General features: G+C 40.6%; 2 protein-coding genes across 2 annotated transcripts; both read right to left on the reverse strand.

Annotated features, from left to right (window-relative positions):
* Positions 1 to 22988: 22988 nt before the first annotated feature.
* LOC127632684 (72 kDa type IV collagenase-like) lies at positions 22989 to 43659 on the reverse strand. Its single transcript, XM_052111450.1, has 13 exons — positions 43332 to 43659; positions 42502 to 42728; positions 37553 to 37701; positions 36993 to 37121; positions 36695 to 36868; positions 36333 to 36506; positions 32584 to 32757; positions 32103 to 32258; positions 31854 to 31980; positions 26740 to 26873; positions 26140 to 26299; positions 25561 to 25670; positions 22989 to 24001 (listed from the first exon to the last, which is right to left on the reverse strand). Exons 1-13 carry the CDS (start codon positions 43482 to 43484, stop codon positions 23898 to 23900), a joined length of 1971 nt encoding a protein of 656 aa, XP_051967410.1. The 5' UTR covers positions 43485 to 43659; the 3' UTR covers positions 22989 to 23897.
* An 8197-nt stretch (positions 43660 to 51856) lies between these two features.
* On the reverse strand, positions 51857 to 55201 carry LOC127645315 (uncharacterized protein K02A2.6-like). Its single transcript, XM_052128896.1, has 2 exons — positions 53749 to 55201; positions 51857 to 53697 (listed from the first exon to the last, which is right to left on the reverse strand). The coding sequence occupies exons 1-2, from the start codon at positions 55199 to 55201 to the stop codon at positions 51857 to 51859; spliced, it is 3294 nt and encodes a 1097-aa protein (XP_051984856.1).
* Between the last annotated feature and the right edge of the window lie 16888 nt (positions 55202 to 72089).

The following is a 72089-nucleotide window of genomic DNA, read 5'->3' on the forward strand; positions in this document are numbered from 1 at the left end:
GGTTGTCACCATTATTGTGATTTGTATGTCAAATAATGAAGTCCATGCAAGTTGCGGAATAAAGATGTAAATACGGAAACCATGCCACTGTGTAATCGATTTCAAATTAAAAGTAATTGATTGATTTCAAAATAGAGCCATTGTGTTGATCTGACCTTACTAAGGTTATTCAATTCTCACTATGTTACGGGTTCCGCACGGTGATGTTTGAGCTTAGAGCAGCCGCCTATCTCGCCTTTAGGACCGGCTGGTACTTGCGCAGCATCGGGCTGGTCCAAATTACCCAGCAGCCCACTGGAAAAACACCTGGTGCTCCCGATGGCCAGTCAGCCCCTGGTATCACCTAATGTTGGCTAACTCTAACCTGGATCAACATCACCCTCCTTTGTTTTATCAGCATGTGATCAGTGTTGACCCCAATGTGGAATTAGACTTAATTTGAATTGAGAATTTACAGTTGCAGTAAAACAGGGTTTACATTTGTATATATTCATTTATAATAGATCTATAATAAAAAGAGTTGATCAGTTGCCAAATTGATGACAGTTGATTGGAAAGTTTTCAACTTATTAAGTTAGGAATATAAATATTTTTTTTTTAATGAGCAACATTTTAATTATGCAAAGTTGAAAGGAATGAATAGGAGAGTTTAGAGCAGGGACAGTCCGGCCCACCATTATAAAGCAGCATACAGCTTTCAATTTGACAATACGTCAATTTGAGCTGTGTGTCACAATCAGCATGTCAGTTATACAAGTGGAGGACAGAAATGTATAGTAACAGTACTGGAAGACTTCTGTTTTTGTTATTTTGTAGTCACAGTAAGAAAAACTTTTGCATTCTGAGTGAAGAAGGAAAACCATAAAGGGGTTACAACATTAAAAACATTTTAATGAAACTTTAAAAAGACAAAAGCTGGACAGCAATAACTTCACTGAAACTCAGAACTTCATCTTTTTACATTCCTTGTATCATATTTCCTCATCATCAAAGACTAAATTGGGACTGAATTTGTTGAGCGTTTTGTATCATCAATAATATGATTCCTGTGACAGCATAGCTCATAGTTAGGCTCCGATTAAAAGCTGTACGACATCTGGACTCAAATCTTAACCTTTAGAAACTGAACATATAGCCTACAGACTAACTCTATAATATAAGATAATTTAATTTAATATAATATAATATAATACAATTTAATATAATATAATACAATACAATATGATATAATATAATAAGGACAGAAGTAGCCTACTGTATGTGTGGTAGTGATATGCATAAAACTGAATGTTGTGTTTTGCTTGACCTGTCTGAGGACAGATTTGAGTACATCAGCATAGTTTCATCCAGTGGTTGGAGGATGGATAATGCATGGTTTATGCACTCTTTCTGAGAGGACTTAAGATGCTTCTCACCAAGGTCAGGACCTTCTGGTCTGTGTCCATGATTACCCTGCTAGCATAAGGAAATGAAAAACGCAGAGAGAGAGACGAATTAAAAGTATCAAACGCAACGATTTAAAGCCATGTTCTAACATTTTGAAAATATAAAAGTGAGAGAAGAGAGAATGTAATATGTTTTAGATGAATCAAGGGAAAAGCATTTACTTTATAGGCCTACATCGTCTACGCTTGCATTGGGAGTGAAGGGTCTATGATTTGCAGCTATTTTGCAAGCCGTCAATTAGCTGCGTATAGCCTGTCGGCACTGACCTTTTCAGGCGAGCCCCTGATCAGCCCCCTCATCTGTTCCAGCACAGACTGCCCAGCCAAACCCCTACCGGCTAATGCTTGTTTGGTGTTGCGCAAATAAAACCCGATTACTTGGGCTGATTGTCCACAATTTGACTAGACAGACTCACCTCAGGCTGAAATAGAAATGAATGCAGCAATACTGTGAGCGAAAAAAGGGAGAAAGGCTTTAGAGAGAAAGAGAGACAGCAACAGATAGAGAAAGGAAGGGAACGGAAAGAAACAGAAACGACTATGTGACTTAATTGATTCCATGCAGTCTCATCAATTGTGATTAAAATGAAATGCCCCCCTTACGTTTGAAAAGGTTAAAACAAATTGACGGTGGAAATCACAGCTGGTTATCAAAGCGTGGGGAGCAGCAGGACTTTAATGAAGTGAGCGCAATCCCATTCTTCATCCTGCTGTATCTGACGAGGGAGAGAACATTAGCATCTCATAGGATATCATCATTATCCTCGTCCCTGACCTGCCCTCTAATGATATTATATTAGCAAAAGCACTCAGCAAGTCACTCATTACATACTCTTTCTTTGGTGCTGCACAGGACGTCCAACTTTTTTTTTAATATATCGCAACTCTGCACAATAAAATGTACAAAACACTTAATGATTAACTTGTTTCTCATTAGTTTTTAATGTTTCTCATCTATCTATCTATCTATCTATCTATCTATCTATCTATCTATCTATCTATCTATCTATCTATCTATCTGTCTATCTGTCTATCTGTCTGTCTGTCTGTCCGTCCGTCCGTCCGTCCGTCCGTCCGTCCATCCATCCAACCAACCAAAATGGTTAGAAAGATGGAAAACAATTGTATTTTTCTCACCCCATTGTTAAACAGTTTTTTTTTTCTAGTTTTTTAGCATAAACCTCTAAATTTTGTTTGTGAAAATCCGTCTTTATAGGCCTATCTCATGCCATTTTTCTTGTCCTTTTTACTGGATTACAAAACAGAAATACTGATTAAGAAAATTATTTCTGTGTACTTGAGCGACCTTAGCAAAGTTACAAAGGGAGTCTGACATCTAATTTTGCTGAATTCGAATTTTATTATGCAGAAGCTCATGGCCGCACAACAATTTACATAAGGGAAAGAGTACAGCTGTAAATGTACAGTATGTGCCGAGTCATTACAGACTGATTTTCGGACATCTCCTTTTCTGGAAATGAGCGGAGTTGTTTATTCAGACTCCAGACAGCCAGTAGCATATATACTGGGAGCTGCTGCCACCTACTGGAGATTGAATATTAGAGTATTGTTAACAGGAAGACTGCTTCAGCAGTTTTTCCCCACCATATCCACTGATAATTCTCAAGAGTGTAAACACGCTCCTAACAAGTGTTCATGCACTCAAACATAAAAGGCACAACAAATACTAATTAAAATGTAAAAAAAAATTATAATTTCAAAATAAGCTAACTTTGCTATGTTAACAAAAATCATAATTGCAACCTGCATTGCTAAATAAATACCACTGCAGAGGGATAATTTGGAACCAATCCCCCCTGGTGCATGCTGTTGTGGGCGTGTTGTGTTGCCTGTTTGCTCACAAACTGGCCTATTTTCTGTGGATGCAACAGAGTATTAGTCGGTACAAGCAGCAGGGACAGAACACTAACTCAGCAATATCTCTCTTCAATGGGAATGCAAATAAAAAAAAAGATGCAAAGCAAAAAACCTTTGAGTACAACAAACTTTCTACACAAAAGTCTCTGCGCAAAGAGAGACAAGAAAGAAAGAAAGATAGATAGAAAGAAAGAAAGAAACAAACAAACAAAGAAAATGTCGCTTTTTCAGGACACTGATTTTGTGAAAATCCAAATAACTTTAAAGATCTTTATTGTAAAGGGTTTAAACAATGTTTTCCATGCTTGTTCAATGAACCATAAACAATTAATGAACATGCAACTGTGGAATGGTCGTTAAGACACAAACAGCTTATAGACGGTAGGCAATAAAGTCAATAAAATAGAAAAATGTCCAGGGTCCCTGCTCATATGCATGAACATGCCTTAGGCATGCTGCATGAAGGCATGAGGACTGCAATTGCGGCCAGGGCAATAAATTGCAATGTCCGTACAGTGAGACACCTAAGACAGCGCTACAGGAAGACAAGGAAGGACAGCTGATCGTCCTCACAGTGGCAGACCACGTGTAACAACACCTGCACAGGATCGGTACATCTGAATATCACACCTGCAGGACAGGTACAGGATGGCAACAACAACTGCATGAGTTACACCAGGAATGTACAATCCCTCCATCAGTGGCTCAGACTGTCCACAATAGGCTGAGAGAGGCTGGACTGAGGGCTTGTTGGCCTGTTGTAAGGCAGGTCCTTACCAGACATCACAGGCAACACCTATGGGCACAAGCCCACCTTCGCTGGACCGGACAGGACTGGCAAAAAGTGCTCTTCACTGACGAGTCGTGGTTTTTTCTCACCAGGGATGATGGTCGGACTCACGTTTATCTTCAAAAGAATGAACGTTACACCAAGGCCTGTACTCCGGAGCAAGATCAATTTGGAGGTGGAGGGTCCGTCATGGTCTGGCGCGGTGTATCACAACATCATCATACTGAGCATGTTGTCATTGCAGACAATCTCAACGCTGTGTGATACAGGGAAGAAATCCTCCTCCCTCATGTGGTATCCTTCCTGCAGGCTCATCCTGACATGACCCTCCAGCATGACAATGCCACCAACCATGCTGCTCATTCTGTTCATGATTTCCTGCAAGACAGGAATGTCAGTGTTCTGCCATGACCAGCGAAGTGACCAGCCCGGATCTCAAAATGTCCCCCAGAAATGTCCGGGAACTTGCAAGTGCCTTGGTTGAAGAGTGGGGTAACATCTCACAGCAAGAACTGGCAAATCTGGTGCAGTCCATGAGGAGGAGATGCAATGCAGACCCCCCCCCCCCCCATTATGTTCACACAAATATTTACACGTTACGTTTCTGAAAATAAAAGCAGTTGAAAGTGAGAGAACATTTAGTTTTTGCTGAGTTTATATTCAAATTACCAGATTAAAATATCCCTTTGGCTATTACAGGTGCCCAACTAATAATTATGAACTCATTAGTCTTCATATAATGACATTTGCAAACATCTGTAAACACAGATCTGAAGCCCTTTAAATAAAACATCAAACAGTTTAAAAAACTTAGTGGGGTACACAGAAAACCAAGTTTGCTCTACTGTGAAAGGGAGTATGATTGTGTACAAGTAAAAAAAATCTTCCACAAAGACCTAAGGTACCTCCTCAAATGGCAAGACAGAATTTCAAACTTATGGCTACATGCTGCATCATCTTCTGCTCCATATTTTGGATGTGTCAGTCATCTTTTTCATCAGAGTTCTGACTGTCCTCTTGACGATCGTCATGAAAAGCAGTACAGCACTCAGACAAAGCAGTGTTACAGTCAGGCTCCTCTCCCTGAAGAGCCTGGTATCGCTGTAGCTCAATGTAGGTGGTGAAAAGTTTGGCATACTCAGGGTGTGTGAGAGTGAAGGAATGGAATTCATCTAAGAGAAAAAGAAAGATCAAGTGTATTTATTTACTAAACAGAAGCAATTAAGTAGGTTGCAACCCCAATCCAGTATACTGTATGAAGCTGGTAAACTGAAATCACTTATACTTCACAAAGTCTGGTATAATACTGTCTCCAAATTTCGGACAAAAAACATGATTTACCTTGACAACAAATAGATTAGACAAACAACATAAAAAACTAGTCATTACTAGAAAGTGTTCTTGACAGATGTGTTCGCCAAGCAAAGTTTTATTACAAGCAGCTACTTTCCAAGCCAAGGCATTCACATGCACAAAGCACCGAATCAATAGTTATAACATGATACTTTCAGGTGTAGACAAAGCTCCTGGGTGACAGTGTGATGCTCAATAAATCTGTCAAATTTCTGTGGAATGCTCTGTAAGATTTTTATACTTTTACTACAATTAAAAAGCAAGAAGACTGAAATATTTGCTAGTTTGTTTTGCTTGCTCAGTGCATTTAACCAAAAAAAGTCTTCAAGTCTTATCATCAAGTATAACCACATCTTGTCCATTTTCATAACGTGGGTTATGCAAGCTAACATAAATTAAGGACCCCGCAGTGTCTGCAGTTAAACACTAAAGAACTGATTTTACAAGTGCTCCAACTGTTCTGTTGTGAGTAACCCACTGAAAGGTCCTTATTCAGCATGCATCCATGATGTTGTGTGGATGCGCTGATGCTGGAACAGTGTGTTGGTAATTACAAGCCCATGGGCTGCACAAAAATCTAGCAGCCTCCTGCCGTTATTATTGAGCTGATCAGGCCAATGTCTTCCAATCACTCCTGACCAGGTGCTAGCATCATGACCAACTCGGGCATTGAAATCCCCCAACATGATGATTCTATCCCGAGGGGCCACTTTAGCCAACACCTGTGACAGGAGGTCATAGAAGGCATCTGACTCAACGGTCTTTCCCGCATCCCTCCATGGATGTTCGTTTTCGGTGGGGGCATAAATAACCACGACCACCACTCCTCGCCTCTGGTTGATGGGAAGGCGAACCCAAAGTAACCTGGGGCTCACAGCTTCCCACACCTCACCGCCACGCTCCCACGCTGCCTTCATTCTTTTGTTCAGAAGAAGAGTCACTCCCTGTTGTTTGGCAGTCGCCTGCCCCGAGTAGAGGACAGTCCACCCCTCATAGTGGCAAGAGCCAGAGCCGGTCCACCGGACCTCCTGAACACCACAAAGATCCAGGTGGTACCGGTCCAGCTCCCGACAGAGGAGTAGCAGCCTCTCCTCCGCTGTGAGTGTTCGAACATTCCACGTGGCCATCCGTAGTGGCTTTTTGTTGTTTCTGGAGGAGCACCGAGGGTGAGACAACGTCAACACACACAAACACACACACACTTGTGAACCATTTATAAACATGATTAATTGTAATCACACTGTAGATGGCCATGTGTAGATATACCATATACAAAAGAAAGGAGAAAAATGGTGTGCTTACTCAATGTGTGAGAGCTGCCATGACAGCTCTCACTGAATGAACAAACTTGGTAGGAATCTTTTTCTTGATCTCTGTAGGAGTCCAAGGGGGTAGAAATTAAAACACAGAGAAAATCAAATGCGCACTCATTACAACCACAAAGTAAATGGAGGCAGCTGGACTGTATGTTAAGTTTAGCTTGTTTGAAGCTGTATGTGATTAGTTTTAAGTGTAGTTTACATTTGTGAACACCATGAAGCTGTGCAGAGCTACGATAATCTTGATGCCCTTTACAAATGCTTCTACAGAAAACTTTTGTAAGAAAAGAACACTGCCAGAAAAAAAGCACAAATGTTTCTCACAGACCTCAATCTCTACTGTTGTGTAAAGCTGACAGAGTGTAAGCAGCAGTAGCCTGGCCCTAAAACAGGAACTAGAGGTGAGGTTCCATAGCAACAGCAATCTCAGGAAGCATTGCCCTCTTTATATGCATGACAGTGCAACTGTATTTACAACGTAGTCAGAGGGTATCTTATTCAAGAATGCGAACAACAGTACAAGATATGGTTTTTACATACAGAGAAAATAAAGATCCTAAAAAAGATAATTTAGTCAGACAGCAGGCTGTTTAACTTTCTTTGTTCTACTTAATACATTTAGCCCCCTTTTTCCTTAGTTAAAATGTCAGTAAACTCTTTAAAACATCCCTGAGATGCTCACTTCCCACAACAGGCAGGCTGTTCATGGAGTCAGCATGCTTTTTACCCAGAACAGCTAAACATTTTACCCCACCTGAAAAATAGCAACGTGTGTTTCTTACAACCTTACACCCAGGCTTGGCTCGTAATTCGAAATATGATGACTTCTTAATAACTTTTTAGTGACTGGAAAGGTCTAATTGTGGTGCTCAAACCTATAAAGAGCACAATGTCATCTGTACAAATGATTTTATGATTTGTTTATTTTTCACATTACTCATGATTTTGGGCCCTGCCATGTCCACATGACTGTGTCCTGTAAGTATTAGAAAGACAGAAGCTTTTTAGAGCTGATATAAATATTGCAATATTTATGTTTGGCAGGTGGTCCCATGTATTAGTTTCCAACTTTATGCTCTTGTCTCTGATTTATTATAGATTTCTAATTATTATTTATTTAACATGTTTTCAAAAAGCTTTTAGTTATATTGTATTTTGGTGTATTATTACATTCTGTTTGCCACCAGAAACTGAGGTATTATCACAATTATATGAGGTTTCTGCTGAATTTCTGATGAATACCGACCAGCTTATTTGGGTATCTGATAACAACAGGCTGTACTGGGACCCCTGGGACAAAGGCACCTGTGGGGTCAAAGAGAGTAACACATAAGCACCTTTCATTCATCCCTTTTTTCCTTTTGTTCTTTTAACTTTGTTCTTCACACCTCCTAAAGAAACAGGTCAGTACAACAGTGCAATACATATAGTGACTGTCCTCTATTTTAAATATAGGAAACCGGCTAAAAAGATCTGCTTTCTTTTTGGAGCCGTATATGCTTCAGAATGACACTCTATCACACCATGCCCTACATATCAGGTCATGAACTGTCCTCATGATATGACCCACATGTAGAAATAATCAATATGTCACACATATCACAACAATGAATATCACACCAACCTAATGAATAACCAAACTATACTATACAGACACAAAGAGAAAAAAGTTTTTTGATGGTGAGAATAATATTTATTCATAGACAAAACTCTCTCTCTCTCTCTCTCTCTCTCTCTCTCTCTCTCTCTCTCTCAATTCAATTAAATTCAATTCAATTCAATGGGCTTTATTGGCATGAAAGTTTCAAAAACAATGTTGCCAAAGCATCATATAGAATAACTAAAATAGAATAAAAGCAAAATACATTTTGTCCAATAACTTAGACAATATATAATATAATTATTAGTAATATATAAATAACAGCAATATATAAATTATTCTTATTCTTATTATTTATTTGACCACATCACATTGTGTGTGTGTGTGTGTGTGTGTGTGTGTGTGTTTGTCCAGATCTTTCACTGTCCCTCAGGTTGTGGCATGCTGATACATATTGAGCAGCAAGATGTGCCCTGTCTCCTTCTCCTAGGAATATTTGTAATTTTGAGAGGTCATTTAGGTCTTTAAATTCTGAAGTTTCAGAGTTAAACTTGTTTAAGTAAACATTCTTTATTTCTCTGAATGTTTCACATTTTAGGAGGAAGTGCATTTCTGTCTCGACCTCACCTGTCCAACAGTGACCACATATTCTGTTTTCTTTTGGTTGCCATGATGTTTTGTGTCTTCCTGTTTCAATTGCCAATGTGTGGTCACTGAGCCTGTACTTGGTTAGGGCCTGTCTCTGTTTTATCTCTGACAGTAAAGAGATATTTTGCCAACTCATACTCTCTGTTTAGGGCCAGATAACATAACGACTTTGGCTTTTAGTTTCTTCTTTCCAATGTTCCAAATAGGTTTCTTTACATTGCGATATAATTTGGTTTATTCTGATTGGTGTATGGAAAACAGTATTGATGTGAGACTGGTCAAAGTGTATTTGAGGGGGGACGATTAGTCTCAGCACCAACTGATGTAGAGGACTCTTTTCTGGGCTCAGCTCTTGGATTTGGAGGGCTTTGGATTGAAGGGTGTCTCGGGGGCTGGATTTAAGGTGAATGAAGAATTTAAGTGCTCTCTTTTGAATGCTAATTATCAGTGGGTATCTGCCTAATTCTGTTCTACATGCATTTGTTGGTGTATTTCTGTGAACATGTAAGATGTATCTGCAGAATTCTGCATGTAAAGATTATGTTGGGTGTTTGTCCCAGCGTGTATAGCTGTGATGACTGAGTGGACCCCATACTTCACTACCATACAGCGCAATAGGCTGGATGACACTATCAAATATTTTCAGCCAGATTTTAATTGGAATTTGGAGATTATAAAATGTTCTCTTAATTGCGTTTAGGGCTCTTCAAGCTTTTTCTTTGAGTGCATTCACTGCCATGTTGAAACTCCCATATGCTGTTATTGTTATACCAATGTAGGTATAACTCATGCTGTGTTCAATTATATGATTATTTATAGTAAACTTGTATTTGTTTTCTTGACACTTGGGCCGTTTCTGAAAAATCATGACATTAGTTTTCTTCATGTTTACTGCTAGGGCCCATTCTTGACAGTATTTTTGGACTATGTCCAGCTGCAGCTGTAGTCATTGTTCAGTAGGAGACAGTAGAACAAGGTCGTCAGCATAAAGCAGATACTTCACCTCTCTATCTAGGAGGGGGAAAGGATGAGAAGCACATTGATCCAATTGAACAGCAAGTTAATTTATATATACATTAAATAAAGTTGAACTTAAATTGCAACCCTGACGGATACCTCTTCTCTGGATGAAGAATTCAGTTTGTTTGTCTCCAATTTTAACAGCACACATGTTTTTCGAATATATTGATTTAATCAGATCATATATTTTGCCACCTATACCACAATGCGGAAGTCTATAGTATAGCCCTTCATGCCAAATAGAATCGAAAGCTTTCTTGAAATCAATAAAACAAGCAAATATTTTACCATTTTTTGTTTGGTGTACATGTTTGTTAATTAAAATTTGTAGGGTATATACAGTACATGGTCGGTGGTGCGATGTTTTGGAAGGAAGCCAATTTGATTTTTACATAAGATAGAGTGAAGGAAATTAAGTATTCTTTTGTTAAGAATACTGCCGAATAGCTTACCTAGACAACTGCTGACACAGATGCCACGATAGTTTTTAGGGTCTAATTTGTCCCCGCTCTTATAAATGGGGGAAATGAGTCCTTTGCACCAGATGTCAGGAAAACATCCTGACTGGATTACAATGTTGAACAACTTCTGCATCTGTGGGGTGCTGCATTTGAGCATTTCATTTCGGATGCTGTCTGGACCACAAGCTTTCTTTGGCCAGAGAGAATTTATATGGGTGGTAAATTCTTCCCAAGTAAATAGGAAATCAAGGGGGTTTTGGTTGTTTTTAATTGTTTCTTCAAATTTTTGGAGTTTATCTTTTATAATGCTTTGATCTGGATTCATTTCATTTATTGGTATGTCTTTGAATAGACTTTTAAAATGGGCTCTCCAGACATCACCATTTTGGATGGGTAATGCTTGTGGTTCCTTTCTGTTGAAGTTGTTCCACATATCCCAGAATTGATTTTGATTAAGGGCATCCTCATATCTTCAAGTTTCTCGTGGGTATCATTTTGTTTTTTGTTTATAATTGTTTGTTTATATTTATTTAAAATGTTATTGTAACTAATGCGTAATGCGGGGTTGTTTGGTTGGCGATGTTTTTCATTTGCTATTTTTCTGAGATCTTTTCTGATGGTTTGCATTCTTCATCAAACCATTTTTCAGCATTTTGCCTTTTAACAGGCCTCCGTTTTTGTTTAATAAGGCCAGCTTTAATAGCTGCCTTATGAAATATCATATTAATTTCCTCAGTGGCCTTGTTTACACCATCTCTAGTTGGGACATATTGGTTTTGGTCATATATCGATATGTCATTTATCAGATCATGTGAGTTCAAGGCCATGATGAATTTGTCTCCACTGTCTGGGGCCCATCTGTAAGTAGGATGTACTTTATTCAGTTTACTGGGTTCCCATTTTGTGTCACTAATTTGACCTGATAATTTGAAGAACACATTTATTTGGTTGTGGTCTGAAAGGTGCAATTGCTGTCTGACAGTGAATGCACTGATAGTGGAGGGGTCCATGTCAGTGATTGCATAGTCTACTACACTAGAACCAAGAGCTGACGAGTATGTGAATCTGCCTAAAGAGTCCCCTCTGAGCCTACCATTAACTATATACAGTCCTCGTATACAAAGACAGAGTCTCCCTGCCACTTTGATTTACTGCAGAGTCAAGGCTGTTCAGGTTGGGGATGATTGGTGTGGTCAACAGGGGAGACTGACCAAACACATGACTGTTGCTATGTGGGTCAGTGATGTCATGTTCAATTCCTGTTCGTCCATTCAGATCTCCAGTAAGAAGCACATTTCTCTCTCTCTCTCTCTCTCTCTCTCTCTCTCTCTCTCTCTCTCTCTCTCTCTCTCTCTTTCATGTGCTAGTGGTTTTGCTGACCCCAGCAAGCCTCATTCTAGTTTCTTCAGTAAACAACTGCAAACGACAACTAATTACATGAAAGATTCTCTTTCCCTTCTCTTACTGTACTGTATGTGTGTGTGTGTGTGTGTGTGTGTGTGTTTGTGTTTACATTTGCATCGCATTAATGTAAATGCAACTGATGAAAGCTAACATGATTTTCATATGGTATAGTTCATGCACTTCCTTCATTAATTATGGACGGAATTATGGACTTTTGCTACAATATATTAAATTTACATCTCAATTAGAGTGTAAATAATTAACTGCCTTTTATAAAGAATGTTCTCCAATATCATAATTAATATTCTACCAAACAACAACAATATAAACATGCAAATAAAAACACAGCCTGCTAACCTTGTTTGAAAGTAATGAGACAGGATCTGTTATTACATGTTCCTTCAGGAAAAAGAGCACCAGCAATGTTTTCAGTGGTAGCCATCATGGTGGCTTAATTTTCATGCAAACACAAAGATATTAACTAATAACTAATGTACTTTTAAAAATAGAGATCACATTTTGTTTCACAAAAACTTAATAATATGTGCATTTTTACAGTTAGTAAAAGGAAATAAACCACAACTTTGCAACACAAGTTTTTCAAAAGTTGGAACTAACTTTGTTGACACATTGTGAGTTTCACTCTCAGAGCTCGAACTTTGAACCTTTTTGAACAATTTTATCATAGCAATTTTAACCATTATTCAACTCACAAATAAAAATAGAATTGTAAATACTGGTGTGAATCAGGGCAATCCTTTGTGCGAAATTAAGCATCAAAGGTTGTGGTGTTACAGGTATTGGGGCTTTAAGATTCTGAGCAGAACCTAAAGTAAATGGAGGCACTCACCTGTGGCCAGTGGCCTCCTGACTGTGATCTCCTCTCAATCTCAAGGATGGTGTTTCTACGAGAATCTGGATCTTTGCGTGGAACAAGCACTGGATGCACACAGCGCAAAAACCCTGAGGAACATATAATGAGCAACAACATTCTTCAGTGACAATATTAAGAAGTAATAATAACATATACAAAACTGTCAACAATAATGGGTATTTTCTTTTGTAACAAGGGCCAGAAAATTTCCAGTTTAATTTTAATTGTTTGCTAGGAAATTCCACACTCAGTAGCAGCGACGACCACTAAATGGAACAAATCAGGTCTCTGTTTGTCATCCTGTTCTGCCATTGGGCAAATAAGTAAGAGAAGCCACCTCAGCTTCAGATTTGTTTCTTTGTGTGGAATGTGGTATCTCACAATATTTCACTTAATGATCTGATATGAACCTGATTGATGAAATGTGTATGTGCCCAACTTCATAATTTGGATGGTCCCAAGCCTGTCTGAGAAAGAAGAAGGGTTGGGTTTCAGGCCAGCAACCCAGCCCGGTACCGTTAAACCGCTAATGAAACAACAAGTGCAAATCTATGAGATCTATTTTAGAAAGGGAATTCTGGTTCTCGACTATGACGATACTGGAGGAAACCCCAATGGCTGTCCAATGGTTGATGCGATCCAGTATTCTCAGCATAACGACTGTCACCAGAATCAGCACCTGGAATGTACGGACATTGTATCAATGTGGAAAACTGATGCAGCTTCTACGTGAATTCAACAATTACGTGCTCAATATCCAGGGCTTCAGCAAAATGCAATGGACAGGGAGTGGTAGGTTTACCATCAAAGCACCATCAAAGGCATTGGCTTGATACAGAGCAAAGAAGCATCCTGTGCCCTTTTGGGGTAGCGACCAGTGAATGATCGAATCATCAAGTCCAGGTACATAAAGATATCCATCATCCAAATATACGCACCTACCAAAGATGTGGATGAAAAGAAGAAATATGCATTCTACAACTTGCTGCAAGACACCATAAATGTCATTCCCAGTTACGATGTCAAGATGCTCATTGGCAAATTCAATGTGCAATCAAGCAAAGATCAGCATGGGCTGGAACATGTAATTAGCACCCAAGGCTCAGCCAGACAAACGAATGACAACAGAGACTGTCTGCTACTTTTCTGCAGCATGAACAACCTGCATGTTGGAAATGCCTACTTCGCATATAAGACCATCCAAAAGAAGACCTGGGAGACAAACAATTAAATGAATTATATCTGCATCAGTGGAAGGTGACGCTCCGCTCTTCTGTACGTTAAGATGTACTGTGGGGTGGATATTGTGTCTGATCACCATCTCCTGAGATCCACGTTCAGGTTTCAATTAAAGAAAAAACAAAAACGACAGCACACACATACCTATACCTTCGAGAAGTTAAAGGACCATGCCATCGCTAAGCAGTTCCAACTGGAATTGAGAAATTGTTTCCAACAACTTCATGATGCAATTTACTTTGAAGGCCATTGGATAACTTTCAAACAAATGGTTATGAAAAGTGCAGAGATAGTGATTGGGCGTCAATGAAGGATGCAGAAAGAACAATGGATTCAAGATCAAACATGGATCCTGATTGATAAAAGTAAGTTTGCCAAGTGCCTTACGAGACCGGCCCAAGTTGGGAGAGGGAAAGGTAGAGGCCATAACCAAGTACAAGGAACTGGATAGGAAGGTAAAACTAAGTTTGCGGATGGAAAAAAAGGAATGGCTAGAGCACAAAGGAGATGAAGCGCAGGAGGCAGCGAATTGCAATGACAGCAAGGCTCTCTACCACATTTTCTGCGATCTGACATGAGCAAGGAGCAACACCAATGCTCCTATTACAGACAAGACTGGGAAGATCCTGCTCAGCAAAGAATATCAAAATGCACATTGGATTGAACACTTCAAGGAGACAGTAAACCAGCCCACTCCGACAGCAATTTACCTAATTGTAATTTAGCATTTAGCAAAAGATACAAATAAGGAACTAAGAAAAAAGCCAGAAAATGGTAAATGTATGTGCTATCTATAAGGTCAAAGTTGTAAGGTTTAAGGTGAAGTGCTAGAGCTGTTTTAGTTTTTGGCCAAGAGCATAAGTACCTATTTTTTTTTTTTATTACTGTTGAAATACAATATAATTTGGAAAGGTGCATTTCAATCTTGTGCTATAATCTAGGCCTTGTAAATATACAGTATATGTGTTAATAATGTTAATCCACCACTGAAAAGGAAGAACAGAGAAATACCTACATGGCCAGAAATGGCAAGTCAACCTACAGACAGGTGATCAAAGTGTCCATGCAGAGGTACTGTATATGCTGGTTATGGCTTGTAGGTAACCCACGTACCCAAGCCCAAATCTGATTCTGGCAAACATGGAAGCCATGAGGAGAAACCAGTGTGTGAATGTGCATGTGTGAGTGTGTGTGGGTTTATGAGGACTTTTGTATGTTACAGACTGGTAATTACAAGGGAATTATGCTATAAATGTGGTTTATGAGGACATTTCTAGTGTCCCATAATTCAAATCACTTAAAAACATACTAAATTATATATTTTTTTAATGTAAAAATGGAGAACGTTTTTTTGTGAGGGTTTGGTTTAGGGGTTGTGTTAGGTTTAGGGGATTGAATCTATAGTTCATACAGTATAAAAATCATTATGTCTATGGAGAGTCCTCATAAGGATCGCTGCACCAACATGTCCGCAATAATATAGAGAATAAGAGAAACCTGTTGAAAAGCTACTAGTGAGGACATTTTAGGTGGTCTTCACCAGTAAAAAGACTCTTAAATTGGCCAAATCTTGTTTAGCTTTAAATCTACTGATGTTACAAGGTTTCTCTAAGGGTTAGGTTTAGGGAATACAAAATATAATTATTCTGCTGTGAAATCAATGGAAGTATGTCTTCACTCACATTGTGAAACAAACCTGTTTGTTTATGTGTGTGTGTGTGTGTGTGACATCTGCATGCACAAAGATCTGTATTTACCTTCTCCAGGCAGTCATGGGCTCCGCAGCCCCTTTCAGAGGCTGTCTGAATGTTATCGTGGCAGCAACTTGCCACATGACTGAGAGGACGGAAATCAAGAAAATGTCGGAGAGGCAGGGATGATTCCCAGAAGAAAACACTATAGGCCTACACAGAGACAGGAGGAGGATAAACAGACAAACCCACACAATAAGTGTCAATTAGCAATAATTCCACACACAAATTACAAAGTTGTATTTGTAGGCCTATGTGTATTCAAGTCAAAAGTGTTGCAAGGGAGCAGCAATTAACCTCCCTGACATATTTCCATACAGACCTTTTCACAGTAAGACTAAGAATAAGTTTGAGGGTAAAAAATAATAATTACCCAAAACCAAATTATAACTAAACCTAAACATGCTGAAGTAACTAATTTAAAAAGTAATCTGTCTAATGCATCAACCTGTTGAAAGTCCAAGGGCTCATCTCTATTAACATAGAGAAAAGAGAGTTAGGGCTCTCATATATTATAGGCTACAGATTATATTAAGCAGATAAAGAAACAAACGTATCGGTTACCTAACGTAACCTCGGTTCTCTCTAGATGAGGGAACGAGTATTGCGTAAGCTAGCTTACGCTACGGGAAAGATTCATCTTTTATGAGATATTGAAGCCAAAAAATTATCCTTAATTTTTGTATCCATTGTCAACGCAGTGCGGCAGCTGCAGACCTTGAGCGGGCTAGCTAGCGAGCTCATAGGTTGCTCTGCGGCAACTGCTGCAGCCTATAGACGAGCTTGGGCAAACTCGCATCCAATGAGAGGCATCCGCGCGCTCACTGCAACAAAGCCCGCCAAAATGGGCGTGACTAGAGTGCATATAAGCGTAGTTCGTAGGCTGGAACCCTGGTTTTCATTGACTGAAGCGAAAAGTCGCTCGTGGCGCGAAGCACGGCCGGCTACGCAATACTCGTTCCCTCATCTAGAGAGAACCGAGGTTACGTTAGGTAACCGATACGTTCTCTTACGAGAGGTTCTCTCGTATTGCGTAAGCTAGCTTACGCTACGGGAACCCATTGTCAACGCCGTTCGCGCCAAGCATCCACTGTATGAGCCCCAGGGAATTAAGGGGGGACCCGTGGGAGCCCTTATGAGTGGGGAAATAATATTTGGCCGGCAAGAATGCAGGTCATTGATTGTGTAATACATAAGCACATAGTGGGAAGGGAACGACAGAGCGGCGGTGCCGGTCTGTGTGGAATGTGTCCCATCAGTGCAGCTCACCAGGGGAGCTGTAGCGTATTAAACCGCTAGTAGTTTTGCCTGCAGAGCGGGCACTTCCATATTGTAAAATCTGACAAAGGTGGAGGGGAAGTCCATCCCGCTGCCACACATATGTCGTGAATGGAAATCCCGCTGGACCATGCCCACGAGGATGCCATGCCTCTAGTGGAGTGAGCCCTAATGCCCAACGGGCATGGCAGGTCTTTTGACGCGTATGCAGCAGCAATAGCGTCCACTATCCATCTAGATAGTGTCTGTTTCGAGGCGGCGAGACCTTTGGTGCGCCCTCCGAACGAAACGAAAAGCTGCTCAGAGCGTCTGAAAGCGGCGGAGTGCGCAGTATACAATCTCAGTGCTCTGACCGGGCAAAGGAGATTGGCGTTGCGTTCGCTAACGGGTGCTGGCAGCGCCGATAGGGAAATGACCTGTGCTCTGAAAGGAGTACCGATCACCTTGGGAACATAGCCGTGTCTAGGCTTTAAAATGACCTTGGAGTCACTTGGTCCAAACTCAAGACACGCAGCGCTGACAGACAGCGCGTGAAGGTCTCCCACACGTTTGACTGATGACAGGGCAGTCAGAAAAACGGTTTTGAGTGAAAGGTATTTCAAATCCACGGATTGAAGTGGTTCGAAAGGGGGGGCTTTCATAGTTTCGAGAACTATAGAAAGATCCCAGATAGGAACCGATGGGGGCGCGGGGGTTCATCCTTCTAGCTCCCCTGAGGAAGCGGATGACCAGCTCGTTTTTACCCCATGACTGGCCGTGCAGGGGTTCAGCGAACGCCGCAACGGCCGCCACATACACTTTGAGCGTGGATGGGGATCTGCCCTTATCCAGCAGCTCTTGTAGAAATACGAGCAGCGACGACACCCCACATGTCCGCGGGTCCAGGTCTCGGTCGGTGCACCATTTTGAGAACACAGACCATTTTGACGCATAGAGTCTTCTCGTGGAAGGGGCTCTAGCGTGTATGATGGTGTTTATTACTCCTTCTGGCAGAGCGACGGGTAGTCGTTGATCACCCACGCATGCAGCGCCCAGCGCTCCTGGTGGGGATGCCAAATTGTGCTGCGAGCTTGAGAGAGGAAATCTGCTCTCACTGGGATGGGTCACGGCGCTGTCAGTGACAGCTGCGTAAGCTCCGGGAACCATGTCTGATTCTCCCAACGCGGGGCTATGAGGAGCACCGAGTGACGCGTTTCCCTGATCCTCTGCATTACCTGTGGCAATAGCGAGACGGGAGAGAAGGCGTAAAGCGGGCATCTGGGCCAGTCCTGGGCCAGCGCGTCCTCGCTTTTCGAGAAAAATATTGGGCAGTGAGAGTTCTCTTTGGACGCAAAGAGGTCTATCTCCGCTCTGCCGAATAGGTGCCATAACGTCTGGACTGTTTGAGCGTGCAGGGACCATTCCCCTGGGGGAATATTGTCTCTGGACAGTCTGTCCGGGCCGTTGTTCAGGTGGCCTGGCACGTGCGTCGCCCTCAGCGAGCGCAGGTGGCACTGGGACCAACTCAGTATGCGTTTCGTCAGATGGAAGAGGTTCCTGGATCTGACACCGCCCTGACGGTTTAGGTAGGATACCACAGATCTGTTGTCCGAACGGACCAGGACGTGGTGACCCTGAATGACCGGGAGAAAGCGCACGAGCGCATACTCGACCGCTATCATTTCCAGACAATTTATGTGAAGGAGCTTTTCCTGAACTGACCATAGGCCGAAAACCGGAGAGCCCTCGCAGACCGCGCCCCAACCCGTGTTGGACGCGTCTGTCGAGATGACTTTTCGGCGAGATACAGCTCCCATTGTCACTCCCCGCTGATACCATTCGGCCACTGTCCAGGGCTGCAGAGCTGAAATACAGGTCTGAGTCACCTTGATGGGCTGGCGGCCTGTGGCCCAAGCCCGGCGAGACGCGCGGGTGTTTAGCCAATGCTGAAGCGGGCGCATGTGCAGTAAACCCAGCTGAAGTACTGCTGCGGCTGAGGCCATGTAGCCTAGCACTCTCTGAAATTTCTTCAGAGGTGTGAGGCTGTTCATCTGAAATGACGCGGCTAGTCGCTGCACACGGCGCGCGCTGTGTAGATAAGCGAGCCGTCATTGCCACTGAGTCTAGTTCTATTCCAAGGAAGGAAATTGCCTGACTGGGCTGTAGTGATCTTGGTCCAATTGACTGCAAGGCCCAAACTGTTCAGATGACTGAGGAGAACTGTCCTGTGAGACAGAAGCTCCGTATGTGATTGTGCCAAAATCAGCCAATCGTCCAAATAGTTCAGAATTCGCAAACCCTGACTCCGCAGGGGTGCGAGCGCCAGCGTCCATGCACTTCGTGAAAGTACGGGTGCTAAGGACAGGCTGAACGGAAGGACGGTGTATTGATAAACCTGGCCATCGAGGCGAATCTCAAGAATGGCCTGTGACGGGATTTATCTGAATCTGAAAGTATGCATTTTTCAGATCGAGAGAGATAAACCAGTCCCCTGGCGCACATGCGCGAGGAGTTTGCTGGTTGTAAGCATTTTGAACGGTCTTTTGCAAGCGCTTTGTTCAAAACCCTGAGATCTAATATTGGTCTGAGGCCGCCGTCTTTCTTGGTGACAAGAAAATAACGGCTGTAAAACCCCGACTCGCTCAGGGAGGCGGCACTCTCTCTATGGCCCTTTTGCACAGAAGGTTTGCTATTTCTGAACGAAGCATGCACGCTGCTTCCGTGTTCAAAGTAGTTTCGAGCCGCGCTCTGAAGCAAGGAGGACGGCGATCGAACTGTAGCAAATAGCCCTGTTTTATTGTGCTTAACACCCATTCGGATATCCCTGGAATATCTTCCCACGCTTTGAAGCGTAATGTTAGAGGGTGAATGGCCAAATCGCTCTGATTGCCGCACACAGCGCGCTGAACAGAATGTGTGACCGCGCTTACTGTGCTTATGCTGGACTGCTCGCAGACAGCATGGACAGGCTGTTCTGTGAGTGACTTCCCGATTGAGGTGAATGGGGAAAGAGTCACGCCTGTTAAGTGATGCGCAAGCATAGCCACGGGCACGGGACTTACATACAGAGAAGTGTTTGCTGGCCGTGTGACAGAGCGGGCAGAGAATGGGCGCGCGCACGTATTCGTGAGCGCATTTATTGACTCTAACACTCGAGTGGTTCAGTAACCGCTTTTGAGTGTGCTCTGATGGGGACACGGAACGTGTAATGCTTGTGTGTAGAGCTGAACACTAGATTGTGGGCACATTTTCTACACATAAGGCTGGTCGTGTGACAGAGCGGCCAGAGAATGGGCGCGCGCACGGATTCGTGGGTGCGTTTATTAACCCTAACACTCGAGCGGGTCGTAACCGCTTTATGTGAGTGTGCTCTGATAGGGACACGGGACGTGTAATGCTTGTGTGTAGGGGTGAGCACTGAATCGTGGGCACATTTTCTACACATAAGGCTTTATTTTGGGTCGCCGTGGAAACGGCGTTTGAGTGCAGGCAAGCGGGTAATATCACCGGCTTGTTGGCTGCTGAATCCACCACTGCAGTAGCCTGAGAGAAGGGAACTGACAGGGGGCGAAGCTTTGACGGTGGTCTGGCCGTGGCGGGACTGAGCCGTCGTTTTCTCAACAATGCTAGGAGGACTTCGGTTGCTCAGGTTTCAGTACAATCTTAGGCCGAGGCCCGCAGGGGGGAACAGCCCTTATCCTCCGCTTCTTCATCCGAGATGGCAGCAGAGCAGCCGCTCGCGGCAACTGCGCGTCCCGAGTGGGCGGGGAGGGTGAAGGCGATGCTCGAGGGAGGGGCTCCGGCGAGGCAATCGCTTCTACCACTGGTTCCGGCAGCCTTTGAGAGCGGCGCTTTTTACTGCGCGGCTGAATGGAAGGCGGCGCGGCGGCTTCGGTCCTGAGCGCTTTGAGTCGAGCCCGCAGGGTCGACATCGGAAGCTCCTCGCAGAGATCGCATCCGCCTTCAGCGAGGGGGAGCTCTGCATGCCCCAGTCCCAGGCAGAGAGCGCAGATGACGTGGCGGTCTCCGGTGCTGAAAGGGGCGCGGCATGAGGCGCAAGTGGAGCGAGGCATCTTTAAAAAGACGCTCGTACTCTTTTGTGAAGTTCATAAGAACTAGCTTGTTTTAAAAAGGATACGTCGCCGGATGTCGTAGCTCGCAGGACGGCTGAAGGTGGCGAAGACGGCCGGCTTCTTCGAGCGCTGTCCACGCTTGCTTGATGCCCCTCGAACGGCGACGCGGCTTCCAGTTCAGAGATGCGAAGAGCTTCGCTGAAGAGATGAAAATCAGGGTTCCAGCCTACGAACTACGCTTATATGCACTCTAGTCACGCCCATTTTGGCGGGCTTTGTTGCAGTGAGCGCGCGGACGCCTCTCATTGGATGTGAGTTCGCCCAAGCTCGTCTATAGGCTGCAGCAGTTGCCGCAGAGCAACCTATGAGCTCGCTAGCTAGCCCGCTCAAGGTCTGCAGCTGCCGCACTGCGTTGACAATGGATACAAAAATTAAGGATAATTTTTTGGCTTCAATATCTCATAAAAGATGAATCTTTCCCGTAGCGTAAGCTAGCTTACGCAATACGAGAGAACCTCTCGTAAGAGAACCTGACTATCAATCAGCAGGCAAATCAAATAAGGTCCAACATTTCTAAACGTCTATCACTATGAAAGCTCGAATGACCTTTGACCTCAATGATGAATTTGTGAATAATATTAATAAACATGTCATAAATGAACAGTTTGGACTCACTTTGATTTGATTTGGTTAATTTAAGGTAATGCACGAATGGATTGAGGACGGCCGGTGAAGCAGGGACTTCTGTCGGGGCAGCGCGAACACTCTCTGCAGCGGCATCTTCGCAGATCACTGAAGGAAGTGATTCCTCTTTGAGCATCTCTCATTTCACACAAGCACACTCACTCATGCGCGCGCACACACACACACACACACACAGTAGTGTTTCCATGTTTTATGGGGACTTTCCATAGACATAATGGTTTTTATACTGTACAAACTTTATATTCTATCCCCTAAACCTAACCCTACCCCTAAACCTAACCCTCACAGAAAACTTTCTGCATTTTTACATTTTCAAAAAACATAATTTAGTGTGATTTATAAGCTGTTTTCCTCATGGGGACCAACAAAATGTCCCCACAAGGTCAAAAATTTCGGGTTTTACTATCCTTATGGGGACATTTGGTCCCCACAAAGTGATAAATACACGCTCACACACACACACACACACACACACGTTGGGTGTTCATGTTTTATGAGGACTCTCCATAGACATAATGGTTTTTATACTGTACAAACTTTATATTCGATTCTATCCCCTAAACGTAACACTCATAAAAAACTTTCTGCATTTTTACATGTTCAAAACACTTCATTTAGTATGATTTATAAGCTGTTTTCCTCAAGGGCACCCACTACAACGTCAAAAATGTCAGGTTTTACTATCCTTATTGGGACATTTGGTCCCCACAAAATTATAAATACACGCTCACACACGCACACACTTCAAAACATTGTGAGCTGCCTCTGGGACGTGTTTTTACGCTGAAATAGGCAGACGCTACGCAGTTCATATAGCCTAACAGAAAACACTGAGGACAAAAGAAAATATTAATTTTTGCTTTTAAGAAAATACTGAAATTATATCACACACCCATATTCCTGTCTTGAATAAAAACATTAATAAATGTCCTCGCCTCATAAATAACTTCAATAATAAGCAGAGTTATGCCCAGTGTTACGCACGATGATACTAGAACTGTGCTCTTTACAGAATGAACCAATAGATGTCGCTGTTTGTCTAGATCTGAGAAGTGAAATCATGGGATCCATTCTGTATCTATTGTTGTCTTGATGCAAAGTGAAACATCATCACTGTGAATGCAGTTCAATGCTTTCCAAAAATTACAAATTGAATATTAAAAACCCACGAAAAGGATAATAAATCTTTATTTTGAGACAGATAGTAAAGTGCACAAAGAATAGATGATATAAAACAATAAAAAAAACAATACAAATATAAACAGATTGAAAATGTCAATTAAAAAAAAAAAAAAAGAGTGAAATATTACACACAATTATTAATCAGTATTCTCATGATACTTGCTTGACATGAGTCCATCATGCAACAAACTCTATACAGTCTTCAGGCAACCCGTGCCATGAATCTCTCTGTACAATGAGAGGAAAGAAACAAGACTAACAAGAAAGATGTGCTTTGACAGTTGTTTGGTCTCTGTGTTGGTATACATCACAATTATCATGTATAAAAATGTGTTGTCTAATGAAATTTATTGCAGGCGTATTTATATGAAAGTATTTAATACAAAATGCATGAAGCTCTTAATCTTTGCATATCAGTACTATCAAAATACTACATTTGTGCTTTTGACTTACTGCTTGGATGGATTTAATTTGTGCAAATATATATATATAAAAAAACAGGAGATACATCTCACTGACACCAATTACACATTTATATTCAAATGAGAAATGTCAGAAGTCCTTTAAAATCTGATGATACACACATAGGTTACACTAAACATTTTCAAACTGAAAAATAAACATGAAACATCACACATTATGACAAAAAAAAAAAAAATATCAACACAATTATGGAGACTCTTGTTTACCTATGTTTTTATTCAATATGCGCCCAGGCAATCAAGGAAATCATCAGGCCTTTCTGGTTAGCTAAGGACGGGTTATAATCTAATAGGCTCTGAGTAACCAAGAGAGGGCAGTATTGTAAATGTGAGCGCTGTCACTTGGCACACTGGCCTTGTTTACCTAGTGATGAAGATCATCACAGAGTGCTGCAGGCTGAATGTTCTGCTGACGCTCAGCAGCGTAGCCAGTCGCGTTTGACTTCCCCGACTTTGACAATTTTCAGACTGCTGTCATTCATTTTTAGGTAGTGGGAGTCTTTGAAGAAGTAGCTATGACCTGAAAACATGCAATAAGTGTAAACACCAAATCAAAATATAAAATTAAATCTACATTCCTTTTTTTGATATATTTAAAAATTATTATTTATGAATGCTCAGATGGCTGGTATTTGTTTTGTGTTTATCAAAAACAATATTAAATGAAAATAAAATATTGTACAATGCTATTTATAATACTTAATTTATTGTCTATTATACATAGCTTAATATTAAATATAGATTAGTTCTGATCTCTCTCTCTCTCTCTCTCTCTCTCTCTCTCTCTCTCTCACACACACACACACACACACACACACACACACACACACATATGTTGTGTTTCCATGTTTTATGGGGACTTTCCATAGACATAATGATTTTTATACTGTACAATTCTATCCCCTAACCCTACCCCTAAACCTAACCCTCACAGAAAACTTTCTGTAATGTATTATGATTTATAAGTTTTATAACAAAATGACAAAATGTCCCCACAAGGTCAAACATTTCGGGTTTTACTATCCTTATGGGGACATTTGGTCCCCACAAAGTCATAAATATACGCTCTCACACACACACACACACACGCACGCACGCACACACAAACAAACGCATGAAGACACACAGAGGTACCTTTCAGAAATAGCACAGGCTTGCTTCTATTAGGTGTGTATGTGTATGCCAGTATGAATTTACAGTATATGTGCATTTTTGAAGGTGGTGGCAAAAGCATGTGTAAAATTCCCGTAAATCTAAACGAAGCCAGAGCACCTTACGTAAAACTGTTCTTTCCTTCACCTCTCTCTTTCTCTACTTTCAATTCTCCAATTTAGAGTCCTTATGTGTGTTTCAGACAGAGGCCGTTACTGGGAAAAAAAAAAAAAAAAACCTCATCTTGAGCTGGGGGACCATATTGCTAGGTTTTTGTTGTTGAAGGCCAAATGCCAACAGTAGTTGGGTTAGTTTCCTTCCAAGAATTCTCTGCCAGGCTCCACTTTGGCCCAAAACACACACACACACACACACACACACACACACACACACACACACACACACACACACACACACACACACACACACACACACACACACACACACACACACACACACACACACACGTTGTGTTTCCATGTTTTATGGGGACTTTCCATAGACATAATGGTTTTTATACTGTACAAACTTTATATTCTATCCCCTAAACCTAACCCTACCCCTAAACCTCACAGAAAACTTTCTGCATTTTTACATTTTCAAAAAACATAATTTAGTATGATTTATAAGCTGTTTTCCTCATGGGGACCGACAAAGTGATAAATACACACGCTCTCACACACACACACACACACACACACACACACACACACACACACACACACACACACACTCTACATACAGTACACTGAGTCCTACACAGTGGAACAAATCCAATAAACTTGTGAGAGCTACTGTAACAGAGTGTAGGTGTGGGAGAGGAAATGTATGAGATGTACTCCAATCAGGTTAGAGATGAATACCACAGACTTTGACCACAGACAAAGTTGGATTTTAAGCCAAGCAACGAGGTCATTTGTTTCTTACCATCACCATTAATGCTGAGGGCACTATCCAGGTCATCGGGGACATCACTCCAAGAATCAGCAATAAGTTTTGGAAAGCCTGGATCCATCTTTTTCTTGGCTTCATTGTATCTGAAAAGTTATGGAAAAAATGTGAGCAATTGCTCTCTTATAATAAATAAATATGTACACTTAACTCTTCCATTTACTTAGAAATTTCTCCTGATAATCCTTCAGTGTGTGTGTCAATTTAAAATGGGTTAATTCCAGGAAACCTAAATGAAAATAATACTGTTTTATATTTAAACGTAACAGAATCAAATTGAACCTAATTAGATACTGTAGGTAATATTCACTGAAACTCTGGAAATAAACATATTTTTCCAAAAGACTGAAATTAATTGTTAAATTATTGCTAAATTTAGTAAATAATTTCAGAATTGCATATTTATCTAAGAAAGAAATGGTTACAGTTATGAAAGTAGTTGTAGTTACATTAGTAGTTATATTATAGTTTACTGTGTATAAATGAAAAACAAATTGTAGAAGAATACAAGCATTGTAACACAGATTATACTTAATTAATATAAAAAAGTATAACCTCCAGTACTTGTTCCCAGCAAATAAGTATGTCTTCTTGCTCTTGTGAAAGGAGTAGGCTGCATCGATTGCATGCAAATCTGAAGGAAGACCCATGGTGGAGATCTTCATGGGATAGTCTCTTTCCAGAGTACTGGATGAATATACCCACATCTCATCACCTAGAAAACAGTTAACAATATTTTACAAAAAAAGTATTGTGTTTGTGATTGCGTTTGCAGCACGCACACACACACACACACACACACACACACACACACAGTAAATCAGCACAGGGTTGTAAAAAATTGGCGTGTAAACCGGTACAAGAAAATGAGAGTGAGAGCGAGAGGGAGAGATAGAGGGAAAGAGAGATATTAACACATCTTAGGAGCAGTTGTCAAGTAAACATTATTGCAACCCATTAATAAATTTGACTAAAATGTCAAGAGAAGTGAAATAAAGCAAAATCATGCAAAAATATAATTTAATTTACAAGTGAGTTTGTGGAATCAAAAGAGGATCCTTGCAATGACATGTAATGTTTCAGGGTGATATTTATCACACTCAATTGCATTGCCCAAAACTGCATAACGTATGTTCTATTTATGCTCCACTTTACCTGCAAAGAAGACCGTCTTCTCCTCCAGAGGATTCTCATAAGCTGCATCAATCTTCTCTGGAAGTTCACTCCAGAATGTAGCCACAAGCATGGGGCCTGTCAGCTTCTTCCTGACATCAGTCCTAAAAAGGAATCTGTAACAGGAGGATTAGAGTTAGAGAGGTAAAAGAAAGAAATGTTAACACATGCACAAACAGAACACAAGCGTTGCTCATTCACAGCAGTCATTCAAATAGAGAGAGCTATAACTTTATATGAAATATGTAAGTATAGTAAAATAAATCAGAATAGTATAGAAAAATTGGTTTAATCACCAAAACACAATAAATGTTCTTCTTTCAATTTAGTCATTTTAATAGACAATGTAAGAGACATGTTTTAAATTGACCTTCAAGATTTTGAATATAAATGATACAGTACTGCAAAGTCACATTAGGAAATACACTACATTGCCAAATGAAATGGACATTACTGTGAATTCATAATTCTTGTAATATCAACCCAATTTCAATGTGATCAATGAAGATACAGTATGTCACTGGATTGAGCTTCTTTGTCAACTCTGAGAGTCCAGAGTATGCTGTCAATACTCCAATGGACACATTAAGAATTGTGTAACAAATAATGTAAACTGTGATTTCATTTACTTTACTGTATACAACTCTACTCTTACAGTACAGTATGATTGAAATTAAAGTTTACTTTTCATTTTCAGATTGGGCGAGTTGCTGTAAATTGGCAGCCTCTGCTTTAGTAACTGTAGGCCTTTGTTTACTGTATCACATAGGGGACAATGATAGCCCATATCTAATTGGGCAAAACAGTTCCCTACCCTCTTCCTCCATCCCACTGATGTTCACCTCTTTGACCACTTTGATGGGCCTCTTGTATATAAGGTAATTCTCTGTTGCAGTCTATCCTGCTCTACGTTGACAGATTGCAGATGCTCACATACACAATACAGTATATAGATGAAAAACTTGTTTGTTGTGGTAAAAAGGTTACTTTGTGATTTTATGAATTGTACTTAGTCAGTGGAAAATATGCTGAAATGTAAAAAAATAATAATAAAAACAAAATAATAAAAACAAAACAACAGCATTTTTGATGATCTGTTTTTAAATTAGCACTAAGAGTTTTGAAAATTTACCACTTGTGTAAATAGAACCAAAGTGAAAAAAAAAAAGATAAACAAAACTTAAAATAATTTATTTGTATTCTATAAGTAATAAAAATAAAAAAGAAGAAAAAGAAAAAAAACTGTCAGATAATTTGTAGTATAGACCTATTCAATGTTAATAATGGCTTGCACTGGATATTGTTACCTACGGTATTTTATCTCCAAAAAGCACATTGATGTCGGCAATTTTGGCCTTGTTGGTACTTTGTATCATATCAAAATTAAAATGCATGGTACCATCCAGCCGTAATGATATATGTGTGCAGAGGAGAGAAGGGAGAATAGAAACAGATAAAGAGCACTGCACTCTAGCTACAATGAGGTGATCAATTGAGCAGCTGTTTCTTATTATTGTTTAAGAGTGAGTTTAGAGCCAGTTGGAGATATTCTAACTTGTCTGCTGCTCCAGCATCAACCACAGAAAAAATACCCACCACCCCAGACCTCTTTCCATTGACCTATTTTTCAAACGCCAACATTTCAGTCTCACAAAGAAGACGGATCTCAGGACTTTCGAGCAATGTGCCTATAACTCACCAGAATGAAATGTTCTGTGAGCTGCACTGTTTAACTTTACATCATAGTGTCAGCTTAGAGAGTTAGACTAAATTACTGATGAGTAATCAAGCCATTTGCCCCAAAGATCCACTCCTTCAGCAGTATACACAGTGATTTAAAGACTGAGAATCCCTCCCTTATCTCGCTCTGCACAAAAACATGTTATAACAGAACATCCCAAGGAACACCCTTGTAGTTGAGACAGGTCATCTCTGACTTGCAGCTGTCCAATAAATTAAACAAAACAAGATAATTTTACAGAATGCCTCATATGTATAAATCTGAGCCAAATATTAGATAAAATAAAGACTTTCTGGTGCAGCTGAATAAACAAAACATTAGTGAACCTTTTGGGGGTGCACTATCTGGCCTTACACTCATTTCTCTCTCTCCTTCCCATTTTCTCTTTGGAATGGCTTAAACTGCTGTCACATTTATCCAGCTGGGTGAATGTCTGAGATCTCAAGTCATTATGGCCACACACTAAAATGAGACTTGCAGCTGCAGAAATCCACAGATTCACAGAATTACACTGTAATATGATCAGAACTCTACGATAATGACATTTCCACAGACTAACAATATTAATCAGTGAAAATATGGAGAGGACACAGGCACTTGTATAAGAACAGACACCTTTAGACTGTGCTGTATTGATTTTTAGACATAGGTTTAACTACAATGGGTGGCTTCCACCAACCAGGGATCCTATGATGCAATATTATATCAACACTTTAATCATGTCTTTTATTGCATTCAATTTTTTTTAATTTTTTTTATTATTAATCCCAAAATAATAATAACTAGATTTCAATATTTTCTGGACAAAACGTGAGTGGTACTTGCAACTCACCACCACATTGCAGGATGTTGCTACTGTGTGCAGAGTAGTTTTTAGCACAATGCAATGTGGTTGTTAAGGTGTCCTGGTTGGATGCAAAGGCATTGTTATGTGGTTGGTATATATTTATAGCCAAGTCAAAAGATCCGTAAAAAGATTTTTAATATTATAATCCTAAGAAATAGCCCTTGTTTTTCAGCTACTTTATCATCCATCAGGCAAAAATCGCAAGATCGATTGATAAGAAAATTAAAAACACACCTATCCAATTAGCTGCTTGATTTGAGTTATAATTCATGTCCATAACACAAACGGTGCACAGTTAGTTAAGCACCAAAGTTTAATACTTTGGGTAAGGGTTTGTTCAATGAGTAATAGTAATAGTCATGCTAACCTTAGCAAGCACCACTAATAAGACTATAAAGGTTATGGAAATGTCATATAAAACCAATTGGACAGACTCTTTGAGATGCTTAACTTCCATCTTGTCTTTAGTGCAGTATGTTGTTTTATGCATTGAAGATATATAAGGGATTTCAAAATCATAATCTTTATTGTATTTAGATTTATGATCTGGTTCTTTGAAAGATGTTCTCTTCTCAAAATGTTGTCTTATACAAGAGCCCATTGATTACTATGCAGGCATTCTCTCATACCCAGCATACACTCTTTTCAGTGTGTGTGTGTGTATGTGTGTGTGGTCCTGCGATGATCACTGTCGGCTTTAAAACTGAAAGTGTGTGCAGGATAGTGGGTGGCTCTTTTTCGTTCCAGACCTCCTAATCCATGAGCATGTTTGTGAGAACTAGTAATAGAAAGATTTATGCTCACATAACATTTGCTTTGGACTTCCCTGCGATATTTTAAGTCTGGATATGACACATGCCTCTAATGAGCCAATGATTTTGATTAAAGGAATAGTTCACACAAAAATTTTAATTCTATCATCATTTATTCACCCTCGTGCAATCCCAGATGTGTATACATTTCTTTATTCTTCAGAACACAAACAAAGATTTTTAGTAGAATATCTCAGCTCAGTTGGTTGATTCAATGCAAGTGAATGGTGGCTAGAGCTTTGAAAGTTCAAATAGCACATAAAGCTTCAGAATATCTTCAGAAGCGATATGATAGATGTGGCTGAAAAACAGATCAATATTGAAGTCCTTTATTTACAATAAACCTTCACCTTTGACCTGACCCAACCAATATGTGGCAAAATGCACGAAGAATGCAAATCGCCAAAACCAAAGGAAGAAGAATGTGGAAGTGAAGCTCATTGTACAAAGGCACCTCTGTTTGCTCCTGGCAGACAGCAGATGCCCTAACCCCTCCCTTATCCTAATCCTAACCATATGGAGCTTGTAAGGCTGAGTACCCTGCTAGTAGCAACTTGAGGCACCTTTCTACAATTGCTGTAAGTATTTTACATTTGTGTTGTACAGAAGAAAGTCATACACATCTGGGATGGCATGAGGATGAGTGAATGATGAAGGAATTTTCATTTTTGTGTGAACTCTCACTTTAATAATTAGCTGAGACAAGGTGTTGCATCACTTCCTGTGGTTTAAGTTGGGCTCATTCAGGTTTTAGGTCCTGGTTTGGAAAAGTGCATTTTTTTCCATTTAGAATACGGGAGTGGTTTTAGGCAGAGGGGTTGCCAAGAGTTACCAATACCAGTTAATTTAAGATCTCATATGGGATGACACGTTTAAAAACAGTAGCCTAAATACTTATGTCTCTTACTGTCAGCAATGTAGATTGCATACTCATGCAACAAATTAAAGAAGTCAGCAAATTGAACCCATCATTAAATATCTCTCATAAAACGCAGTCAGCTGAACAAAAACAATGTGCTCAAAGGACTAAAAATCCCCCTAAAATGGTAATGCATGTCGTGAAATATTTTGCTTTTGAGATGTGGGATCAGATTTGTGGACTTTCCCTTTTCTAGTCTCACCACAATGCCTGAGAATGCAGGCTTACTTTTTTGTTTTCATTTAAATTCTGAACTAACAATGTGGCTAAAGCTTCAGCATAACTTGGATTCTTCTTCTCTTTAAATCATTATACTGTTATTCCAGTCACTATAAAGCAATTCTTTTTTCCATTAATAATTTCAAAAAGATATGCTTTAGTTTTTAATGGCAGATAAACTTTGGTCATAAATTTGTCCCCAGATGGCGAATGGTCCCATTTCCTGTGCATGCAAGCAGAAAGGTTCTAAAACCACTAAAACATATGAACTGAACAAGACCTGCCAGCAAATGCTTAAAAGAAAAATCTGCTACCCACAGTAGTGCATCTGGTATTAACTGCTGTAGATCATGGTGTTCTCTTCAACCATTAAAATTCTTCTTGCATAAACATTTTGTGTGTAAGGAGCATAAAGTAACCAGTTTTGTGTTCCTGCTCGTCTACCATAAGATGTTCACCATGTCATTTTCTATCAACTTTGGGAATGTGGTTAAGGTGAAAATATCATACCACATTCAGGACATTCTTTGAATTGGGTGAGAATTGTGCTGTATTTACCTGTCCTTAAAGAAGAAAATCTCTCCTCTGATTTGGGCTACAGCATCAAATATGATGTTTTCATTACATACATCCATTGGAGTGACTGGTGGAGTGTGAGTAGGCAAAGGTTTGTCTGTTGATACACCTGTAGAAGAAGGAAAAGTGAGGCAGAAAGAGATAAAGGAATAAGAATATCACATGATATGATATGACTAAAGTACATTAGATCCATAACAATAGGAAGCTTTTTGGACACTTCACACTTACCGTAAAGCTCCTGGATGCCTTTAATATCATCATCAGACAACGTTAAAGTTTTAGTGAAGGTGTACATGGGAGCCATGAGAGCTCCAGGGTCATCTGAGTGTTCCAATCCCAGGGCATGACCAAACTCATGGGCCGCCACCAGGAATAGACTATAGCCTGGGAACAGAGGCTGATTTATTATGTTTGCTACATATAAATTATGTAGCAAACATAAGATACATAAAAAGGATACCATCATACTTCCAAGCCCAAGAAGAGAGAAAGAAAATGAAGCGATTGGTGTAATAGAAATAAATTAAGTAATTGGCTAATTTTATGTGCTAAAGGACAAACACATGTGACTCATATGCAAGAAGATTCTGACTGTGTAAACTTTGCCACAAGAACTTAATAGTATTTGCTATTTGGTTGTATTAGAGTACATAATAGTTATAATTCCTTAAACAATGACAGACAAAGATAAATAGTATCTCTATTCCACCTTGGTCAGGACAGAAGCCCCATTTGCGGTCATCATCAAAGCTTTTGGTGACGGCGCACCACATCTTCCCATCACTGCGGCCTGAGATAGTGCAAGAGTCATAGGTATTGCCCAGAAATTTAAAGGGGAAGACACATGGAGCACCTTCTGAATTTCCTCCAACCGTCGACATGGCTGTAATGGCAATGTAAATAAGCAATAACTTTAAAGGTTGGTAATGACCAAAACAGTGTTTTAAAAGCATAAAATGCCTGAAAATATGAGCATTTGGTTGAATGTTAAACATCATGCTTTATATAAAGCTACTGTGCTCAGGGCCAATAATTTCTCCAGAAAAAAATTATAATAAAAAACATGATTGTCTTACTGTGCAGACAAATCTATTAAACAATTAGATTGTTAGAATATTAAGAGAGGCAAAAGAAGCAAAAAATTGTAACTTTCACATTGGCATTAAGTGTGTGTCTGTTTTTCAAATCTGATGTCACAAGCTGTAAAACTGGTAGTTAGTGGTAAACCTACTGTATATATTACCTAAGTGCTATTAGATGATGGCATTTAAACCTAAAGGTACAACTACATGACTGCAGCTCAGAGAGACATCAGGGAGGAGTTCTTCTAAATCAAACAAACTCAACAGCCTCAAAATGAAGGCTTCTCTTTTCCAAAGTTCCATTTGTACTTATGCTTGCACCATACTAGACGTGTTTTGTTGTTCAGGCAGACTCTTAATCAGCACACACACTAATAGGAAGAGAGGGCTGCATTCCATGAAAATTACAACCAGATGAGTATTTCTGTGCTCCTGGCTTTCTTATGCCAGAACACAATGGAAACTATACCGTAATAAGGAGAAACTTTTACGGTCTGCAGGAAACTGATGAGTGAATGTCCAGAGCTATGGAGCGCAGCTTTAAATACTGATGTGGTTTAAAAACAAAATGCATCAATAAATATATAATTGATTGAAGTCTCTGCAAATCTCTCTTGTGCTTGATTAGATAAAATGTAATGGATTTGGCAGGGTTTTCCTGCATTGAAAATGTTTCAGCAGATGGCAAAGCAAAATTTCGGGCCGCTGAAGAAAATGTTAGGACATAAAGTATGGAAAGCAATAGGAATACGTTAAATATGCTTCTCGTGTGGCATGCGGATGTGTACGGGGTGATTAAAAACGTCTCTGGTAACACGTAACATCGGTTCCCTGAGATAAAGGGAATGAGACTTTGCGGTAAATGCTTTTGGGGAATTCCTTCTCCGACGACCTAGTTGAAGCCCTTGATTGAATCTTATGATGATTGGCAATGGTGTTTGAGCCCCACCCATTTAGGCACGCAGTTGGCCCTATATAAGAGGGTGCGCGAACAAAATTTCTAAAGAATTTTCAGATGAAGGACAAGAATGCATCGCTCATACCTTGAAATTCTGAAGTAGTAGTGCGGCCATGTTTACCAATGTCTCTTTACCTTCATCTAAGGGAATCGAGGTTGCATATGTAACCGGAGACGTTCCGTATCGATTAATTTCACTCGAGTCTCATCATGCTGCACTACATAATGTCATACCCCTAGAGATACACCATGGTATACTGTAAACACTAGTAAAATAATATGTAGAGGAGGTCACAGGCCCATCGGGGTGTGACAACCAGACGGGAAGTTAATTTTATGCAGGGGATATACACTCAACTAAAGGATTATTAGGAACACCTGTTCAATTTCTCATTAATGCAATTATCTAATCAACCAATCACATGGCAGTTGCTTCAATGCATTTAGGGGTGTGGTCCTGGTCAAGACAATCTCCTGAACTCCAAACTGAATGTCAGAATGGGAAAGAAAGGTGATTTAAGCAATTTTGAGCGTGGCATGGTTGTTGGTGCCAGACGGGCCGGTCTGAGTATTTCACAATCTGCTCAGACTGGGATTTTCACGCACAACCATTTCTAGGGTTTACAAAGAATGGTGTGAAAAGGGAAAAACATCCAGTATGCGGCAGTCCTGTGGGCTGAAAATGCCTTGTTGATGCCAGAGGTCAGAGGAGAATGGGCCGACTGATTCAAGCTGATAGAAGAGCAACTTTGCCTGAAATAACCACTCGTTACAACCGAGGTATGCAGCAAAGCATTTGTGAAGCCACAACACGCACAACCTTGAGGCGGATGGGCTACAACAGCAGAAGACCCCACCGGGTACCACTCATCTCCACTACAAATAGGAAAAAGAGGCTACAATTTGCAAGAGCTCACCAAAATTGGACAGTTGAAGACTGGAAAAATGTTGCCTGGTCTGATGAGTCTCGATTTCTGTTGAGACATTCAGATGGTAGAGTCAGAATTTGGCGTAAACAGAATGAGAACATGGATCCATCATGCCTTGTTACCACTGTGCAGGCTGGTGGTGGTGGTGTAATGGTGTGGGGGATGTTTTCTTGGCACACTTTAGGCCCCTTAGTGCCAATTGGGCATCGTTTAAATGCCACGGCCTACCTGAGCATTGTTTCTGACCATGTCCATCCCTTTATGGCCACCATGTACCCATCCTCTGATGGCTACTTCCAGCAGGATAATGCAACATGTCACAAAGCTCGAATAATTTCAAATTGGTTTCTTGAGCATGACAATGAGTTCACTGTACTAAAATGGCCCCCACAGTCACCAGATCTCAACCCAATAGAGCATCTTTGGGATGTGGTGGAACGGGAGCTTCGTGCCCTGGATGTGCATCCCACAAATCTCCATCAACTGCAAGATGCTATTCTATCAATATGGGCCAACATTTCTAAAGAATGCTTTCAGCACCTTGTTGAATCAATGCCACGTAGAATTAAGGCAGTTCTGAAGGCGAAAGGGGGTCAAACACAGTATTAGTATGGTGTTCCTAATAATCCTTTAGGTGAGTGTATATATATATATATATATATATATATATATATATATATATGAAGATGGTGAAGAGAAGGATGTTCAAGACAAGATGATTGTCGTAGTCAAGACGAGACAATATCGGTCTTGAAAGAAGAAAATTCTGAAGAAATGGTGTTCTCGTACCCACTTATATAGGCCAATTGCGTGCCTAAAGGGGCGGGGCTCAAACACCATTGCAATCATAATATTGCCATTATTATTCAAGGGCTTCAACTAGGTGTCGGTGAATGTCGAGTGAACTGAATCGATAGGGAACTGGTATCACTTGCGTGTCGCCCGATCCAGAGAGAATCTCTTGTGCAAATGATGCACTCTTCTCTATTATACTACAGTACACTGGAGCATGTGCATGCGCATCAACTGGGCTTCCCTCGATATGTGAGCTCCGGTGACAGGATAGCGGATAGACGGAGAATGTAAACAGCTTGTCAACGTTTCTGCGACTGAGCGTGCAAATCGTAAATAAGGTAAGTGCTGAGGCATATATGATTAGTTGTCTGTTGCTAAACAACTTTCTGTAACATTCTAAAACTGCATCGTTTCACACAGTATATATTTGGCACTGCAACCACGCAAAAGCTGTGCTAACCCCTATCTGGGGCAGGGTGTCATAACCCCGGATTAAAAATCCCTTTCTAAATTATAAGTGTGAAACATTGTTTTACCTGGAGTTAAAAGCAGGGTTTAAAAAGACGACAGGGTTAAGTGCAGTGTAAACATAATAATTAGCGATTCAATTTTGCATTGTATGATTGAATAAAAAAATATATATATATATATACTCTGACCAAAACATGAAGAAAAGTGAAACTTATAGACTCACCCGTCTCTGGACAGAATCCATAAGACTTATCCCGGTCATAATCGTCTGTTGTGGCACACCAACGGTATCCATCATCTCTGCCTGAGGTTGTGCAACTATCATATTTCTCTCCTTGGAATGTGAAGGGAAATTTGCAAGGGGCTCCATCAGCATTTCCACCCAATGTAAAAAGGACTGCAACACAGGGAGGAATACAAACCTCAATGAGTCAGTGATTGTGATATTTTCTGGTAATTAAATTTTTTTGTGGTTTTTTTCCTCAAATTATGTCTTCGCTCTAACTTTCTGAACTTTTAAACTCTTTGGGTAGAACATGTGTAAAAACATAATGCATTGCACAAGTTAGCAAAAAGGATACTCACGCTCGTGAGGACAGAAGCCATACTTTCCATCTTCATCGAAGTTGTATGTGGTAGAGCACCAAAGGAAACCGTCATCACGACCCTGAGAGGTGCAGCTTGTGTACTCTTTATCCATGAACAAGAATGGAAACTTACAGAACTCCCCTTCGGCATTACCATACTTGACCTTTACCACTAAAATGAGAGAGAGAGAGAGCAATTTGCAATTTCTATCTGTGACGTCTAATAACAGATCTGATACTTACCTAAAGCAGACTTAAAGAAAAAGTTAACAGAAGCAAGATAACTAAACCGATACCTTGTCCCTCGCCTAACGTCCAAAGCTCATCATCATCAAAGTGAGAGTCTCCTCCAATACCAGGTCCAGGGGCAAATGCATGAGCCAGAAGACCATCCTTCCCATCAAATGGATAACCATCACCATGTTCTACAGAAAATACAGGAATATTTTAACTTAAAATTAACCTATTCCAATGCACCATGGCTAGCTGTTTGATAACTAAACACAAGGTAGCTAACTGGCAGGTTTTAAGCCAAGGGGTCTCAATAATGATTAATTTACATGGTGAAGCAATTTTCATACTGGTATTGTTTAGTAATCGATTTTTGCAATTAAAAACAGTATTTCTAAAGATCACATAATGAACAGTCTATGGTGAAAGAAGCTTTATACAAATGATTTTCTGGAGTTACAGTGGTTGAAATACTATTGCATTTTTTTTTTTTAAACAGAGCTTTGTAGCTTTAAATATGATTTTTTTTAAAAAAGGACAAAAAGAAACCGAGGTCTGTGAATTTACAGAATTTTGTACATTGTAAAACTTATTCTACAGAAAGACCAAACTTTTTCTGGGCTACCATTTCGGCCAAAGTTAATCATGATGTCTGCTTCTCCATCCATGATTCTGGTGAAGTTCAGAGGTGTGACATCACTCCAGACTTTAAATGCACGATAGAAAGCATCATCAATTGTCTCTTCATCAAGATCCGGGGTGTGGCCCAAGATCCTGTGGAAGGAAGAAAACTTACAATGAGCTATTTTACATCCTAATTAAATTTGTTCCTTGAAACGGTGTAGGTTTCAGCTCCTACCAGTTTGATCATATATTGCTTTCTTTTTCTATCTATATTGCCCAGCATGTTGCATACTTTCTGAAAATAAAGAAGATTTCCTGCATTTATCTCCTATTTAAATAATACTTGTTTACTTAATACTTAAACTAATTTTCAAGCTAAAATGTATGATACTATTATAGCATTATTAGTATTATTTCTATTAAAGTAATGAATTAGCTTTTTTCGCCCTCATAATTTTATGAGTTGCTCAGGAATTCATTAGGTTAAGGGAGAAAGTCAAGGTAACAACGCTCTTGGAAAATGTCAATTTCCACAATGGTGGTCTGTTGGGAGGGAGTTTCTGGATTTAAACTGCTCATATGAAATTAATCTTTGGCTTCCACCTAGTACGAAGAAAGGCAAACGCTTCCAATGTTTCCTTTTTGTTGCCATAAAATAATAATTTTAAACAATGCTCCATCACCAATTCATTCTTCATCAAAACGAGACATGGGTGTGTCCAAGGTATCACATAAGAAGGAGTTGGTGCCGTATGCAGACTGCATAGTCTGCTTATAGGGAGCGGCAGTGCTGACCTAATTGATTGTTTAGGCCTTGATCTGTGTCAGGTAATAACATTTTCAGAGTTTAATAATTTCTCTGAATCGTCAAACCTCTCAAGGTGATGTGCTTACACTCACCAGCCATGGACTCTTCAAAACAGCTCATTGTGGATCAGAAAATAAAGATAACTGACCGTTGCAAAGCAAGGGAAAGCTCTAAAAATCTCCAAATGCTTCCTGCTTGCAATTCCTACTGTCCTCATTGCCATTAAAAATGGAAGTTGAAAAAAGAGAAAAAGACAAGATTTGAAAGACAAAGAAAAAAACTGCCTGTAGACTGGTCAGGAAAGCAATAGAAAGCCCAATATCACTACAAAGGCCCCGCAGGAAGATTTAGATGACATGGAGGAGTGGAGCATCTATCCACTGTGCAGCATTCCTTACATGAGCATGATTGGGAAGGGTCCACGGAAGGAAACATTAATTGCAATTTAATCACAAAACTCAACATCTTTAGTATGCAAACAACACTAAGATAAACCTGAGGCATTCTGAAATAAAGTGCTACTGTTAAAAAAAAGATACAAAAATTAAAGTCACACACAAGGTGTCAAATTCTGGCATTTGTGCAAGTGCCCTTCAATGGTTAATGTATTATCTGTTGTTTTCAGATTCAGCTCTGCTGAAATAACCTCTTCCTTTCTGGTAGTATTCCAAGTCTTCTAATTGTTTTGTGTGAAGAAGAACAGAAACAAATTTAAGCTTTTATTCAATTATCAATTATTACATTCTTAAAACAAACATGCAAGGGGTGGGGAATGTGTATAACTTATATGAATTACAGATTCTGAAGAGTCTGGATTTACTGTTGTGCCAAAAATAAAGTAGTTTGCACTGACCATTAAATTGTGACATATCAAAACAATCCATGCTGAAATGTGCTGCACAAATGGTGTTATTAACAATGTAGAATTATCCACGAACAAAGCCATCAAATGAACACAACATCACATTCCACAGATCAGAGAGATCCCCAACCGAGCCATTAGACAGTCATGAAAATGAATCTATAATGCCTAAATTGCTGAAGGAGACAGTCTCTCCCATGCCTGCTTAATATCAAACTAGGGTTTGTAATGACAGAGCTGACCAATGAAGAAGATCAAGAAAGACACCTTCTTTGTTCCACAAACTTAAACCCTCAACATGACCTTCTGAACTTCCACATAGAGCTAAAGCAGGTTTTCTTTGAAAGTTTTCCTTATGAGATCCTCATGAGATCCTCGTCCCAGTCCTTATGATTTAACCCTATAAAATATACACCATACCTAGCCTTGTTAGATAATTCTGAAAATGACTCTATGATCTGTGATCACTTGTATAATTGACAAATTAATGATTATAGCCGATGTACCTTTTAAAATATGTGTAGTGATTGGTAATCACTTATAACTGACAAATCGATGATTATAATCTTTAATCTGGTATGATTCATCTCATTCTACAAGAATGGTAAATATTCAACTATTATACCCTGACAATAAGTTTTCTCATAATGTGTATTGTATTATCCATGTTGTAAAACCAATGAATTAACCAGAAAGATTTGTAACCAGGGAGTTTCATATTTTGTTACTTACATATATAATATTCAAGAAAGAATGTCATATTTAGTATGTAAATGCTTATTTACATAGAGAATGTTGATAACAACGAATGTCATGTCTCTTGTCCTCTTGTCAAGATATAAAAGTTCATGATTAAACATGCACTTTTTTTGATCCTACACAAAGGATCATAAATCAACTTTGGGAAATGGACAGAGCAGTCGACCATGTGACTCTGAAAAGCCACTTCTCCTCTTCAGAACATCCTCTTCTGCTGAACTCCTCTCTTGCAACGCTCTCGTTTGAACCGTCGCTTGGTCTCTCCTCATCAGCTATCCGGCTGCTTCCAGATCCTCTTAGCCATAGAGTCCAAGGAAAACTCGGGACACACAAAGTCCCGAGGAAGCCTCTCACTCTCTGCTCTACGGTTCACACACTCAAAGGGAGTCGCGAGTCCTCCTTGCAGAAGGCCTCGCTTCATCCAGACAATAACTATCCGTGATCATAACAGCATCCAAGACATCGACAGAACAAATTTTCTACAAACGCCAAAGAACCAAGCAACATGAGGAAAAGTAATGCAAGGAAATGCAATGCAAGGAAACGCAACAACATGCAAGTACATCTCCAGGCTTTTGTTCAAAGTGCTGGTGTATTAGTTGAATACTTTGTGTAGTCCGATTGTAAATCGATTTAGACTCAAAGAAGGATAAATGGTTCTTAAGGCATTGTCAACAGACGAAAAGTTCATTTTCACTGTATTGATCATTCTGTCTCTTTACTCACCAACCTGTTTCATGTTGTACGTGTTAGATTAGTTTTATGTTTAGAATAGCAATAAAGTTTGTCTGTATTCAAATATAATTTGACTGTGGTATATTTTGATAAATAATTATTAAAGCTAAAGTTTTACAATATAAATTGTGAGCGGATACAACGAGACATTGTATTAAAAATTTTAATGGAGAAATTTCTTCAGACAAATAATCTAGTTTTTTGTAATTTATCTAATTTATAATGGTTGTTGAAAGCGACTAATTCCTAACATAATAATGTAGAATAAGGACAGTTTAATTTAATTCCTTTCTCACACATCCTGTTCCTACATATAATGGTGGAGAATTGCGGCACTTCAATCCATGCCGAGTACATTTATACTACCACATTTCTGTAAAATGACAGTCACACACCCAGTCAGCAACAACACAAGGTTTGATTAACTTTCCCTCATTTTACTCTTATTGTTAGTTCTTTGGTATTGAGGAATAAAAGCATCTGGCTTGCTCTCTATAACCTCACCATGACTGGAAGGGACAAGTTTCTGAACACCAAATAGGTTTAATTTACAAGTAAACCTAGACAATCACGTGTTGGTACATTCATCTATGTGATGTCACAGAGTTGCGGAAGTTCAGAACGAGATATTTTAGCAGCTTAGTTCCAATAAAGACTCTTTTTGGACTGGGGAGGAAATATTAAGTTCTGAAAGTTATAATATGTTTTCATAGCACATCAAGCTCTTTTATCTAAATGATCTAACAGCGAAGCAAGGTCAATGGCAACAAACAAGCAAACTAGGTAAAAAAAATAAAAATAAATAAATAATTAACAACATCATCCTATGCTTATGTTCCCTAAAAAATTAGTGCGCTAGTGGTCAACCAACCCTGTGTATAGCTAGGTTGATTAATCAGTTGATATTTGGCATTTTTTATTTTATATTATTGTGTCAGAAGAGTCATTTGTAATTGTAACTTCAGTTGTAACTGGAGTATTCAGTTTAACACCTTCTCTTTCACATATTTTTGAGTGGATTTTGAATTAATATTATTTTAAATAAATCTTCATGTCAGTTCAGCAATTTTGAATCTAGACCTCATTTGCTATAATTGTATAATTTTAAAAGAGAGCAAAGCTGCATGCTGACAGAAAAGCTGAGGCTGAACCATTTCTTCCATAATCTGCATGCTGAGCCTGAAAACTGAAAACACAGCTGTGGCCATGACTCATTAAACGAAAAAGCTGATGGGACATGTAGGCCTGTAAATCTCCTCGGGCTCCTAACTCTGTGTCCTCTTTTCTTAGAATTAACTATTCACACTAAAGCTTATAGCATACTGTATATTCTAATATGTATTAGTGCATATTTACAACATTCTATGTTGTGCTTTGTTTACTGCTCAGTTTCTTTCACCAACAGCACATATTCTGTCAACTGGCCAATGTGGCCAACATTCAATATAGTAGCATTTCCTGTTGTCAGCACAGTAACTTATAACCTCTAATCAATTTAAATGTGTTGCTCTTCTAGAAGTTCCACCTCCATATGTGTTCTTCAAGTTAACCACAAAGGTCCTGGTGGGAACAATCTTAAAAGTTATGTATCTATTTTTGACTGGCTTACTGCGTCATACAAACAGGGTCTCTGTTTTCTTTTTTAAATATTTTTTTATATGCAAAACACTGTCAAGACCATATAAGATCATACATATTTAACGTTAATGAACTTAGTTTGGAACAGCTGACTAATAATGGGTAATTAAAGGAGTAAGACAAAACACACACACACACACACACAAACCTGTATGAAATGTTTTTCTGTCCCCACAAGGGTTTCCTGTGAAAAAAATTATAATTAGCCACATCAGGAACTCCACATCGTGGCTTCTTCATGATCTCTACTGTCTTCTGGTCGATCTCCCCTGTCTCCGGCAAGGCAAAAAACTTCTGCATCTTCTTCAGTGTGTCCTTCAAAACCATTAGATTACACCTGTCTTTTGGGCAGCCATAGAACTTATTTAAGTAGTGCTGTGGAAGAGAGATAGACATATATATATATATATATATATATATATATATATATATATATATATATATATATACGAGAGAGAGAGAGAGAGAGAGAGAGAGAGAGAGAGATTTCATTTAACAGTGTGTCAAAGGAGAAAAAATAGCAATCTGCACAAATACAATATTTCAGGTCGTTAATATTAGGAACGTTTTTTTTTTTTTTCAAATTAAAAGAAAAAAGTCATATTTCAAGGGTCAGAGTTAACACATGAAATGCAACTTTTTTTTTTTTTTTTAGAGAAGAACATGCATAATATACTTATTTTCCCTTTTTTATTTTAATTCAGCTTTATTGGCATGACAGTTTTATATACTACATTACAAAGTTGTTTCTATACAGAGAAAAAAAAACATTTAAATAAATAAATATAAAAATATATAGCCTAATAAAAAAGATGCAATAATTCAATAAGTAATAGTGGAAAAAAAGAAGAGTGCAACATGTAAATACTAATTAATATGAAATAGGGATATAGGTTACATAGGTTGTTAAACTTAATTTGTTGTAAATGTTAAATTGGGACTGTTTTAAACCTTCCAGTAAAATTAAAGTACACTCACCAGGGCCACTTCTTTGTCTGTGTGAGTAGTATCATCGCCTGGAAACTTAATGATGGGTGAGGGCGCAGCAAAGGCTTGCAGGGACCCAAGAAAATGCACAAGGAAAACTTTGAGGACAAAATGCCTACAGCTGAAAAACGTAAAGCTCTTCATTTTGGTCTGGTTCAGAGATGCCTGTACCTTAAAATTAAGGTGGACAAAAAGCTTTTACGAGTTTATCGACAGCACTGCAAATATTCTTTCTTTTCCTCAGCGAAACATCCTGCTCCCGTGGTCTGTGGAATGACTTCTGCTTGCACACGCACTTCTCTGATGCTCGAGACTGCGCTTCCTCCAGCTCCAAGAATTCAGGCAAGCCTTGAAATATGAGAAGCGACAGCGGGAGCGAGCAGAGAGATGTGTGCGCGCGCGCACCATGTAGGCCTACACACAGAGCCATGGAGTTTCAAGTGTTGGACAAGTTCGTTTGCCCTCACAAGGACTTTGTTTGGTGAATTGGTATTGTACAAACTACAACACACTGTACAGTATAGCACAACACACTATTGCAGTTACAGCAGATTAATAAATATATAGTGATTCAATGATGTTGGTTAGTTGTTTACATCTTTTCCCAGGGAAGAAATCTGTGCCTGATTCCAATGTTTGCCTTCGTGGTTCTAAACTGAAAACGCTTCTTTGGCTTCTTTGTGTTCAGGCCAGGGGTGATCCAATTCGCCAATTTAAAAGCCTTCCCTCTGGTGGTGTAGTTGTGAAAATGCATTTTTAAATATTAAACATACATAGCCTTATCTTTCCTAAAATAAAAATTCGAGCTAGGTGTACAGTTTAGTGTCCTTATCCTCAAATACAAAACTTTAAATGTCAAAAAACTCTGTGTTTAAATGTGACTAAGCCCTAAATGTCAAAATATACAAATAAATGCCATTGTGATTATTATTTTTTGTTTTTCAGAGCCATGGCTATATTGGCCTGAAAATATCTTGAGATTCATCCCTGTGTTCACTGCAGTTACTCCAGACTGAAGGTTCTAGATTCCTGACCTGCGCTGAAAAACATTGACACTGACATTGACATTTTCAGTAGCCTACAGGCCTACTGCTCTCTCTTCACTGGAAAGCAGCTCATGACTTGACAACAGGCCTATACGATTCTCAAACCAATTGCTTCTGTTAAGGTTGATGTTAAAAGGTGATTGTGTCTTCTCTGTTGCTTTGCCAAGGCTATAAAATTAATTTCCAAAGGAACATTAAGCCCTCACTACACAACTGACACATTTAAATCCTGACATCTTTTTCTTTGATCTTTGGTTTGCAATAAATTACAAATTCTTTCATCATTTACTCCCATGTATGACTAAGATGTTAAACAGTACATGAGATGTTAGACAGTATGTTAGTCTCAGTCTCCATTCACGACTAATGTGATGGAAGAAAATGTTTTGGAACCGCATTTGGGTGAGTAAATGATGGCACAGTTTAAATTTTTGGACGAACTGTTCCTTTAAGTCTGTAAGCACTGTATTTGTAAGCCATTTGTTTGTTGTTTTGAGTATATCACTTTTTCAATGATTAGTCTGTGTGATAATGCAGTGCACAACTTTAGAAATTTTTCATGTACGTTATTTTTTATTACATTACTGAGTTTTTACCAAAAGAGTAAATTAATGCTAACCTTACCTATATGATATTACCTTTGTATTATTATTACCAAATGAGCGTAGAGATAGGTCCGAGTCCTTAAAATGAATCAAAATTAGAGTACGTGTGCCATCTAGTGGTAGACATAAGGTTTTACATGCCTTGATGTGTCCTCAGTGGGGTTTATTGAGCTTTAGCAGGCCCGCAGTTTGCCACTGGATTTCCTCTAACTCCTCTTGACATCTCCCTTTTTTCAAGTGGAGGGATTAATGTCGACAGTATATTGATGTGGGCTCTTTATAGGAGAACTTAGCATTGAAATCGAACAGTCTGAAAGCTCTCAAAAAGGATTTCTACTGCATAAGTCACCTGTAAATTATCCTTGCACAGAAAAGAGAAATTTTTGTACTTTATTTTATCTCTTAGTGTTTGCAGACGGAAAGAGTGAGTGTAATTTAATTTGGCAATGATGTGTGTGTTCATCTCTTTCCAGAGACAAGACTAATTTCATGCTCAGGACCATACACAGAATGAAAAAAATAATAATTCACTGAAGTGTGGAGTGATTCTCATTCTCTCTCTAGTTTTTGACCCCTTTGTGTCTGATTTTGCCTATTGCACCAGCTCTCCCTCCTCTTAAATGATGAAAGCACCATTTGGACTATACCAGTGAATAGAACAGTAAGAGGTATCCTGTTCTCTCTTGGTTTTAAATGTGTTTATGAATGCACAACAGGCATAAGGAGACTGGGATGATAAACTTTGATTTGTATGCAAATTGATTCTTTTGTTCTCCATTTGTTGACTGCCAGATATCCTTTACTTATATAGCTTGTTCTCTCCCTTCTGTGTCTCTCTCGCTGATGTTTTCCAACCCCACCACACATGCACACTTTCTCCAATAGAATGCAAATGCCCAACTTATTCATCTGTTGGTTAATAAAAAATGTTATCAACATTCTTGGCAGAGTTTAAAACTAAATAGGCTACATTTATAAGATGACTCTGTAGGAGTCAGAAAAGCCTTTGACAAAGTGAAAACATCATATTTCACTCTGCTTGGCATTCTCTCTAGTTAGTTCCCATGGGCCAGGATCTGTGTCTGTTCAAGAGCCATCTCTCTCTGTCTCTTTCCAAAACACTTACACATTCTCCATGTTGTCGCTAGTGTAAGGGGAATGCTACATGAGGCTTGTGACTCTTTCTCTCACTTCCAGCTGGCCCTTGCTTCTCTTCTTGAACCACTAGTATGATTCTTGACTCCAGAGCTCCCAGCTGGTTGAATCAGGCTAGACCCATTTGATTCTGGAGGGTACTGTGTAGTGTTGGGGATTCATGTGGGTCATGTTAGAAGTTCTGTCAACATATCAGACCACTGTCGGCACATCAGTCCATTTGGGGCATGTTCTGACCATGTTCTCGTGTGCCACTGAGCCGTGACCTGTCCCTGCAGGTCTGTTCTACACTGGACACTTGTGGTGCCGTTCCAATTTGGATGTGAGAATGTACAAGTGCTCACAACAAAGTGAATTCATTTTCGATAAAGTGCAAGTGTACAACTCTGACCTACAAAGTTAAATTCAATGCTGGTCACTCGAAACCCTCTCAAAATCGGCATGATTTGCATGCACTAAGAAGGATTTATTTATTTATAAAGAGAACACCTCATCACTTGTTTTGTTTATTATTAACAATTTAGGCTATTTTGATTTTTATCCTAATCAGTGTTGGGTGTGATCTGTTTACGAAGTAATTAGTTACTGCAATCTTATTACTTATTAGTCATTATTTTGAATATGTGAAGTGGAAAAACACTAGGGTTGGGAACCGAACACCGGTTTTTGTTCAGAACCGGTTCCATTCTATACAAAATACCGCAATCGGATGATCTTCGTGACTTTCCGTTCTGTTAACTGTTCCCCTACATGCATTTTCCACCGATGCAGCTGGAGAGAGAAGTCAGGTGCATGTAAAAGCGGCCCCCCACAAAGTGCGGCTTTAACCCGCGTAAACGCCTGTTGGAACTGCTCCGACCATTGGACCGGATCTGGTGGAATAAAACCGAGCAGTAACTAACCGATCGAGCAGTTCATCAACATGGGGCAATGGGTACGCGTCAAATTTAGACACCGCGTTGACTTTTCTATAATCCACACAGAATCGAACAGACCCATCGCTCTTGGGAACAAGAACAACCGGGCTGGACCAATCACTGTGGGATTCTTCTATTACTCCCATCTCAAGCATTGCATCTAATTCCTCCCGAACCATTTTCTTTTTATGTTCGGGTAAGCGATAGGGGCGGCAACGCACCACCACGCCCGGCTCGGTCTCGATGTGGTGCTGTATGATGTTTGTACGGCCCGGTAGAGGGGAAAACACATCTGGAAAATCCTTTTGTAATTCGGAAACCTCTACGAGTTGACGCGGTGAGAGGTGATCTCCACAAGTAACCGGAGTGTTAAGATTGCAGTTTTTGTTTACCTCCGGTCCGAGCTCCGCCCTCTCCGGAACTACCGTAGCCAACGTCACAGAGGCTGCATCCTCCCTCCATAATTTCAGGAAGTTGAGGTGATATATTTGACGTGCACCCCCTCTATCGATACGTTTAACCTCATAATCGAGTTCACCTACTCGTCGTGTGACCTCACAGGGACCTTGCCACTTGGCCCCAGTGTGTGGAGTTTTGCTCTAAGATCGAGAACGAACTGAATTTCATTTTTGCTATTAGAAGTTCCTTCATACACATGTGATCATACACCCTTATCAGGCTAATCAAGCCTCCGAGAGGGATAAAGGCTGACTGCGGAGGATTGTGTGGGAGAGAGAGATAGTTTACTGACATGTCCGTCGTGTGTGTGTGTTTGTCTTTTAAGTTTATAATTAATAAAGCAATTTATAAATGTTATTATAATTAATAAAGCAGCCGGGCTCCTCGTCCCTCGGCAGTTGGCCACGGCTGCTCCGTTGGGGTGGACTGTAGTGGCGAGAACTCTACTACGGCGTATCCCTCCTCCTTCCCGGGTTTCGGCACCAGTGTAAAGCAGTTCAATGGAAAGGAGGAGGCGAGAATCGGCTTGACAATATAAATAATATTTTTAATGATAAGCTTAAAAGACAAACACACACACGACTGAGATGTCCGTAAACTATCTCTCTCTTCCGCACAATCCTCCGCAGTCGGCCTTTATCCCTCTTGGAGGCTTGATTAGCCTGATAAGGGACCGGGTGTGTAGAATCACGACCCGGCCACACCCTCCACCCTGCCACAGGTTTCTAAACAAATTCAATAAAACTTTGAATCTTCAAAGATTCAAATGAAAAAAGAACAATTATCAGTAATGTTCAACATACCATTGCGTTATTTTATAATATTAAGTGCTTTTTTTTTTTTCAGACAATACAACAAAAATACAACTGTCAAATAAAGAGCTGCACAACAGAGCATCACAGATGTGTGGAATTGCTTAATATAATATACATTATTTTAGTATTACAGGAAATAATACATAAATAGAGTAGTGATATATTTTTGTCATATTTTTGTCTGTTTAAATGGAACTCTTAATTTGACGATTTACCCATCAATGCAGCTTCATGATCTCATGATTTACAGGAAGATCGCTGGTGACTCAGAGTGAATTTAAACTGCTAAAGGCGGCGATTTAATCAACTAACTTTATGTGCACATGCAGATTATATATTTATTTCATCAAATTGCAGTCTTTGCTGTTTAATAATAACAATAGGAAATATCATGGATTGTATGTGCGCACTGAAAGGTTACGCAATGACATTTGTAGGTCAAATGGTATCGGTTATTGGTATCGGAGCATTTTTACGAGTAGGCCTACGTGAGCCTAGTATTGGATCCGATTCTGACACCAGTATCCATACATCTGTAAATGTATTAATTTTAATGAACAGGTTTTAAGTAAGGCACAGTTAATGCTTAGTATTCCAGGTCATCCTTACAAACAGATGCTTCCATCTGGTAGTAGTTGATTTAGAGTGCCAAGAGGCAGGACCAAAAGAATTAAGGACTCGTTTGTGTCGGTAGCAATTGTATTACTAAATTAATCCTGAAGAGTGATCTGCTATCCTAAATTGTGGTGAACATTGTAAATATGCTGTGCTCTTATGTAATGAAACTTTTGTTTTTGTTAGTATTGGTGTATTTATGTCATATTTAAGTGTTGCATAGACTGTGGTACCAGTGCTGCAAATCAAATTTCCCAGAGTGGGACAATAAAACACAACTGAACTTAACTAAAAAGCATGGGTTAGGCTAATTTTGTTAAGTACTTTTGTCAAGCTAATTTTGTGAAGTAGGCCTACATGCTGTTGCAGTTGCATGACACATAGTGCAGTGATGGAAAATTGCGATGAATTATTGAACATAAACCCATTATCTTTAGCATAGATTATTCATGAGCACATTAACAAGCTATTCAAATGCTTTGTGAAGTGATTATTTCACTATTGATGTTACTATTTTAATGTCAAAAGGCGTCGATGAATCTAGGGGCTTGGTTTGATTGGCATTTTGCTCAGGAAAATGGCACAGAACAGCATTTGTAAAAATTTGGTTCACCGCCTTTTCAGCGAGCATGTTTCTGTTTGAGCGTGAGCTTGTAAACACTGATGGAATAACGCATTCCATAATGACGGAGTGTACGCGTGGAGTGTCTCCTGTGGCATCTCTTTTTCTCAATAATAGGTCAACAGCTGTATTTAAAAAATTAATCACATTTCTTGGCAGTCGCAAAGGTTAGCTCGTCGCGCTTGGAGATGCAAGTGGAGCACTCTGATCAGTGGAAAATCTCAGTGGAGATTATCGGAGCTGCCTTTGATGAGACAAGCATGTAAATGATTTGTGCCTTTATAGGACAAGCGAGTGCGTATATTCTCAACCGGCGTGAGCGCGCTCCACAGGCGCATGTGGAAACAAGTTTGAGTGATTCCTTTGCTTTGCCTTTGTTATGCGTGCGTTTGCTTGGAACACATACACACATATCCCTCAGAGCAATCAGAACTTAACTGACATTTAGATTATTTGGCAACAGCACTTCATCTAAACTCAGGCATATTCATACTAGTGCTATTTGCTGTTAGTGCAGATGGTGTGGTTGAGTTTTCTGAGAAAATTTGACTCAGAGAATCACATTTTAGGCCATTTTCTGAACCTGTTTACCCCTTTACCAGTTTGAATATTGATGTTTTCTCAATCCTCTTTGTTGAATGATGAGCGTAGGGTTGCCACCTATGTCTGATAAAAAACCTGGACAAATCAATGACCCGGCCACCGCTTTGCTCACAAGTGAAAATGTCCATTAGACATTAGACTCAGAAGACACAATTGGTCGTTGTGCAGTAAAATTGTGCATAGTCGTGAATATTTTAAACATCTCAAGTATTCTCACTTATCTTAACTTATAGCTTACCTGGTTGCTTAGATACTGGTGCTTGTGCTTGCTTTTGCTTTGCTAAAGAAATAAGTAGAGGGATGACATTAGATTTGCATTTACCATACCTTAGCCACATCTATAGCCACTTTTATTTAGTATGTCTCAATCAGACATTGGAATAACAAAATCATACATAAATGGGCCTTAGATTACCTAGTCTTCCATCTATACTTGGCGTTTCCCTTTGCTGCAGCTATCAGTGGTTTCTGTTCTTCAATGAATGTCTTGAATTCAGTGCATGACAATTTGAAATTCAATCTGACCTGAAGCTCAGACTTCACCATTGCAACTAACAGTCTGTTTCTTTTATCGGACCAAACATCCTCCATATGACTGAACACTCTTTCTGCATAGGCATTACTGACTGGTATGGAAAAAACAAAAGCAACTACTTTCAACAGCTCAGTGGATTCAGTTGCCTTGCTAAAAAAATTATTTGTTTTAGCATGGTCATCCAAAGCAGTTTTGCCTTCATGTTTAACCAGAATTTTAACTGAGCATACGGAGCAGGTAGCATAAAGTGGGTCGCCTGGTGTTGGCTTTAGCCATGTGGAGTAATTGTAATTTTTCAACCAGTCATTATTAAAATATGTCGAACGTTTCATTTTCTTTTTTACTGGCCTGTCCGTCTTTGTGAACACACTGTCATCTTCGTCTTCCGTCTCGCCAACCATGTTAACGCTAACGAACGACGTTGACGTACAATCTTCTTCACACTGCTTCTCAAATTGCCGCCTGTAGTAACTGGCTAACTGCCAAGAAGACAGACGCGCTAGATGACGTAGCCTACGTCACGTCACACGTCCCAGAGCCAATGATAGCGGATTCTACACACAAGAGACACGGACCACTCTGTGCACAACGCATAGGCTATTTCAAGTGGAGAGAAAATAGATAGTTGAATATACATATTCACGTAGCCTTTCGAAAACCGGGACATTTAGTGTCCTGGGAGAGTGGATAAATTTCCCGGGACAGGTTATTAAAAAGAAGGACAATCCCGGTAAAACCGGGACAGGTGGCAACACTAGATGAGCGGCAAGGCAAAAGATTCGTTTAACAACATGTAACTTTACTAGAAGAGATACAGAGGTCCAACATAACAGCATATAACTTACTCCACATGCCTACTAGCGCCTGCGTACAAAACCAGCCTTTTCCACCTATTCCGTCAGATTTAAAGCTACAGAGCACTATGTTCTACATCCTCCTTTTATTGTGACAGATATTCGTTAATGAAAATTGTAAGTTAACTCACAGCCTTTAACATTATAAACAACACCTTTAACAAATTAGTTAAGCTGAGAGTAAAAAAATATTTTCCACTTAACCGTTATTTTCTACAAAGTAATGTCAACATTTACAAATTGAACATTTTGTTACTATAAATAACTGAACTGTTTCCTCTGTCTTTCCTTCATTCTATGTATTTAGGGTTCGGTTTGCAAAGGCGACCTGCTCTGGTCACATATGGAACTGTGGAAAGAGTTCTTGTTGAATCTTCATTCAGTGGCTTCTTCTCAGGTCCTTGTGGGGTGCATTGTCCTTTGACTTCACTTGGAGTGGAGTATTTGTGTTTAGATTCAACAGAGGGGGTCTGGACAAAGGGAAATGACATATCACTGTGCTCGAACCGCTGTGGTTGTGGCTCCGCGACAGGAAGGATATGTTTTCGGTTTCGTCTGTATTCTTTTCCTTCAGTCTCCACAAGATATGACCTTGGTTCATCACAGAGCTGTTTGACCAGCCCGATTCTGTCATGGCCTTTGGAAGTTGCAAGTCTCACTACCTCACCTTTTATAAGTGGCCGGAGAGCTCTGCTGGACTTGTCATAGTATGTCTTTTGACAGTGTCTCTTTTTTGAGAGTTGAGTCTTGACAGCAACGTTGTCCTTTGAGGATGGCACCAGAATGGACTTGCTAATTGGCAGAGGTGTGCGCGTCTGCCTCGACATTAATCTCTCCGCTGGCGAACCCAGTGTCTCGTCACGTGGAACATTTCTGAGGTTGAGCAAGTTTTGAAACACATCCGAGCCATCCCTTTTGGATTTTTCCATTAGATGTTTTGCACTTCGCACTGCCCTCTCGGCTAGCCCATTAGCTTGAGGATACTCAGGGCTACTGGTAGTGTGTTTAAAATCCCAGGCAGCAGCAAATTCTTTGAACCGTTGGCTGGAAAATTGGGTACCATTGTCTGAAAAGACTATGTGTGGACTCGCATGAACTGCAAAGTGCCTTTTGAGTTTTGTAATCACTGTACTGGAGGACAGGTCATGAAGTTTATCAATTTCGAACCATCCTGAATAGGAGTCAACTAGTACAAGATAATGTTGACCATTCCACTCAAAGATATCTGTAGCCACACTTGACCACGGAAGTTCAGGGATGTCGTGTAAGTGGAGAGGCTCTTTTTGTTGATGGGGCCTCATACTGTTACAGACTGAGCACGACAGTACCTCCTTTTCAATGTCTTTGGTTAAAGAAGGCCAGAACACAATGCCTCGTGCTCTGCGTTTGGTTGCATCAAGGCCGGGGTGACCTCTATGAATTATAGTGATATACTCGCTGCGCAGTGATTCTGGAACAACTGTTCTCGGCCCTTTCATGAGCACATCTTCATCGACTGTGAGCTCATCCCTGAACGGAAAATACTCACGAATTTCTGCTGGCAGCTTTGACTGGCTAGAGGGCCATCCTGACTTAATAATACTGCAGAGCCGTTGAAGGGTCGGATCTTGTGCTGTGTGAGCTTGAAGCTCTTTCAGTCTGTTAGACGAGATGTGTTGAATTGACATGACCTCGAAGCCAGCTCTGTCATCAGTGTGTTCGTCTAGTGAGTTCCTGGGGGAACGTGACAATGTGTCGGCAAGGAACATGTGTTTTCCTTTCTTATATGTGATTGTGAAGTTATATTTCTGCAATCTTAGCATCATGCGTTGCAGCCTTGCTGGAGCTGTGTGGATGGGCTTGTTAAGGATGGTTACCAATGGCTGGTGATCCGTTTCAATGTGAATTTGTTTACCATATATATAGTCATTGAATTTGGTACATGCGAATACCACAGCCAGAAGCTCTTTTTCAATCTGCGCGTAACGCACTTCTGTTTGCGTCAGAGTGCGAGAAGCGTACGCGACAGGTTCATCTTCTTGAAGACACGCAGCTCCGAGTCCAAACTGTGAAGCGTCGCAGGTGAGTGTGATAGGTTTCTGGACATCATAGTATTTCAAGGTAGGTGGACTGGAAATCCTGTGCTTCAGATCTTCGAAAGCATCCTGATGCTATTTAAACCAGCACCACTCTGTGTTTTTACAGGTCAGCTCCCGCAGGGGTGCAGACACCTCACTGAGGTTTGGTATGAATTTTCCTAAATAGTTGATCATACCCAGGAAGCGCTGCAGTGCAGTAACATTGTCTGGCGGCAGCATTTCTGTGATTGCTTTTGTTTTAGCAGGGTCAGGTTGTAGTCCCTTGCTAGTGAAAATATGTCCAACATAGCTCACTTCACTTAGGCGGAATTTGCACTTTTGAGGATTCAGCCTCATGTTCACTTCACGAGCACGGTCTAACACTTTCTTAAAATTTGTATCGTGTTCCTGCTCACCGTTGCCCCCCACAATGATGTCATCAACTATGACTGCGCACGGGTAGCCGGCGAAGATCTGTTCCATAGCACGCTGAAAGACCTCGCTGGCTGAATTAATGCCAAAGGGCATTCGAAGAAATCTAAATCTTCCAAATGGCGTACTGAAAGTAGTCAATAGGGAAGACTTATGATCCAGTGAAATCTGCCAAAATGGGCTTTTTGCATCTAGTACTGAGAATACAGTGGAGTTAGGCATCTGTGCCGCCACTTCTTCCACTGTGCGCATGGGGTGATGTGGACATTTTAGATACTTGTTTAAGTCCCTGGGGTCTATGCACAGTCTTATTTCATCTGAGTTTTTCTTGTGCGTGGCCACCATAGATGACACCCAATCGGTTGGCTCAGATATAGGAGTGATAACGCCGATAGAGACCATTCTTTCCAACTCTGCTTTTACCTTGTGTTGCATTGCTGCAGGAATACTTTGTGCTGGACGGACGGCAGGTTGAGCTTCTTTGTCCAGTTTCATGCAGTATGTTACAGGAAGCCTTCCTACTTCATCTAGGAAAAGATCTGCATATTCTTTGTTAATATCCTTGGCAAAACTTGAGTTCTCTTTTAAACTTATCTCGTGCACAGCATTATTGAGGGAAATGAGGCCCATCCGAAGACAGTCATAAAGCCCAAGCAATGACTGTACATTTTTTTCCACCACGTAGAACTGTAGAGAATAGTTCTGGTCACTCAGGTTGCATGATAACACAGTTGAGCCCACAGTTTGAATCTCCTCTCCACCATACGCAACAAGCGTTACATGGCTTGACAACTGAAGATTCTCTTCTTGCTTTACCTGTGCAAATGTCTGCTTGGACATGATGTTGCATGAGGCTCCTGTGTCTATCTTTAGTTCGAGAGGCTTTCCATTTGTTTGGACTGTGCAAGATATTGCAGTTTTCTTTGACTGTTTTGTGTCAATTTCTGCCACCTTCTGGTGATTTAAGGAAACTCCATCTATAAAAAATGAGTCTTCACTTCTGTTTGAAGCTCTGGCAACCTCAATTTGATTCACATCCTTCTTTAAATTCCGTGTACGATTTACAGCATTTTTGGAAGTGGTTCCATTTGTTGCACCTGTGACACTGCTGGCCATATGCAGGACATTTCTCCCGTTTTGCCTCATGGTTGCTTCCACAATTGCTGCAATTATTAATTTGTTGTGGGGCAAACTTGTCTGATCTGTGTTTGGGAGTACGAAACGTTTTCCTTTTTACCGTTTGTTGAACACCGTCCACATTTGCAGAATTATGCTTTGGTCCAGCTAGTGTTTTAGTGTGCTGGTCTGTCAGTTCATGTATTTGACATGTTTCAATGGCTTTTATCAATGTTAGCTCATTGTCACGCAACAGGAGTTTTCTCATTCCATCATTGAGTATCCCACACACAAGTCGATCCCTTATCAGTTCCTCCTGTAAATCTCCAAACCTGCAACTCTGTGCCTTGTTTCGTAAGTCGGTTACATATGCTTCTATTGTCTCTCTTGGCCTTTGATTTCTTGAAATAATTTGTGTCTTTCCATCGTTATGTTTGTTTGTGGACTACAAAGTTCGCGAAACTTGCGTTTTAGACATCCCGGGTCCTCGCGCGACTCAGCCAAAGTAATTTCGTCGGTTTTCTCCCTCACCGGTATAAACAGCGGCTGCACGGCCTCCGAGCCAGCCAGATTAAGCAGTATGAAAGCTTTTGTGCGAGGCTCTTTCTCTGAGTGTGCAGCAGCAATAAATATGTCATATTCCTGCTCAAACACACGCCAATTTTCGGCGATATTGCCATCAAAGACAAGTGGATCAGGTCTGCGAAACCCTTCAGCCATGTTTTTTTTTTTTTTTTAATTCACGATGGTGGCTTACTGTGTGAATGTTCGTTGGAAGATTATCGTCTTTTCTTCGCTGCATTCACGATTCCGTGAGGACCACTTCTGACACCATGTTGAATGATGAGCGGCAAGGCAAAAGATTCGTTTAACAACATGTAACTTTACTAGAACAGATACAGAGGTCCAACATAACAGCATATAATTTACTCCACATGCCTACTAGCGCCTGCGTACAAAATCAGCCTTTTCCACCTATTCCGTCAGATTTAAAGCTACAGAGCACTATGTTCTACACTCTTACACATTACTTCAAAAGGAAATCAAGAATTATGTGAACATTCAGATGAAATATTCATGGGCACCTTGAATTGTTTTTAGTTACTTTAAAATATTTACATATTATTACAGGGCTATTTCTCAGCTGGCTGACAGAACAGGATGACTTTAAATGTTGCTGCATTTAAAGATGTGAATACTGACAATGTTGTAAACTATTTTACTGTAGATTTAAAAGAATGCAATTGTTGAAAGTGCTTTAGTGACAATGGCACATCAGTCAAAGTGTCTCTTTCCCATTCTCCTCCCATCTAAGTGGAACTCAGGTGCAGCCATGTGCTCTGATGTTATCCTGCCTGTACTTACTTATGAATACATTAATATCTACATGCCATCTCACACAGATTAATATTTCCTAATTCCGTCTTGCTGTCCTTGATTGAGGTTTGTTGTAATATACTCAGGTAAGCATAGTTAATCAGCTTTAACTGTGTGGGTGCAGTAAGAGATGCATTTGTATGAATATGATTTGTATGTGACACAGATGGAATAATATCAAAGAGCATATTTGAATAACTGTGTACAAATATGAATTTTAAATATTTAACTACTCTGCTTTGGGTTGTCCTCTGTCACAAATTCCAAAATCAGATTGCATGTTCTTAATGTCACAGAAAAGTTCAGTTACAATCAGTGTTTTCAGAATTAACCTGCTAACATAACTTGCACATACAGAAGGATTTACATATACACATTACACCCATGCACACAAAATGAATGAGCCACTAAAAAAAGAGGCAAAGATGGTATGGTATTTGTTTACATGCTGTATTTTTTGACAGGATGAAAATGAGGCTGTTAGACTCTTAACAATGTAATTCACTATATAAAGTTCCTAGATCACATTTAATTTTCACAACAAATTTTTCTTTCTGCAGTTTTGGATCTACTGAAATTCTTCACAACAATACATCACATTGATGAGGACTTCATATCCCTCAGCTTTGTTTTCATTCCTGTCTAAAATTCAAAATGCAGCTGTGCTCTGAACAGGGTCTATATGCCTTAGAACTCATACATTACATAAGCAGACATAATAACTGTTGAAATAACCAAAGGTGAGAGCCTACACTTGAATTTATGTTGTCTGAGAACAAAAGATATTTTGTAAAAGAAGAAACTGAAAATAGGTCTAACAAAATTCATTCAAAATTTGAGTTCTAATAGTTGATTTATGAGCTAAGTACATTTTCAGTCACATCTGATCTGCAGCATGTTTGTCTCTGATTTACAAGAATTCGTTGAATTGAAAGAGAGTAGTGCCCCCTAGCCACTACATAAGTTTCAATAATTTTTTTCCATTTCCAGGAAGTTCCTTGGTTATCACTTTATTAGGCAGTTTTTTAAATAGGAATGGACTAAGTTCTCTTTGGAATTTGGATGTTGTTCAAGAGACCATAGATATTAGGAATCGATTCATATACAGCCCGGAGGCTACAGTCTGAGGACTTTTGTGTTACAAGACAGAGTCAGTCACGCTAGTGGTTTTCTTGCATGTATGAATGTGCCGCCTGAAAAAAGTAGACTGGCGTCCATGTCTGCTGCATAAAACTAGCACCTCTGTTGTTATGTGTGCATGTGTTTAGGGAGTAAGGATGTTGATTATTCTGGTGCAGACATCTTGCCTCCCCTCATTCCTGTTGCCTGTGATCTAAATCCTGCCTAAATAGCCCCCTCTCTTTTTTTAAGCACTACCTGGCACGCCATCTCTCTCCTTTCCCCTTCCCCCCTCTCTCTCTGTTAATTTCTCTCTGTCTCCCTCACTTACTCATACCTTTCTCTACCCTCTCGGTCTCTGTTCAGGATATGGAGAAGGACCTTTGTGAGGAAGTAAAGGCCAATAGGGTGTTGGGGAGGAAAGAGACACAAAGCGAGATTACTGGATCACTTTTCAGAGTGTAGGTAAAACAGATGCAGTTCACTTTTACAATACAGATGTGCAGCTTGATAATCAGAGCCTTTGAGCATCTTTATTGTAAATTTTGCTTTGACGATCAGCAATTGCCTTAATTCCAATTCCATGTTGTTTTTATTTATTTGTATTTTTTCATAAAGTACTTCAATAAATCATTGTGTTCAGTGAGTCTCCATTTATAAGACATTGCACTATAAGCACTTTTAGTAGATCCATGTCTCTACAGCATCTCTGATTTAAAGTGATAGGAAAACAGCACATAAATTGTAATCTTATTTTAGAAGTAGAATAAAGACCCAGATTGAAAAAGGCCTGGGCTGTGTAGGGTATCTCCAGCATTAAAGGTGAGTGTGTTTCGGTGTTGAATAAATGACTTGTTCTGAGCTGTCAGATGTTAGGTGCAGAGCATTGTGGCAGCTGCACAAATATCTGAGAGCGTAAGAATCAAAAACAGTCCAGCACCAGCAGCCATTAAAATGCAAACAGAGATGACGGCTTAAGTTTAATTTATATAAAATTCCCAGAAGAATCATTATTATAAGGGATCGTGCCAGCAACATTTGGCCTATAAAGAAATTAGATTTGTCTCCTTGTTAAGTACACCAATGCATCAAGCTATAATCTCTGCAACAGATTAATCATATTTTATATTATACAAGATGAATGTATTCATATTTTATATTTTTCTAATTTTTCCTGTCTGACCATCTGTATGTATTAAGTCTCAGTAAGATTAATCTCTTGATCCTATTGGAGTCGGAGGCAGGTGTTTTTCCTAATTCATCTATGAGTAAATAAGGCCTAGTATCAGGCCATAATCCCCTGCATTATTTTTTATATCTCCTGTCAATGTCACAATTGCTATTGTGTGTGTGTGTGTATGTGCATTGTGGGTGTAGCATATGCCGTGCACATTTCCTAAGAGTGGTATTGTGAATATCAGTGGTGTATGAAATTGCTTGGAATGTCTCTGGATCATAGTGCTAAATAATTTAAAACTTCTTCCTCTTATAGGGGATCAGTCTTGTCAGAAAGTGTGCATACATGTATGGGTGTGTGTTTAAGAAATTAGGGAATTGGATGTGAGTTTAAAGAGAAAAAGCAAAGGTCAACACTATCATGACCCATATCCATTGCTGCACTACTAGGTCCTCTGTGATTACTCTTCCCAAATCAGCTTCTCATTCATAACACTCCCACTGCAGAAGTAATTGCAGCAGGCTTATAGCTCAAATCTGTTAAAGGGATAGTTCACCCAAAAATGAAAATTCTGTTATCATTTACTCACCCTCATACTGTTCCAATCCCATATGCTTTAACATTCTGCCTAACATCTGCTTTTGTGTTCCACAGAAGAAAATAAAGGAATATTCCGGGTTCAATAAAAGTTAAGCTCAATCGACAGCATTTGTGACAAAGTTGATTCTTTAAAAAATGCAAGTAAAAGAAGCATAAATCGAGGTTACAGTGAATAACTTACAATGGTGAACGGGACTAAATTGTGGAGGTTTTAATGGAAGATATGTTAAGCTTGTAATTTTATAAAAACACTTACATTAATGCTTATTTTAAGACTTGTGTTGTATTTGAGCTGTAAAGTTGTTTAAATTGTCGTTTTGGGGTTTACAACATTAATTTGTCATGGCAATGGAGTTGTAAAATTGGATATAACTTTAACAGAAACGGTTTGCAAGAAATGTTATCATGCTAAATTCATGTTAACATACATACTGTTTATGTCTTGTGGCTATACTTTTGAAACAGTGATTATTTTAATGTTTATGGATTGGCCCACATTCACTTCTATTCTAAGTGCCTTACTGTAACAGAGAATTTCGATTTCTTTAAAGAATAGGAGGGACAAGTAAAAATTAATTTTGTGGTAATCAACATTATGCCACAAATGCTGTTGATTGAGCTTAACTTGTATCGAACCTGGAATATTCCTTTAAGGACTGACAGCCTTAGTCACCATTCAATTTCAAGTCAAGTCAAGTGGAAAAAGATGCATTGAAAGGGAATGTTGAATGTTGAATGCTAGCATTCTCCCTAACATATATTCACCAAAGGAAAAATAAATAAAAGTAAGATAAGGGTGAGCAAATAATGACATGATTTTCATTTTTGGGTGAACTATCCTCTTAACACTCAGCAGCAATGTTGCATCGTGTTCGGTCTCTTGTACATATAGATAGAGAATGTATTCCTAATGCAGTGCAAGGCACTCACAGATATACACATCTCCTCAGAGGCACTTTAAGAATACTGATATGGATGCCCATTTGCAATATGAAAATAAATTCCTGAACCCTCCTGTTCTTTTTATCTGGGACTGATCTTGGTTCAGCCCCCACAAGGCCCATGCAAGCTGGGTAATTCATCCACCATATTATCTCAATAATGATATATTTGTTGCCTTATGAGTCGAGATGTATCCGGTGATGGAGCTTTGGATGTTATTTGGGAAGGGTTTTTGATCAGGTTTGCCCTCTAATCCTATGGATAATGAGGGAGGTTCTTTCCACCGCAGAGTTGTATTGTAATTGTAAAAAGCTATTTATGGTATGTAAGACTGATAACAACCATTATGCAGTGCAATTGTTTTATTCTTTTTTAGCTTTGTGCAGGAGGACAGTAAAGATTTATAAGCAAAAAACAGCTTGTTTTGATGTGGTAGGAGATTTTCTTCAATTTACCATATGATATAAATATGTTTGTGTGTGTCAAGGCTAAGATCAACAGTAAATCTCTTGAGTTTACATAAAAATTATATGTACTTAAATACAAATATCACAATAATAAGAATAAATAACATCAATAATACTTTTAAAATGTGAAATTAATTCTCTTATATTTTGCTCTGTGTTTATATAATGCTTACACCTAGCAGCATAGATGAAGCATTATGCAAAAAACGTTGCCAATGCCATTGAAAAAATGCACTATGCACAGTCAACTATGATACATTTATTCCACAAGTGAAAGTGCCCAATTAAAGGGGATTTTAAAATAATATATTTGGATGGTCATATGGTCTCAACATATTGGCCCTCATCAGGGTGGCCATAGGGAGAACCGGGACTTTTCCTGGTGGAGCAGCTGCGAAATCAGGCCAAACGGGCGGCAATATGCTGAAGCTGAAACTATTTCTGTTTAGCAATTAGCTAAAATAAATACATCAATAAATCAATACAAATACTAAGTACACCTTTGTCATGTTTATGTGTTTTGTTCTTGTTTTCATGCCTTTTATTTTCTAGTTTAGTTCCTGTTCTGATCATTTGATATTTTTTCATGTGATTTCCTTGTGCCTCATGTTATCTTGTCATGTGTTTTGTTCAAATCAAGTCTAGTTTTATGTCAAGTCAAGTAAAGTATTCTGTTCACAATTGGATTTATGGTTTTCAGACTTCACTTATGTAAATAAACTGGACCTGGGTTCTACACTTCATCATCGTCATTGTTTCTTCGTCTGCCTGTTTCCAGCAACGTTACAATCTTTAAAGTTGTTTAAATATTTTCTGTTCAATGTCAAAGGCTAAAAGAACACAATGCACAAGGACTTAATTTGGAATTTGGAATCACTAAAAGATTTGCCCTGATATAGCTTGTTGGAATCTTAGTATTCGGTCAGGTCAAATCATCAAACCCCATTATGAGCAGTCTGTGTTGAGCACTGTCTTGGTTTGTGTGAGTGTTTTGTGTGTGTGTTGATTTTAGTGTGATGTTTATACCTTGCCTGTCAGGAGTCTAATTGATGACTACTGAGCGCATTTCGGAAGCTAAAGGCACGGAAACTTATTGGGAAAGTCCCTGTTGAATGTCTCTTGGGTTTTTCGTTGAACAGGGAACACTGGAAGACTGGCAGAGATACTACAACCCTTTATGAAGTGGCTGGGTTACACCCACCCTCCTTCCTTCCTCCCAGTATGTATGCCTCCTTACCATCAACAAAGTTAACACTTGTGTCTGGGAAGTCGTGACGCCTGCTTTCTATCTCTCCTGATACACATTTGTAACATATATTTGTGTCTTTCTTTCTTTGGTCCTTCTTCTCGCTCTCTCTCTCTGTCCATTTTGTTTGGAAGTCATACCTTGATTTTAGGTTCCTTGTAATAAGCTTTTATTTATGTTTCTTTACGGCCTTAATTCTTGTACAGACTTAAATGGTAAAACGCTTATTTAAACCCCTCAACATGCACACATGCACACAATTTTGTGTGTGAATGACCAGCTGGCATACATTTAGTCTTGTAATTGATTGCACATGGTGGTTGAGTATGAGATATGTATATGTTCCCTCACACGAAAGGTGCAGACGGAAATTGCCTGGTCATAGTATTGTTAGCTGTCTCCTAGGGGTGGACAGATTTCCTGTGCTTGCTTTGCACGCGTGGCATGCTGTTGGTCAAGCGACAGGCCAGTGGTAGAGGGAAACAGCAAGTAGAAGCTTAAATAAAGCCTGACAGTTAAGGCACAGAAGAAATTATCCAAAAATGCTACTATCACTTGCTTTCTACCTATACCCCACATATTTCATACCTACAGTATGAAATTCCTATGAGTTTAACAAATGTAAATAAAAAGGTGAGCATTGGCCTTTCAGAGAGAGTGAGCGAGGTGGGGTTGATCAGGTAACTGCTCATACTGGACATTTGGATGCAATTACACCAAGATGTACACAAACTCTTTGTTGTCTGTGAGTTGACTGACGACTGTAAGTAATCACCACATCTGAAATTTGACTTCTTTTGAAATCACATCTGATCTATATTTCAAGGGAATATAGAAAGATATTTACAGATGTACAGATAAAGATACTTGTACAGATGTTTTCTGATAAATTTAATTAGATTTAAAAATGATGGCTTTGTAGAACATTCATTTATATCCTTAATGGAATAGCTCACCCAAAAATTGTCATAATTTAATGACCTTCTTGTTTTTTCAAACCTGTATGATTTATTTTTTTATATGAAACACAAAAATATAAATTTGTATTAATATTGTGGTTCATATTTTAAATACAATGTAGGAATAGTGCCTCACTTTAAAGCTTTAAAAGAATGCGAGGTTTTATGAAAGCATACGATAGGTCACAAATTTTGGTAAACATGCAAGCCACTGTGAATGAGCGTCTCTGATATCGCTCATGAACACGCAATTAACGTCAAGATTTTCACTGAAAAATTACTTCGATTTTATGTTGATTCCCACCTAAATCTGGTGTCTGTCACCAAACACAAACAAGTTACATTGAGTACTTTTATGATGCTTTTGGGTCCTCTTTTAAACTTTAACACGAGGCACTATCAACTGCCATTGTATTGAAAATACAGAGTGTGATTAAAACACCACCTTTTTTGTTCCAAATAAGAAATTAAGTCATACAGGTTTGGTATAAAATGAGGGTGATTCATTTATGACAGAATTGTAATTTTTGAGTGTACTATTCCATGAATAATAGCAGACCTGTAAAATATCAGACTACTACATTGTTTATTTTTTGTCTGCTATAAAGAAACAAAGGAACGGCATGTGAATTTTTTGTGTCACATGAATCATGCCGTCACACATAAATGTGATAGAGGTGATCACACATTCATAAACTCATGAAATAATATCAAACTCAAAATCATAATCAGATATGCTGAATATAGAACTCATGAATGTTTGTGTGCATACATGCTCCATGCTGTACATTAGGTGAGGAAGTTTGCAGGCCCTGTAACATCTCTTCCCCTGCCAGTAATCTCCTCAGAACCCTGTAATCCTGGGCAAATGCAGATGCCGCAGACGGGAATATTGCTGTTCATATTATTAATCTTCTCTCAAATGCCTTTCTGTTCCCCTGCCGAAGCCTCCCTGCTTGCTGTGTTCCTCTGGGAATTAAGTGTAGTACACAGGATACATGCAGAGGTAGATATCCTGTCTCACTCCAAAATCCAGCAGTGAAGGAGGTCACAGTAGAGCTTTGAGAAACTATGATGTTCACTTGAAGCCTCTGATGGCATATTTCTCATAAACAGTGTATATGATAGTGTGACGGGGGATACTGAAATCTGGCACTGCCATGTTGAGTGCCAGCATTGGCAATCTGAGGAGGACTAAAGCTGGTTTAAGTTGACCTGGTTAAGCTGTGTGCGTGTTTCATGTGACAAAGAGAGACAGGCTCACACACCTCAGTGAGAGGCTGAAAATTATGCATTTAACACTTCTGGAGTAGACAGGTAGACACATAGAAAGACAGATGCAGGCAACCTGCAGGGCCTCATATCAGTGTATAACCTATCACGACAGCCTGGTACAGAGCTTGGAGTCTGTTTGCATTAATCACCGACATGATTCTTTCTGACACATAAATATTAACAACATGTGTTAAATCTCTAACCTGTTTAATACATCTTAATCTGCATCATTTGTGTTTCTGAACGCTTATGAAAATGCTGTAAAACATTTTAAGAGCAGGCAAATGCTCTAAAAACAACAGTAATTGATCAAATTTAATTATTTGTTGCTGTATTTTAGAGATAAAAAAATTAAATAGCCTCTTCTTTAGTCTTCAAAGAGTACATTTGCAGATAATATTCAGTTTATGATTGTTACAGATCATCCAACCTCTAGTTTAGCCTCACCTGGAATATACAGTATTTTAGTAATATACTGTATTTTGTGTCAGCATGTAAGAATTCTTATTTCCAGCCCCATACGGAATCTACATGTGTAGAAATTCAGCAGAAAACTGATTTCCACAGATTTGTTAAACCCATCATTCACAAATTTCCACAGATCCTGCTGAACTTGCATATTTGTTTATTGAATAAAGAAGCTACATTTATAGTGCTTTAAGCAGTCATTAAGATTGTTGTACTTTTAACTCAGTTTAACAAATGTTTACATGTTTAAATTAGGGCTTTCAGTTTAACAAGATATTTCAGTATGATTAAGTTAACACAAAAATTAACGCAATATTACGCCTTGGACCTTAACAAAGAAAATTTCTACCAACCGAGCAATTCAAGCTTGAAGTATATACATCTTTTTTTTAAGCCACAGCCAACAGGGGACAGTAGGCACAACTTGCGATGAATACAGGCAATGCACAGCTATATTGTCAACAAACCTGTGGCATTTTACATTTATGCATTTTGGCAGACGCTTTTATCCAAAGCGACTTCCTGTGCACTTATTATAGGGACAATCCCCCCTGGAGCAACCTGGAGTTCCTTGCTAAAGAACACAATGGTGGTGCCTGGGGGGATTGACCAGTTTACCAGTTCTGTTCTTTCGCCCACTATGCCACCACCACTCCAATTAATGTTAATTTGTTGAAACACAGCTAAATGGGGTGCAACTCCAAATATTTTGAGATATGTTTTCAAAGTTTTGAACTATGTTTTGCTTTCAAAACATGTTTGACTATATCCTAAAAACTTTGTTCATTGCACGATACTGCTCCAAAATGTTCCATCTGTCACGTGTACATTAACAGTTCCTAAGAAAAGCCCTTGTAATAAGCATACCATGGACAGATTGACGATTTCAATAAAAAATGCATTGCTGTGGACTACAGGCCAATGATAGGCTTGAAATGGAAATAAAGAATATATTGCATTCTAAAGCCAATTTTTGTTTTGTCAAATCAATGTTCTGCCACAATAATATATATATATAAGTTTATAAATATAAACTGTTTAAATAACTATAATATATATATATATATATATATATATATATATATATATATATATATATATATAATGTAGTCATTCAGATTATAATACGTTATATTATTGTGGCAGAACATTGATTTGACAAAACAAAAATTGGCTTTAGAATGCAATATATTCTTTATTTCCATTTCAAGCACTTTATGGCGCACAACAGCGGCTTTCTCCTTCGTGCACGGCTGTGCATTCTTGCCACAACTCGAAAGAGTTATTCTAAAAGAGTGAATTTCGCTTGCCTGCTTCCCCCGAGCTCAGGATTAGTGCGGTCCGCTTAACAGCCTACCGTCCGGTCCCTCGAGCTCCGCGGCATTGGATGATGACATCACCGCTGCATCGGAGAGCGTAACAGCGGCGTCGGATGCGGATAACTTGCCTGGGCTGCCACCTTCGGGTCTCCGCCCAGTCTGAGCCTGACGCAAGAAGGTCCGCTATGCTTCCCCGGGCTTAATTGGTTCCGCGGGCATGTGCGCTGCTCACAGCCGCGCCCCCCCGGATTCCTTCCCGGACAAGCATGACGAGCTGAGCAAGCCCAGCTTCCTCGCTCCTCCGCTCACGCTACCCTCGGTGATAGAACGGTCCCAGACCGCTCCCCCCTGCACGCCATGGCTCCCTCCTGCAAGTCCACCGGGCCAGGGCACTTAAAAATCTGCACTTGGGTGGTCCTGTTCTTGATGTGCTGCAGGAACTGCACTCAAACAGGCGATGGCCACTCCGTGGTCCAGAAACGCAACTATGGACAGGCAGTACGGGAGGCAGACAAAGCACGCTTTCTCAAACGCCCTCGTCTCCCAGCTCCGTCCATTCGGCGACACCACTTGACGACTTTGCCCAGCAGTCCTCTGTGGTGAAGAAACAGACGAAGGCTATTTTCACACATCTTGCCCTGCCGCAAATCTGCCGCCAGGGGCCATGCCCTGTCTGCTTGCCGAGGGCATCCTCCTGCGGCTTTCAAGTAAGAAAGAAAGTGGTGCTCCGCCTCAACTAACAAGTGAGTGGGCCTAGCTCTCAGCCCCAGCATTGAGCTCCCCGCAGAAGTTGGACGCCCTTCATCTCACGGGCCCCCTTGAGGACCCAGAAGGCTCCCAGGCGCCCCTGAGATGACCGACCCAGAGACCGAGACAGTAGCTCCGGAGCTGGTAAGACCACTCCGTTCCCCGGTGGAGGGCCAGAAGGAGATTTTTTTGTTAAATTCTTTACACACTATAGAGCTATTTCCTTGTTGTCTCTGGGTCACCTGGCCCGCAAATGCCATTCTCACAGCACTCTGCTTTCAGGCCTCAACAGTCCCGGCTTCCCGGACACGGTGTCCCCCTGCCGGGTGCGCGGAGCAAGGTAAGTGCTTTGAGTTTATTCTCAGCACCAGAGCCTCGGGACGCTACAGTGCCTCCCGATGCCGCGTTACCTGTTCCGCACCGCTGCGAAGCCCCGCCGGGTACGTCCAAAATACTCATCCCCTTGGTGCCCCTAGCACGGAGCTTAGAGGCATGGCTTTCACTGCCCAGCCCGTCACGCTGGCTGCACCAGACCATCCGACTCAGTTACACAATTCAGTTTGCCAGGTCTCCGCCCCCTTTGTGGGCGTTCATTTTTCCGCAGTGCAGAACATGCCCACTCCCTGCGTGAAGAAATCGCCTCCCTTCTAATCAAGGACGCGATAGAGCCTGTCCCTCCAACCGAAACGAAGAAGGGTTTCTACAGCCCTTCGTTGTACCCAAGAAAGGCGGCGGCTTACGACCGATCTGATTGAGTTTTCAATCGGACCTTTTCCAAACTCCCGTTCAAAATGCTCACCCAGAAACAAATTCTATCTGGCGTCCGGCATCTAGATTTGTTCGCAGCGGTAGACCTGAAGGACGTATACTTCCACGTCTCAATTTACCCTAGCCATCGACCCTTCCTACGGTTTGCGTTCGACGGCCAGGCATATCAGTACAAAGTCCTCCCCTTCGGCCTGTCTCTGTCCCCTCAACCTCAATGTGATAGTGGACGTGCTGTCAAGACAAAGCTTGCCCGGCGGAGAGTGGAGGCTCCACCCCCAGTCGGTCCAGCTGATCTGGGACCGGTTCGGCAAGGCCCAGGTAGACCTGTTTGCCTCCCAAGAAACCTCCCACTGCCCGCTCTGGTATGCCCTCACAGAGGCTCCCCTTGGGACAGATGCTCTGGCGCACAGCTGGCCCGCAGGGCTGTGCAAGTACGCTTTTCCCCCAGTGAGCCTTCTTGCACAGGTGGTATGCAAGGTCAGGGAGGACGAGGAGTAAGTCACTCTGGTGGTCACGTGGTTCTCGGATCTCACGCTCCTCACGACAGCCCCTCCCTGGTGAATTCCCCTGAGGAAGGATCTTCTTTCTCAGGGACGGGGCATGCTCTGGCATCCGCACCCAGACCTCTGAAACCTCCATGTCTGGCCCCTGGACGGGACGCGGAAGATCTAGCAGGCCTACCACCGGCCGTCATAGACACTATCAACCAAGCCAGAGCCCCTTCGACCAGGAATCTTTACGCCCTGAAGTGGCGTCTGTTCGCAGACTGGTGTTCTTCCCGAGCCGAAGACCCACAGAAGTGCGTGGTTAGGTCAGTGCTCGTGTTTCTACAGGAGAGGCTGGAGAGGAGGCTGTCCCCCTCCACCCGCAAGGTGTATGTCGCCGCTATCGCAGCCCACCACGACACGGTTGACGGAAAGTCTCTTGGTAAGCACGACTAGCACGAATTGGCCTAACCTGTTCCCCTCCTGGGATCTCTCGGTTGTCCTCACGGGACTCCAGAGACCCCCCTTCGAGCCGCTAGACTCAGTTGGACTCAGGGCCCTCTCTCTCAAGACCGCCCTGCTGATCGTGCTCGCCTCCATCAAGAGGGTCGGGGACCTGCAAGCGTTCTCTGTTAGCGACTCTTGCCTGGAGTTCGGTTCGGCAGACACTTTCGTGATCTTAAGACCGCGACCGGGCTGTGTGCCCAAGGTTCCTACCACACCCTTCAGGGATCAGGTAGTGAACCTGCAAGCGCTGCCCCGGGAGGAGGCAGACCCAGCCCTTTCACTGCTGTGTCCAGTACGTGCTTTACGTATCTATCTGGACCGCACACAGAGCACTAGATGCTCTGAGCAGCTCTTCGTCTGCTTCGGGGGACAGCAGAAAGGGAATGCTGTCTCCAAGCAGAGACTCGCCCACTGGGTTGTTGACGCCATTTCCCTGGCTTATCACACCCAGGCCGTGCCCCCCCTTGGGGGTCCGAGCTCACTCCACCAGGAGTGTTGCGTCCTCGTGGGCACTGGCTAGGGGCACCGCCCTAGCAGACATCTGTAGAGCAGCAGGCTGGGCAACACCTAACACTTTTGCGAGATTCTATAATCTCCGAGTTGAGTCAGTATCGTCCCGTGTTTTCTCAGGTCTGAGCCCGTAGAACTCGGTAGCACGCTGACGATCTGACCGGGTGAACCGCTTGCACCTAGCGCCCTTTCCCCCTAACCAAGGGAAAACAGTGCGCCGTCATTCCCAGGAGATCCCATCTTTGGGACACTGGTTGACTCCTCCCTAGCCCTCGTGGGTCGCAGTTCTGCGGAGGAACTCGCCGACCCAAACCACTGCGGGTACCGCAATCTACCCTGTACTGGTATAGGTGCTCCACAGGTAAGGCCACCTGTTCGGACTCCCCCTATGTGTATTAACACGGCACTGTCCCCTCACGAGTTGACTCCGTGTTTCCCTTAGGCAGTTACAGCTGCCTCGGTCGCCGTGCTGTATGCTTCCCCCCTCTACGAGGCTGGATCTACCACCGCACCAACTTTTCCACATAGGTCCTAAGTTAGGCCATGTGATGTATTTGCTACTAAAATTTGCCTCCCCTCTCGGGTAGGTGTGGCCTCCGCAGGGTCTTCTCTGCCCTGAATAAGGGCTAAGACCCCCTTCTCTCAATGCGTGTAAGGGCCCCGGCCGTAGTTGCTCTATGCGAGAAACATAGAGAGAAAAGAGGCCCAGCCAGGCTGGCCCGTTCCCAGGTTGGCAGCCATCACCTTGTTCCCCCCTCCAGGGTAACGACAAAGATTCTGATGGCTTGAATGGGGCATTGGGGAAGGGTACGTGCAGCCTGATACAGTTGGTCGTCCTGCATGTAAGAATACCTGCTCGCTCCTGTATCAGCAGTTCACGTACACGGCTCAGCGCATGGCACTTTTATAAGTGGACCCCTAGTGTCGCTTCTCTGACACAACGTGGAGAGAGCGACAGAAGGGGAACGTCTAGGTTACGTATGTAACCTCAGTTCCCCGATGGAGGGAACAAGACGTTGTGTCTCCCCTGCCACGTCGCTGAGCCGAGCCACTGTTGTGGCCGGACCATTTCCGGCTCCTCAGAAAAATCCTGAACGAACTCCCGATGGAGGGAACGAGACGTTGTGTCAGAGAAGCGACACTAGGGGTCTCTCTTGAGCGCTGATATTCACCTCTGAACTATGAAAAAAGGCCAATGAGAGTTGGCAACCAGTATTTGCATGTTCCGCCCCCGGACATACGGGTATTTAAGCGGCGCATGCAAATACTGGTTGCCAACTCTCATTGGCCTTTTTTTCATAGTTCAGAGGTGAATATCAGCGCTCAAGAGAGACCCCTAGTGTCGCTTCTCTGACACAACGTCTCGTTCCCTCCATCGGGGAACGGAGGTTACATACGTAACCTAGACGTTATTTAAACAGTTTCAAATTATTTAATCATTGTTTATTTAATTCGTTTTATTTGAGGGCCTTTCTCCGCAAATATTGATGTGCGATTATTTTGATTAATTAATCGACATCTCATGCAAATTAGTTCAATTTAAAATTGGAATCATAAACCGCCCTAGTTTAAAGGCATTCTGCACAATTCAAATGCAACAAATGTGGTTTATTCTGCCTGCTCGTTTCTAAACAAATACATAACAGTTTATACCTGGACACGTAACAGAGGACAGAGAAGGTTTCTGTGAATGTTCTCCATCAAATTTCTGCCTTTGGTTTATTTTGTTTTCTCTCTTTTCGCTTCGTCCCCTTTTGATGGATTGGACATGCTCTTTCGTCAGTGCTGGCAGAGAGTGGGTTTGTGTCAGCAGGTGAGGCCTGTGTGCTAGCGAAGTGTAAAATGTGCCAGTTGGATTGACACTCGAATGACAGATACCAGTGAAACACACTCTTGCTCACACACTTGAGATTATTCTTGAAAAGCAATAAACAAAACATTATCAATGGCTGCACTCATGGATTGCCATCTCCTGTTTTTTATGCTATTTCTGCCCCACCCCCATTGCTCTATAAAACATTGAAGAAAGACTAAAATATAGTGATTTTTTTTTGTGCTTTTTCGTAAAGAAACACTTTCTCAATTATAAATGTATTGGGAGTAGCCTGTTCAACTCAGTGAGCGGAACAAGAGGGTGATGGTGTGTGATGGAAATTCATTCTTTTGAGACGACATGCAGTACATTTGCATGTAATGCTTTTGTGTGAAAGTGTCTAGATCTGTGTGTGTGTTTAAGTGTTAATTCATCTATTTAAAAAAAAAATGTCACAATCTTCAGCTCTGCCGCTCTAGTTCAGTGAACCATGGATAGAATATGGCTTGGCTTGGTTTGTGTGAGTTTTGTTTGTATTGGGTGAGTTTTTATCTTTTCAGCTCTGCAGTGCGACCACTTTTCTCTGTCCCAGTTTCAATGCCTCCCGTGGAAAATGCTGATTAGTCTTAACTTTTATCACCTTCTTCAGGTCACCTTGTAAGGATGGTCATCTGGTAGATGCGGGTGCGGCGAGACAGCCAAGTGCCACACACATTCCTTAAGACGTATGAGTGCATCATAACCTTGACCAAGACAATCTGTTCAACAACACTTAGAGAAGATGCCTAATGATGTGCCTCAGAGCCCTTGGGACTTTGCTCTTCTGTTCTTTCCGTGCGCTATCAGCTCTGCGCCAGATAACCGGCTGTAATGCTGAACATCGATTGCAAGATAAATCTTAACTGCTGCATCAAATCAATCAAAACTGTCATTATATCCACACAGACCACAGTGCTAAACTGAAGCTTTTTTGCCCATATGTGTAATAGGCCTGTCTGGTGGAGGTTGAATAAAGTGTGGCCCTGGCTGAATGTTGACAAAAGGATCTTAGTCCCTGTCCCCAATTCAGTTTGCCCCTGTATTATTTTGCCAGAGCAATCTGGGTAAAATGAGGTGGCTCCAGGCTTTGTATTTTGTCA

This window comes from Xyrauchen texanus, chromosome 1 (assembly GCF_025860055.1).
Source record: "Xyrauchen texanus isolate HMW12.3.18 chromosome 1, RBS_HiC_50CHRs, whole genome shotgun sequence".
Classification (NCBI taxonomy): Eukaryota; Metazoa; Chordata; class Actinopteri; order Cypriniformes; family Catostomidae; genus Xyrauchen; species Xyrauchen texanus.

Excerpts from the sequence above, each read along its gene's own strand:
- LOC127632684 (XM_052111450.1), bottom strand. The coding sequence starts at position 43,484 with ATGAAGAGCTTTACGTTTTTCAGCTGTAGGCATTTTGTCCTCAAAGTT. Across the intron at positions 36,507-36,694 it reads TGGCTTCTGTCCTCACGAGC|TCCTTTTTACATTGGGTGGA; the intron begins GTGAGTATCCTT and ends CCTGTGTTGCAG. Across the intron at positions 26,874-31,853 it reads ATTTTCTTCTTTAAGGACAG|ATTCCTTTTTAGGACTGATG; the intron begins GTAAATACAGCA and ends CTCCTGTTACAG.
- LOC127645315 (XM_052128896.1), bottom strand. The coding sequence starts at position 55,201 with ATGAGGCAAAACGGGAGAAATGTCCTGCATATGGCCAGCAGTGTCACA. Across the intron at positions 53,698-53,748 it reads ACCCCTGCGGGAGCTGACCT|ATCTGAAGCACAGGATTTCC; the intron begins GTAAAAACACAG and ends ATGCTTTCGAAG.